At 50.3% G+C, this 68,875-nt stretch overlaps 4 protein-coding genes across 9 annotated transcripts; 1 reads left to right on the forward strand and 3 right to left on the reverse strand.

The window, feature by feature from the left end:
* Nucleotides 1-16,088: 16,088 nt before the first annotated feature.
* LOC140265416 (zinc finger CCCH domain-containing protein 11A-like) lies at nucleotides 16,089-21,984 on the reverse strand. Its single transcript, XM_072361339.1, has 15 exons — nucleotides 21,931-21,984; nucleotides 21,605-21,724; nucleotides 21,007-21,130; nucleotides 20,396-20,599; nucleotides 20,031-20,147; nucleotides 19,762-19,842; nucleotides 19,222-19,329; nucleotides 18,928-18,990; nucleotides 18,604-18,687; nucleotides 17,811-18,308; nucleotides 17,492-17,565; nucleotides 17,226-17,382; nucleotides 16,961-17,124; nucleotides 16,515-16,582; nucleotides 16,089-16,335 (listed from the first exon to the last, which is right to left on the reverse strand). The coding sequence occupies exons 1-15, from the start codon at nucleotides 21,982-21,984 to the stop codon at nucleotides 16,089-16,091; spliced, it is 2,163 nt and encodes a 720-aa protein (XP_072217440.1).
* A 1,686-nt stretch (nucleotides 21,985-23,670) lies between these two features.
* LOC140265429 (class I histocompatibility antigen, F10 alpha chain-like) lies at nucleotides 23,671-37,669 on the reverse strand. 3 transcript variants are annotated; one of them, XM_072361352.1, is made up of 7 exons: nucleotides 25,898-26,420; nucleotides 25,395-25,667; nucleotides 25,032-25,304; nucleotides 24,851-24,958; nucleotides 24,701-24,733; nucleotides 24,509-24,541; nucleotides 23,671-24,366 (listed from the first exon to the last, which is right to left on the reverse strand). In XM_072361352.1, exons 1-7 carry the CDS (start codon nucleotides 26,133-26,135, stop codon nucleotides 24,347-24,349), a joined length of 978 nt encoding a protein of 325 aa, XP_072217453.1. In that variant the 5' UTR covers nucleotides 26,136-26,420; the 3' UTR covers nucleotides 23,671-24,346. The 3 variants fall into 3 exon arrangements, 1 of the variants encoding a protein (XP_072217453.1); XR_011906257.1 differs by lacking the exons at nucleotides 24,701-24,733; nucleotides 24,851-24,958; nucleotides 25,032-25,304; nucleotides 25,395-25,667; nucleotides 25,898-26,420 and adding an exon at nucleotides 37,220-37,669 and having other exon boundaries at nucleotides 23,780-24,366; XR_011906256.1 differs by lacking the exons at nucleotides 23,671-24,366; nucleotides 24,509-24,541; nucleotides 24,701-24,733; ... (2 more) ...; nucleotides 25,395-25,667; nucleotides 25,898-26,420 and adding exons at nucleotides 36,574-36,885; nucleotides 37,028-37,060; nucleotides 37,220-37,669.
* LOC140265428 (zinc finger CCCH domain-containing protein 11A-like) lies at nucleotides 28,822-34,630 on the reverse strand. Its single transcript, XM_072361351.1, has 15 exons — nucleotides 34,456-34,630; nucleotides 34,130-34,249; nucleotides 33,532-33,655; nucleotides 33,141-33,344; nucleotides 32,776-32,892; nucleotides 32,507-32,587; nucleotides 31,967-32,074; nucleotides 31,673-31,735; nucleotides 31,349-31,432; nucleotides 30,556-31,053; nucleotides 30,237-30,310; nucleotides 29,971-30,127; nucleotides 29,706-29,869; nucleotides 29,260-29,327; nucleotides 28,822-29,080 (listed from the first exon to the last, which is right to left on the reverse strand). The coding sequence occupies exons 1-15, from the start codon at nucleotides 34,507-34,509 to the stop codon at nucleotides 28,822-28,824; spliced, it is 2,175 nt and encodes a 724-aa protein (XP_072217452.1). The 5' UTR covers nucleotides 34,510-34,630.
* A 13,275-nt stretch (nucleotides 37,670-50,944) lies between the features above and the next one.
* Nucleotides 50,945-67,292, forward strand: LOC140265443 (uncharacterized). 4 transcript variants are annotated; one of them, XM_072361367.1, is made up of 6 exons: nucleotides 50,945-51,041; nucleotides 63,884-63,966; nucleotides 64,123-64,249; nucleotides 64,841-64,951; nucleotides 65,048-66,330; nucleotides 66,416-67,292. In XM_072361367.1, the coding sequence occupies exons 2-6, from the start codon at nucleotides 63,943-63,945 to the stop codon at nucleotides 66,506-66,508; spliced, it is 1,638 nt and encodes a 545-aa protein (XP_072217468.1). In that variant the 5' UTR covers nucleotides 50,945-51,041; nucleotides 63,884-63,942; the 3' UTR covers nucleotides 66,509-67,292. The 4 variants fall into 4 exon arrangements, with proteins under 4 accessions (XP_072217468.1, XP_072217464.1, XP_072217467.1 ...); XM_072361363.1 differs by having other exon boundaries at nucleotides 65,048-67,292; XM_072361366.1 differs by having other exon boundaries at nucleotides 65,177-67,292.
* Nucleotides 67,293-68,875: the final 1,583 nt, after the last annotated feature.

Raw genomic sequence — 68,875 nt, forward strand, 5'->3', positions numbered from 1 at the left:
GCATTCATACTGCAGAATGAAACCCTCAGCTAAAGCAGAAGTCTTTTTCCACAATAAAGAAACATGCAGTGCCTACAGCCAGATCTGCTATGGGAGGTCCCGCATTTAGTTAACCCTCTATGGAAAGCAGCTCACGGTCTGCAGTGAGACTTACCATGTCGTGATCTGTGAGCAATGCTCCTGCACTGAACTCACAGCCCGCTCACACCATTCACATCCTGCAAGCTCTCTCCCCTTTCTCTCCTCTCTTTCTGTCACCTGCAGGCTGTGCTGTGCACATGAGCTGCTCCTGAGCACAGCTGTCTCTGCAGCACCATCCTCTTTTATGAGCTCCCTGAGTCCCAGGAGCCCAGCCCAGCTCAGCAGCAGAGGATGTCATCTTTATCCTTCCCACTCCTCTCCCCTGAGATGTCTGCATCTTCATGGTCAACATCTCCTGAAAGACAACAGCATCATGACAGTACATTAATATCTGTTTAATTTAACACCAGATTTCTAGTGGTCAGTAACTAATTCCAGACATGTGGTGAGTCCTTCCAGAGAGTGTTTGCAGAAACAAAAAGGGCACACATACCAGGACAGGATATCATAGAATCACCAAGGTTGGAAAAGACCTAAAAGATTATCCAGTCCAACTGTTCACCTATCACCAATAGCTCCCACTAATCCATGTCCCTCAACACAACATCCAGTCATTCCTTGAACACCTCCAGGGTTGGTGACACCACCAACACCCTGAGCAGTCCATCCCAGGTCCCAAAGAGCAGGACGTGGCATTTGGCCTAGTGAACCTCATCCCATTGGCTTCAGCCCAGCTCTCCAGCCTGTCCAGATCCCTCCGTAGGGCCTTGCTAAACTGAGACAGATACACACTCCCAGGCAATTTGGTGTAATCCACAAACCTACATAGGATGCCCCCAATGACCTCATCCCTGACATCAATAAAGATAGTGAAGAGGACAGGCCCCAGCACCAGACCCTTGGGGAACACCAGGGAGGCGCACAGGTAGGTGTCCATCTTGAATATCTCCAGACAAGGAGACTCCACAACCCCCTTGAGCAGCCTGTTCCAGTGCTCAGCCACCCTCACCGTTAAGAACTTCTTGCACACATTTTTGCAGAACTTTCAACGCTCCAGTTTCTGTCCATTACCCCTTGTCCTGACTTCACACACTGCTGAAAAGAGCCTGGTCTTGCCACTTTGACCACACACCTCAGATATTTAAAGAGCTGGATCGCGTCCCCTCTCAGTCTTCTTTTCTCAAGGCTAGACAGACCCAGCTCACTTAGCCTTTCTTCATAGGGGAGATGCTTCTGACCCTTCACCAAATTCGTGGACCTCTGCTGGACTCTTTCCAAGAGATCCCTGTCTTTTTTTGTACTGGAGAGCCCAGAACTGGACACAGTACTCCAGATGAGGCCTTACCAGGGCAGTTTAGAGGCGAAGGATCAACTCCCTCAACCTGCTGGCCATGCTCTTTTTCATGCACCCCAGAATGCCATTGGACTTTTTGGCCACGAGGGCACACTGCTGGCTCATGGCCAACCTGTTGTCCATCAGGATACCCAGGTCCCTCTCTGCAGAGCTCCTCTCCAGCAGCTCATCCCCCAACCAGTCCTGGTGCATGCAATTATTTCTTCCTAGGTGCTAGACTCTACTCTTGCTTTTCTTAAACCTCATCTAGTTTCTTACCGCCTGGCTCTCCAGCCTGTCCAGGTCTCACTGAATGGCAGCACAGCCTTCAGGTGTGTCAGCCAATCCTGCCAACTACGTATCATCAGTAAACTTGCTGAGGGTGGCCACTATCCCCTTGTCAAGTTAGCTGATAAAGATGTTGAACAAGACCCGACTCAGCACCAACCCCTGGTATACTACCCAGGAGCTACTTACATGGCTCCAACTGTTCTCTGCACTGCCAACGATGACCCTCTGTGCTCTGCCAGTCAGACAGTTCTCAACCCACCTCACTGTTCCCTCATCTTTCCCACTCTTCCTTATCTTTGTTATAAGGATATTGTGAGAGACAATATCAAATGGCTTGCTGAAATCAAGATAGACGACATCTACCGCTCTTCCCCCCATCCACCCAGCTGGTGACAATGTCATAGAAGGCTGTCAGGTTGGTTGATCATGACCTCTCCTTTGTGGACCCATGCTGACTACTCCTGACAACCTCCTTTTCATCCAGCTGCCGGGAAATGGCTTCCAGCACAAGCTGTTCCATCACATTTCCAGGGACAGAGCTGAGGCTGCCTAGCCTGTAATTGCCCGGATCTTCATTCTTGCCCTTTTTGCAGACCAGAGTGACATTGTCTGTCGTCCAGTCTTCAGGCACCTCCCCTATTCTCCAAGACCTCTCAAAGATGATCGTGAGTGGTGCAGAAATCACCGCTGCTAGCTCCCTCAGCATCCATGGATACACCCTGTAATGTCCCATGGCTTTATAAACATTGTTGTGGCCTAGGCACTCATGGACCAGCTCTTCCCTGACTAACAGCACTTCTTCCCTTCCCTAGACCCTCATACTAATCACCAGGGTCTGGGATTCCTGAGGGAGAGCTTTTTCACAAAAGACAGAAGCAAAGAAGGCCTTCAGTATCTACAGCTTCTCAGCACACTCCATTACCATAACACCACCCTCACTTGAGTAGGGGACCCACAGTCTCCTTAGTATTTACTTTAACATAGTCTAAAAAGCCTTTTTTATTATCCAATATAATAAGTGTCAACCCATTTATGTAATACGATGTACTGCCTGTGAGAAAGTGTGTGAGGTTGGTGGGCCAGTCAGTGCAGGTTCTGTGGCGAGATGTTTATAACTGAACAATACAGACTGTTAATGGAAAGATAGATGGTATTAAGGCTGTTTGTGGGAAGAACTGTATTGTTTGACAAACTGTTTTGAAGGTATAAGAAACTGCAATTGTTGATGGCATATGGAAGTGTACTTGAGGGTATGTGGAAGTATAAATGAGGGTTTAAATAGTGGAAGAGTTTACAGAGAAAAAAAGGTTAAAGAGGAAGAGAGTTTATCTGCACTGACATGAGAGCAACCCCCTGCACCACTCCTCTGTGAGCAGAGCAGAGCAAAGAAGAGACAGCGTCCCCATGTGTCAGGTAGTGTTATTCTACTTATACATGGATGAGCTCAAAAGAGAAGAGGCGGAAATTCCTCTCTGCTCCATCTGTGGCATACTCCAGAGTTCAAGGCATTGCAAAGCTATGGCATGTCTACGTTCTTGCACTGATGACACCTTAGTGTGCTCAGGGCTCTCATTTCAATTGCATCTAAATAAATCGAGGGTCATGCCAGTTGACAGGAAGCTGGCAAATGTTGTCTCATTGTAAGGAAGAGCAAGAAAGGAGACAGGGGCAATTATGGACCTGTCAGTCCTACTCCAGTCCCAGGTAAAATGATGGAGAAAATGATGGTGGGAGTGATGGAGAAAACAGCCGAAGGACAATTCTGTCATTGGTCACAGAACAACACAGCTTCCAGAGGGGAAGGTCCTGTTTAACTATCGGACTTTTTATGACAAGGTTAGCAAATTGGTTATTTAAGGGAAGCCAGTTGAAGTTATACTTGAGGATTTCAGTAGAGCTTTTGATACCCCTCTGGGCAGAATGTCCTTCATACGGCTAGGCACAAATATAACATGGTGGGTGAACAGTTAGTCAATAGGTCAGTCCCAAAGAACTATAGTCACTTGGTTCTATCGGGCTGGTAGATGGTCACTATCAGGGTTCTCCAGGGTGCCATTTTAGGGCCACTTCTCTTTCATGTTTTTGCAGATGACTTGCATGCAGGACTAGAAGATGCTCTTAGCAAGTTTGCTGATGAGACCAGATGAGGAGGTGCTGTTGCCTCCAAAGAGTGGGGAGAGATGTGGACAGTCAGAGAAGTGGGTACCAGTTGGTCCTAAGCACCAAGTGCATAAAGTATAGCAAGTGCCTGATTGTGCACCTGGGTAGGGGCAATCCTGGACATACACAATGACTGGATATGGGACACTAGAGAGTGGTCTGACTGAAAAGGATTGGGGGTCCTGGTAAGCATCAAATTGAACATGAGTCAGCAGTGTGCCCAGGCAGCCAGGAAGCTCAGCGGTCCATTGGAGTGCATCAAGCAAGGCATTGCCAGCAGGGTGAGGGAAAGGATTGTCCCTGTCTGCTCTGCACTGCTGCAGCCTCACCTGGAGCACTGGGTGCACTTCTGGGCACTGAAGAGCATAAAAGACATCAAATTATGGGAGAGTGTGCATTGGATGTCACCAGAACTGAGAGATGTGAAGTTCAGAGTTACATTGGGATTGACTGCTTGTTCAGACTGGGCCCTTCTCACATCCCACATCCTGTGATGAGACACAGGACACACATGGGACATGCACTTCACAGCATCCTTGCACCCCATGCAGAGCCTGGGACCTTCTGCCCCCATGTCTTTCTTTTAACATCATGCAGACCTCCATCCACTGCCCCAGGAAGGATCCTTAGTCAACATGAGGTTCTCCCTGCCAAGGGCCTGGGAATCAGGGCTTGGCCTGTCTGCTTCATAAGAAAAAGCAGGGGTTTCTCAGCATCAGAGCCACCATGCCAGTGCCTTTGCCTGCCTGTAGTCATGGCTTCCAATTATCTGCTCTAACAAGTCCCTGGGGAAGCTTGCTTGTTAGTGTCCCTCAGTGGGCCCATTAATACTCCAAGAAAGTTCATTGCTACTTCTGCCTTTGTCTTGTTGAGCACTTTGTGCAGTCTTCTCTCTGCACTGGCGATTGACGGACGTATAATCAAGTATCGCCTGGGGCCCATTATCACCTGAAGAGCCTCCTGAGCCTTGTGCCTTCCTGTCATCATCTTAAGGTATTCAGAACCTGTACAGCAAAATAGAGAGCAATATGGAGAGAGCTTAAAGTGGCCGAAGCCGGCAGTCGTTTACTGTTTATTTATTTATATTTGAGTTTAAACAAGTCATTAAAGCAGCACTGTGCAACTGGTATCAATCCGGAATGTTCCCAATGAGTTCTATTCTGTTACTGTGTGGGCAAATGTCCTCCTCAACCTCCCCACCCTATTTCTACTCACATTGGCCCCATGGGACTTGCATCCCTTTTTTTCACATCAATCTTCTCCTCTGCATTCACCCGCTCAGTGTTAAAATTCATATGCACCAGCTCCAACTAGCTTTCCACAGAGAACCAGAAACACATGGTCCATGAAAGAATTCCTTTTGTTTTTGGCCAACAAAAGCAGGAAAATTGTTGCAATTGAATGAACAGTAAAACACAGTGATCAACTGCATGCCATGACCAAGCTGCATCTATTGAGGTTTGTCTGTCACAGGGAATATTTGTACAAGAAATGAGTTAGACACAGACATGATGCTGTTGACTTTCAGGAGCTGTTTGCCATGAGGACCCAGGGACATCTCAGGGGAGAGGAGTGGGAAGGATGAAAATGTCATCCTATTCTGCTGGGCTGGGCTTCTGGGACTCAGGGAGCTCATACAAATGGGCAGAGCTGCAGAGAGACAGCTGTGCCCAGGAGCAGCTCTTGTGCACAGCACAGCCTGCAGGTGACAGAAGGAGAGGAGAGAAAGGGGAGAGAGCTTGCAGGATGTGAATGGTCTGAGCGGGATGTGAGCTCAGTGCAGGAGCATTGCTCACAGATCACGACACGGTAAGTCTCACTGCAGACCATGTAGATGCTATTCATAGAGGGTTAACTAAATGCGGGACATCCCATAGCAGATCTGGCTTCAGGCACTGCATGTTTCTTTATTGTGGAAAAAGACGTCTGCTCCAGCTGAGGGTTTCCAATCTGTAGTATGAAAGCACAGTCCTGAGGGCTGCGTGTCCCAGCACGGCTGCAGGCGGGTGCCCAGGGCTGTCCTGCAGAGCAGGGACCCTCTGTGCACAGGGAGATGTGTGGGGGGAAGGAGTCCCCCGGCAGGGCTTCTGCTGCCACAGCTGCTGCCTGGGGCAGGGAAATCACAGCTCCACTGCACAACTGAATGTTTGTAAGGGTGCGTTGCAAGAGGAGAGCCAAGGCAGGGATTTTCTATTTCCTGGTCTGAGGGAAGGGAGAAAAATTGGTGGAAGAAATCTAAAAGGGGCTGTCACAGCTCTGAGAATTTTTAATCAATCAATTGCTTGTTTTTTGAACAGTCACACATGATGTGCTGTCAGTCTCCTCTTTCTCAAAGCATGGAACCAATTGAAATGATCATCATTTTCAGCAGACATGAATAATTCACTTAACCTGGGAACAGGCAGCTTTTTCTAACTGAAGTTGAAAGGCACAGTGACTGGGTTTGGAGTTGTAAGAGCAGTTGGGGTAAGGATATGAGACATGAAACAGATGAAAATATCCAGGGAGATGGGATAATATAATAAAATAAGAGGAAGTTTAGAGCTCCAAATGCTGCTTCTGCTTAAGGAATGCTGAACGACATGAAATGAAATGCAACTAATGGTGCTAAATGTACACTGTTGTAGGAGAATGAAATCATGTCATATTGTAGCAGGAGGAGTATCTCTGCGAATGGTCTGAACTTGTCATTACCTTCTGCACTCTGAACAGGACTCCAAGCCCAGGAACAGCAGATGCCCAACAGCAGCTCCATCAGCGAGTTCCTCCTGCTGCCGTTGGCAGACACGCGGCAGCTGCAGCTCCTGCACTTCTGGCTCTTGCTGGGCATCTACCTGGCTGCCCTCCTGGGCAACGGCCTCATCAGCACAGCCGTAGCCTGCGACCGCCGCCTGCACACCCCCATGTACTTCTTCCTCCTCAACCTGGCCCTCCTCGACCTGGGCTGCATCTCCACCACTCTCCCCAAAGCCATGGCCAACGCCCTCTGGGACACCAGGGCCATCTCCTACGCAGGATGTGCTGCACAGCTCTTTTTCTTTGTCTTCTTTGCCTCAGCAGAGTGTTACCTTCTCACCATCATGTCCTATGACCGCTACGTTGCCATCTGCAAGCCCCTGCACTACGGGACCTTGATGGACAGCAGAGCTTGTGCCACCATGGCAGCAGCTGCCTGGGGCGCTGGGGTTCTCAATTCCCTGCTGCACACTGCCAGTATGTTTTCACTGCCTCTCTGCCAAGGCAATGTTGTCAACCAGTTTTTCTGTGAAATCCCCCAAATCCTCAAGCTCTCCTGCTCAGAATCAAATCTCAGGGAAGTTGTGTTTCTCATTTTTAGTGTCAGTTTAGCCTTTGGGTGCTTTGTTTTCATTGTTGTGTCCTATGTGCAGATTTTCCTTGCCGTGCTCACGATGCCCTCTGAGCAGGGAAGGCACAAAGCCTTCTCCACGTGCCTCCCTCACCTGGCTGTGGTCTCCCTGTTTCTCAGCACTGCATTTTTTGCCAACCTGAAGCCCCCATCCATTTCCTCCCCACTCCTGGATCTGACAGTGGCACTTCTGTACTCAGTGGTTCCTCCAACACTGAACCCTATTATCTACAGCATGAGGAACAGGGAGATCAAGCACACTATCAGGAAGGTGTTGCAATACGCACTATTCCAGCTTCCAGAAAGTGCACATCTTCGTCTCAGGATTCCCAGTGATGGTTCTTTATGTTTTATGCATCTTTGATTGTTTGACTGTGTGTGATATAGCAACCCACAAAAAATAAATAAATAAATAAATAAATAATAAAAATATAAAAAAAAATGCTCGAACTTATAAATACAAATGTATTTCACTTCTTTCCTACCTAATTTCCATTTCTCACTCCAAGAGCATATGTAAACATGGAACCAGATTCCCTGAACTGGTTAAGGGATTTTTAAGTGTACTCAGAATAGATTTTCCTTAGCTCTTCTCTCTTCCTACCTTGTCTGGCTACGGGGAAGGGAGCCATAAACAGCAGCACAACGTGCTCTGTTCATTCCTGTTCTCTTTACACTGCCACAGTGCTCTCACATTCTCTCATTTGTGCAAGCCTGAAGATTTCGTGTGTCTGACTACAGTCCTGTTGTCTCTACAGCAGCACTGCTGTGCTGCAGTCAGTAGCTGGCAATATGAACGGCTGTGTCAGAGCTGGTCTCCTTGCAGGCACTGCCATAACAAGTGGGCCCCCTCAGAGCAGGACCAGAGAACTGGAGGCGTTTTCCAAAGCTGGTGTAAGGAATATACCTCAGGAGCTGCTCCCTGAGAAGACCTCGAGATCTTCTGGTGCTCTTCACTGAGTGGCAGGAATAGTTTCAAGAGTCCCTAGGAGATCTGTAAGGGACTGAGGGCAGTGCTGTGTTTAGAATTTGTTGAGTTAAATCTATTTACTGTGACAGAGAAAAGGGAAGGGATTATGATTATGACATAGATCTGTATCTATATATATAAACACATGCTAACATACGGTATATTTTCACATATATATAACATATGCAGCTGCAAAATATTTGCATAGATACTGACACATATGCATTTCTGTTCACAAGTCCAGGACTTGTTGCAGGGGTTTTAACAGCCACAGGGTTCACTGTAGGAGCTGAAGTGGCTGTCGGGCTGTTGCAGGAGCTGGAGTAACTGCAGAGCTCATTGCTAGAGCTGGAATCACCACAGGATCTGTCAATGAATTTGGAGCAGCCACTGGGCTCATTGGAGGGGTTGGAGTGACCACAGGGCTGTACCTCCTGGCACAGTGCACCTCCCTTGGGAGGAATTTCTTTTATTATCTTATCGCAATACTTGGAACAGCTACAGGACCTGCAGCAGGAGTGACTGAAGAGCTCATTATGAGGGGTGGAGTGACAGTGGAATCTTTCCCAGAGCATGGAGCAACTGCAGGATGTGTAGCAAAATCTTGGAGCTGCTGCATGTGAATATGTAGATGTGTTCCAGGAAATTTGCTGAATATGTATGAACTTGGCTTTGAAATATGTAATGCTTCTGCTTGCTAGTTTGCAAGACAGATGGAGTGATCCCCCTTTGCACCCGGCACCCAATAAATGCAATCCCGCTTTATAACTTAACACTGGGTTATAGAGTTTGATTCCTCAGGTCAATTTGGTGGCCCAGATGGGACCAGCTCTATTCGGCGGCAGGGCCAGCTGAGAGGGGGGACACTTTTGGCGCACCCTGAGATTTCTCTGATGGACTCCCTTCCTCTCCTGATCACTGCAGGGACAGACAAGGACCGTCCATAGGCAGACCAGGTATATTTGTATGGTAAGGGGAACCCATAAGTCTTGAGGAGACATCCTACTCAGGGTATAGCCATCCATGCTGCCCCTAGGGAGGTGAGCTGTGGGGTGAGTGCCGAGTCCCGATCCGTGTTTCCTTCCTCCTGCGAAGGAAATGGGCAGAGACAAATGAAGTGAAAGACTCTGTTGTTGTCTGTCCACTCATATGTATGTTCTGCTTGTATGTAAGAAGACGGGAGTTTGTACTCTATAGATTAAGAAGAGGGTCCTGGGGAGAGGTGTACATTCAACCCAAAAAATGAGTGTTAATGAGTGTCAACCCATTTATGTAATACTATGTACTAATTGCGAGGAAGTGTGTGAGGGAGGTGGTTAAGGGAAAGTTAAGGTTCAGGTGGATTAGGGGATTGTTGAGGGAAAGTTATATGGTATTAAGGGTGTATATGGGATCTAAAAAACAGTATTGTTTCACAAACTGTATTGATGGTAGAAGAAAGTGTATTAGTTGATGGCACATGGAAGTGTACTTGAGGGTATGTGGAAGTGTAAATGAGGGTACAAATAGTGGAATAGTTTACAGAGGGAAAAGGGATAAAGAGGAAGTGAGTTTATCTGCACTGACATGAGAGCAGCCCCCTGCACCGTTCCTCTGTGAGCAAAGCAGAGACAGACTCCCCATGTAGCATGCAGTGTTATTCTACTCACCAAATGGATGAGATCACAACAAGAGGCAGATCTTCCTCTCTGCTCCATCTGTGGCATACTCTGGAGTTCAAGGCATTGCAAAGCTATGGCACATGTACGTTCTTTCACTGATGACACCTTAATTTGCTCTGGGCTCTCATTTCACTTGCAACTAAATAACTCTGGGGTCATGCCCATTGACAGGAAGCTGGCAAATGTTGTCTCCTTGTAAGGAAGAGCAAGAATGATGACAGGGGCAATTATGGACCTGTCAGTCCCACTCCAGTGCCTGGTGAAATGATGGAGAATATGATGGTGGGAGCGATGTAAAAACAGCTGAAGGACAATTCTGTCATTGGTCACATCCAACACAACTTCCAGAGGGGAAGGTCCTGTTTAACTATCAGACTTTTTATGACAAGATTAGCAAATTGGTTGATCAAGGGAAGCCAGCTGAAGTTATACTTGAGGATTTCAGTAGAGCTTTTGATACCCCTCTGGGCAGAATGTCCTTCATACAGCTAGGCACAAATATAACATGGTGGGTGAACAGTTAGTCAATAGGTCAGGGCCAAAGGACTATAGTCACTGGGTTCCATTGGGCAGGTAGATGGTCACTATCAGGGTTCCCCAGGGCTCCATTTTAGGGCCACTTTCATGTTTTTGCGGATGACTTGCATGCAGGACTAGAAGATGTTCTGAGCAAGTCTGCTAATGATACCAGGTTATGAGGTACTGTTGCTGCCACTGAGTGGGGAGAGGACTTGCAGAGAGATGTGGACAAGTCAGAGAAGTGGGTACCAGTTGGTCCTAAGCACCAAGTGCATAAAGTAAAGCAAGTGCCGGATTGTGCACCTGGGTAGGAGCAACCCTGGACATACACACTGACTGGATATGGGACACTAGAGAGTGGTCTGACTGAAAAGGATTGGGGGTCCTGGTCAACATCAAATTGAACGTGAGTCAGCAGTGTGCCCAGGCACCCAGGAAGCTCAGCGGTCAATTGGAGTGCATCAAGCAAGGCATTGCCAGCTGGGTGAGGGAAAGGATTGTCCCTGTCTGCTCTGCACTGCTGCAGCCTCACCTGGAGCACTGGGTGCACTTCTGGGCACTGAAGAGCATAAAAGACATCAAATTATGGGAGAGTGTGCATTGGATGTCACCAGAACTGAGAGATGTGAAGTTCAGAGTTTCATTGGGATTGACTGCTTGTTCAGACTGGGCCCTTCTCACATCCCACATCCTGTGATGCGACACAGGGCACACATGGGACATGCACTTCACAGCATCCTTGCACCCCATGCAGAGCCTGGGATCTTCTGTCCCCATGTCTTTCTTTTAGCATCATACAGACCTCCATCCACTGCCCCAGGAAGGATCCTTAGTCAGCATGAGGTTCTCCCTGCCAAGGGCCTGGGGATCAGGGCTTGGCCTTTCTGCTTCATAAGACAAAGGAGAGGTTTCTCAGCATCAGAGCCACCATGCCAGTGCCTTTGCCTGCCTGTACTCATGGCTTCCAATTATCTGCTCTAACAAGTCCCTGGGGAAGCTTGCTTGTTAGTGTCCTCCTCAGTGGGCCCATTAATACTCCAAGAAAGTTCACTGCTACTTCTGACTTTGTCTTGTTGAGCACTTTGTGCAGTCTTTTCTCTGCACTGGCGATTGACGGACTTATCATCAAGTATCGCCTGGGGCCCATTATCACCTGAAGAGCCTTCTGAGCCTTGTGCCTTCCTGTCATCATCTTAAGGTATTCAGAACCTGTACAGCAAAATAGAGAGCAATATGGAGAGAGCTTAAAGTGGCCGAAGCCAGCAGTCGTTTATTGTTTATTGATTTATATTTGAGTTTAAACAAAACATTAAATCAGCACTGTTCAACTGATATCAATCCGGAATGTTCCCAATGAGTTCTATTCTGTTACTGTGTGGACAAATTTCCTCCTCAACCTCCCCACCCATTTCTGCTTACATTGGCCCCATGGGACTTGCATCAATTTTCCTCACATCACTCTTCTCTGCAGCCACCCGCTCAGTTTTAAAACTCCTCTGCACCAACTCCAATTAGCTTTCCACAGAGAACCAGCGGCACATGGGCCAAGAAAGAATTCCCTTTGTTTTTGGCCAACAAACAGCAGGAAAGGTGTTGCAATTGAATGAACAGGAAAACACAGTGATCAACTGCATGCCATGACCAAGCTGCATCTATTGAGGTTTGTCTGTCACAGGGAATATTTGTACAAGAAATGAGTTAGACACAGACATGATGCTGTTGACTTTCAGGAGCTGTTGGCCATCAGGACCCAGGGATATCTCAGGGGAGACGAGTGGGAAGGATGAAAATGTCATCCTATTCTGCTGGGCTGGGCTCCTGGGACTCAGGAAGCTCATACAAATGGGCAGTGCTGCAGAGAGACAGCTGTGCCCAGGAGCAGCTTTTGTGCACAGCACAGCCTGCAGGTGACAGAAAGAGAGGAGAGAAAGGGGAGAGAGCTTGCAGGATGTGAACGGTCAGAGCGGGCTGTGAGCTCAGTGCAGGAGCATTGCTCACAGATCACGACATGGTAAGTCTCACTGCAGACCATGTAGATGCTATTCAAAGAGGGTTAACTAAATGCGGGACTAAATGCGGATAGTTCTGAAGCAGATGACTTGCGGAATCAAACTCTATAATCCAGAGACTGGTTATAAAGCAGGGATGTTTATTCCAGCGTTGCGCAGCGCCGGGTGCAAGGGGGATAGCTCCTCCAAAGTTGCACACCGTAAGGAGAAAAGTGTGTTACAGATATAGGTCAAGCTAATACATCATCAATAGTCTCCTCCCCAGTTTGATTACATATTCATTACATTCCCTATGGCCCCATTCCTCGCAACCCCATTCCCCCATTCCCTCTGACCCCATTCCCCGCGACCCTTGTTGTTGTTTTGGGATGACATTCTTCTTCTGTTTTCTTCTTGCTGTTATCTGCTGTTATAGTTCTCTCGCGTCAGCGTCGTCGTGTCCGGGTGTATCTAATCCTTCTTCTTGTCAGAGGTCTCCAGACAATTCCTTCTTATCTTTATTGCCCTCTTCTCTGCTTTTCTTTTGACTAAGTGTCTGTAATTCCCCCTTTCTCTGCCCTCCCTTAACATAAACTATCTATCTGTAACTACCCTTTGCCTTGGTGAGGCCACTTTTCCCTTTCTGTAGCAAAATGTTCCCCATTCAGCTACTATGGAGTCCTTTTTCACTATTCAATTCCCCCCTTTTCTTTAATCTAGCAGGGCTTCCACCTGAGTAGCAAGGTGATGCAGGCTAAGAAAAGCTGTTTTAGTCATCCGAAGTTTGGCAACTAGTAAGTTTATCCCATAGTCCAGAGAAAACCATTCCCCATTCAGTGTTATCCCTGCCTACTCCATGTTGCAATTCAACTTTGGATAAACAGGATACCTCCTCTTGGATTGTCCATCAGGCATCTGCAGCAGCATCCTGAACTGTTTCTGAGGTGACAGAAATTTTCATACAGTGATACCCCCCCTTTTTTTTGGGGAGTTCTGTGAAATCAATTTGCCATGGTTGCCCTGGAAGGCCCCTTTGACCCTGTTCTTGGTACTGGGATTGTACTTTTTAGTGTTGGTTTGCCCAATATATTCTCTTATCTTCCCTTATAACCAATTTCCATAAAACTGGAACGTAACATTGTGTCCATCTGGGTTTGCACCCATCTGTCAGCTTGCTCTCTTCCCTTCTAAATCATTAATTAGACTCCTGTCCTCTTTAGAATATCTTACAGGTTTTGACTTGGGTTCAGAGATTTTAAGTTTACCGTCTGGAATTGAAGCCCTCTTCAACTGCCTGTTCTGCCATCTGATCTATCATCTTATTCTCTGTTTCCTGTGCTGTGTTACATTTCTGATGTCCTTTACAACCTATAGTAGCCATTGGTAGATTTACATCACGCTGTTTTCCTTGTGTGTGAGCAATCCTTGCTCTTTTCAGATGGTACTATGAGCATGTGGCACCCCAAACACATATTTAGCATCTGTCTATATAATTAAGACTCTCGTCAAGGCAGTTATTTCAGCCTTCTGAGGGGAAGTCCCCACAGCTGGCGATTGTGCTTCGATTACCTGGTCAGTAGCAGTTACTGCATGTCCTGCCTTACAGTCTCCTTGTCTCATCAAACTGCAGCTGTTGGTTAACCAGGTGTATTCTGCATCTATTCAGGGGTCCCACGGACGCAGCCCCGGGGTGGGGTTACGGGGACGGAGGGGTCCCGGTCCGGCCGCACTCACCGCCCGCCGCCCCGCACACGGCGCACAGCAGCAGCCCCAGCATCCCGCACAGCCACAGCGCTGCGCTCCGGGAACCGACGCACCTTCAGCTTTTGGGACTTGACGGACCCTTCCCGCACTCCCATTGGCTCCTCCGCCTCCGTTTCGCCAATGGTGAACGGGAGCGTGCGTGACGTCACCGGGCGCCAGGCAGAATGCGCTCCCGCAGATTTGAAGTGAAACCGAAACCCATATGGAGACACCACCCTGATCCCAAAAGCCCACGGAGACACCAAGAGAGGCTGCAGAGTGTCTTTAATGGCAGCACCACGGCTCAGGGTCGGGGATGGGGACACGCAGGGACAGCTGGTGACAGAAGGTGTCCATCAGATGCTGCCTGCGGGGACGTGGGGTGGGAGATGGGGTCACTCAGCCCTCACTGATGGCAGTGGGGACAGGGTCAGGTTGGGGACGCTGTTACCTGAAGGGGAGTTGTGACCAGGAAGCGGGGTGTAACCTGTTGGGGAAATAGGAGGGGGGTGAGTGGGGTTCTTATCCCATATTGATGCACAGAGACCCCATAGATCCACAGGGACACATAGAGACCAATAGAGGGAGATACAGAAATCCCACACCGACCCATAGAAATCATCAAAGACAACAGAGGGACCCATAAAGATCCATAGAGAAAAGAAAGATCCACAACAAGCCATAGAGACCCATAGGAACCCCACAGAGACCCCCTTAGAGGTCCATGCAGTCCTTCAGTGTCCCTCCCAAGCACCCACCTGGGCAGGGGGTTGGGCTCACCAGTAGTATCCATAGGGATACAGAGGGACCATTAGAGGGATACGTAGAGACCCCACACCGATACATAGGAACTCATAGAGACCCTGAAGGGACCCATAAGAGTCAATAGAGAAAAGAAAGCTCCACAACAACACATAGAATCCCATAGGAACCCCACCCAGGGAGGCTGAGTGGTGACCAGCTGTACACACAGCCATAACTGAACTGCCAGCCTCACCTGGCTGTGCTGCTGAGCATGCTGGGCTGCCTGGCCCTGCTCTCAACAGCACCTTGTCAGCTCTGGGAGTCTGGGACCAAGGAGACCACATCCCAGCTCATAGGGATGGAATTGGGATAACCAGGATGGGGAGCAGGCAGCCATCAGCATGGAGTAACAGATGGGATGTGATGAGGGATAGGAGTGACACATGGGGGCAGAGTGCAGCAGGCAGAAGGGAATGGAAGAGAGCAGCTGGTCCTCAGCACCCGGAGCAGCCAAACCAGGCCAAGGTCCTCTCACCCACCCCATCCCCAAGCACAGCACAGAGCAGAATGCAGGTGGGCTGAGCACAGAACAGCCCAACACTTTATTTCGCAAGAAGCCATGCAGGGAACACATAACAGCATAGGAAGCAGAGGAATATGTGAGAGGTGGAGAGGACGGGGCAGTGTCCATCACTGATCCCAAGTGCTAGTGTGGCCAGCTGGCCCCTTGCAGGCTGTAGCACAGCACTCAGATGGTGGGGTCGCTCCCTGTGTGGAAGAGAAGAGATGGTGTCCAATATTATTTACAATCAGCGCAATGACTGATATCTCCTCCGATGACAACGACTGCCTGAGGGCCCCTCAATGGCATCACATGTCACAGCAGTAGGAGGGGAGTAATGCAGCTGTGGCATGCAGCTCCCGCTTCTCACATTGCTGCTGCATCACTGCTGATAACTGCAAGGCAGCGCTGCACCCCTCCGTCCCCCATCGTTGGTGCCACATTTGGTCCAAAGTACCAGAAGAATTCTGCTCCATCACACCCCCATATTTGTCATGAAGTTGCTTGAAAGGATTCAAGTCAAAAACAAAAGCAGACACAAACCAAACTCAAGAGCTGGCAGAACTCCTGGATCCGTTAGAAAAGCATCAACCTGGGGTATCCAACCACAAAGAAAAGGTTTTTATTGTGTTTTTATACTATATACTATAAGACTACGCAGTTCAACTGTCAATCATCAAGTTCAAGAAGGAGCTCATCCACATCCTTCCCTGGGTCCAAGCCAATTTCTGCTTCCAGGTTCCCTCCTGAGATTTCCCCCATGAACTTTTCCAAGTCATCTTCTACAGATAAGGGGGTCTTCCCAGCCCCAGTGGAGCTCAGCTGCTGCACTTTGGCCACCGACTGGAAAGAAGCTGAACTCGAGTCCTCCGACTGCTCCACAGAGTCTGCTTGGCTTCCCAGCTGCAGTTCCAGGCTTGGGAGAGCAAGGAGGAGAACAATCAGCACACAACATCTCTTAACTGGAGGTACTTATTATTCCTGTGTTGGATTTGGGCATTCTTGAGCCCAACCCCCTGATCCTTCCCACACACCAGAGAGTTTCTGGCTGACGGCAAGACAAAGTGCTGAAGCAAAAGAAGTTGTGCTCCTCACCTGCTGGGGGGTTTCTCTGTGCCAGGCTTGGTGAGCAGGCTGACCTCCGGCAGGGCTGGAGCAGCAGCCTGGCAAGAAGGAAGACAAAGTCAAGGATTCCTCAGGAGATCCTTCCTCTGCAGCGCTTCTCCTTCAGCACTGCTGAGCCTGAACCCAACACGGGGGGCCAAGGGGCTCCAGAAGGACGTCAACAACCACGGGAAGGCTGCAGAGCACCTCAGCTCTTTGCAACAACGCAGCAGGAATGGACCAATCCCTTCACGCCACACAGGAATCCCAGGGCTGCAGAGCATTGTGCACACACTGCCATTCAGCCAGCATCCTGCACACAGCCACTGCTTTGCAAGGAAACCTGCACAACCTTTCAGTTCTCCACGCTTTCTGCAGCACTTGCATCTCAGGCTGAGCCTGACCAGGACAGCACTGACGCTTCCTCCCCTCCTTACCAAAGCTGCTTTTTTAGCTGGAGGCTCCTCATCTTCAGTGCTACTCAGAGGCTTCCCAGCTGCCACAGCAGAGCGAGAGATCTCAGCAGCCTTCCGCTTCCGTGCTCGCTTCCTGGGGGTGCTGGCTTTGCCATCCCAAGGCTTCACACACACCTGGCACTTGGCTACAGGAAGAAGAGACAGCTGCTACCATTGTGCCTCCAGAGGACAAGGGAAACAGCCCTACAGCAGGAGAAAGCAACACACGGTCCCTTTAGACTTTTACCTTGGACTGGTTCTTCAGCAGCAGATGGCACAGCAGCCGGCACAGCAGCCACGTCCTCCTTCAGCTTCTCTGCTTCTCTCAGTTGCAGCTTCTCCTTTCTTGTCCCCTCCAGGCTCTTGGCTTGAGCCTTAGAATTTGGTGTACTCTGATCCGAGGGCTAAAAAGAAACACAGCAAGTGCAAACTAAGAACAAACACCAGGGAGAGTGTATGAAGGAAACACTGGAACACTGTTTCAAACGTGTGCAATTAACAAAGGGGACTCACCTCTGCGGGTGCAGAGACAGCTTTGGGAGAAGCCCTGCTCTGTTCCACAGTCTCTTCCTCTTCTCTTCCAGGTGCTTTCAAACAAGGAAAAAGAAAATCCCTTGGTCAACAGCAAGCAGATCAAGAAACCTGAGTGCCCGTGTTTCCTCCATCTGCTTCTTTCCTCCCATTCAATAACAAAGCACAGAGAGAGGAGACAGCAGCAGTCCAGACATGACCCAAGCATTTGGTAAGAAAGAGCCCAGGCAGTTGGAAGCCAACTCCATTTGCTTGACAGGGGCAGCACTTGAGCAGAGCAGACAGTAAAGCAGCTGGTTACCTGCTGGCTTTGTGATGCGCAGCAACTTCCTCCCTGCTGGGGCAGGCCCGGGCTGTGCTGCTGCTGCTGGCACCTTTTCCCCGCTCTGCTGCATCCGCAGGGCTTTCTCCTGCTTGATTTCTTCCAAGCTTTTCATACGCACTTCTTCCAGTGCCTTGATTGGACGCGCTGGCTCTTCCAGTTTCACTTGGCCAGGCACAGATGGACGCACAAGTCTCCGCTTCTTGCGCTCACCCTCAGCTCTCTTCTCAGGCAGCAGCTCTTCTCCTTTTGGCTTCTCCTCTTCCAGCCCTTTGTGTTTCCTTTCAGCCAGGGCTTCCCACAAGGTTTGCATGGGAACTGCAGGGGAAGGCCTCAGCCCGGAGCTGGGATCCTCCACCTTACAGCACCCTTCTGCCTGGGGGGCAGCTGGGCTTTCTCCTCGCTGATGAGCTCTCTCAAGACGGATCTCTTCCAGAGTTTTCACGTGGATCTCCCCTGCTGGCTTGGCACCCTTCTCTGTCAGCAGCAAGAAAGGAGAAGCGCAAGGATGTCATACCTGCTTATCATCTGTCTGAGCACTAGTACGGCCCTGTCTCTCCTTCAGAGACTTCACGCCTTCAACCACAGAGCAGAACAAAGCAGGGATGCTGCATCAATGCCAGCTCTGTGCTCCCGTTTCCAAACGGGGCAGGAAAAAGAAGTTCAGATCCCAGGGATGAAGAGCTCAGCAAGCACGCAAAGAGAACGCTGCCAGGAAAGAAGAAGCAGAAAGCCTAGAGAATCTGTGCAGCAAACACAGACGACCATTTACCTCTCCTTGCTGCTCTGCCAACCTCGATCCTCTTCCCCAGCCTTTCTGCAAGGCTGCGCTTCAGCGGAAGGCCGCTGACATCAGCTACAGAGAGAAAACAACAACATTCCTCAGCTCATTTCTTGGGAGAAAGGTTTCTACAACAGTCAACCACAAACTTGGTTTCTTCCAAGGGGATGTTCTCAGATTCACCTTTCAGCTGCTACACTTGTGTGCCACTTGGAGTCATCACAGACCCACCACACACTTTCCTCCCTCCTCCTTCAGCCATGCCCTCCCATTGACGTGCAGGCAGCCAAACAACAGCTCACAAGCAGCCCTTACCTACAGAGGATTTCCGTTTTCCAGGTTTCTCAGCAGGATTCAATCGAACCACGAGCTCCTGCCCTAAAACAAAGGAAAACAAAGGGCTTCTTTGACAGAAACCAGCAGCCAACAGAATGACTGTCCTGTCAGCTCATTGCCCACCCAATTAAAAACATACACCCAAAAGACACCACTTGGACAGCAGCACCAGCAGACTAACATGGCCCAACTAACATGGCCCAACTACCTTGACTGTTACTGATCCCTTCCACTTAGGAGCCACCAAATGCAAACAAAGGTACTCAGCATTACCCGGCTTTGCAGACAGCGTCACAGTTCTGACCACTGTCCGCACCTTCTCCTCTGGCACAGGAACAGTCCGAGATTGGAGCGGATGAGCAGGAACTCCTGAAGGCCCTTCTGATCCAAGGGAACAAACAGACAGTGTTTACAACCAGGAAAAGAAAAGCCACTGCCAACAACAAAAACCAACCTGACAGAACCGTCACAAAGACCAAAGCGCATTTGTTACTCATCGCTGTCCAAGATGCAACAACCACTGCACGTCCATAAGAGAGGTGACCAATTGGCCTCCAATTTGCTCTTGCAGTTCCCATCTAGAAGAGCAGCTGTCTGGATCTCAAACACCACGTTGCATGCTGAAGGAGCTCGATACCCCCAGCTAAAAATCCAAGTCTATCTCTCATGTAGCTCCCAGCCACCAGCAACTGCTGCTCCAAAAGCAGCAGTGCAAGATCAAGGTTCCCTTCTGTGAACGGCTCTATTCCCCAACACAGTGCCAGCTATCTGGCTATGATCAGAAGGATCACAAAGTAGGGCACATGAACTCACCGCTTGGTTGTTTTCTTTTGTCCTTTAGTTTCTTCCCTTTGATTCCTTCAGGTGTTTTGATTCCAGCATTCAAAGTGTCATCTGGGAACACAGAGCAGTGAATGAGACTGAGGGACAGAGGCACACGCTGAGGACCACAGCTCTGCAAACTGCCTCCTGCTCAGAAGCAGCCATAAGAAACCCTGTCAGCAACCCTACGTTCTGTTGTGTTTGTGCAATGAATTGCTTTGGAGTGAATTGGCAAGTCCTTCTGATTCATCCTGCAATACCTTGTTTGGTATCAGCATTCGATTTCCCAGTGGAAACGATCTGCAATCCATCCTGCTTTTCTTCAGCTGGTTGCTGGACAGCTGGTTTTGTTTCTTCTCCCTTCTCAGCAAGCTGGTCTGGAGAGGGAAAGAAACAATCAGCCTCTTCAGTTACGCAGTAGGAATTCAATCACATTTCCCACCTTTATGCAGCTCATACAATGACACTTCAGCCCACAGTTCATATTCTTAAGGACAAACCTAGTGATTACAGATGGGTTCCTTATTTCAACAGCCGTACTTACCTGGTAAACCCACAGAAGCAGTCTAAGATTCCAACCATAAGATCAAAAGCCACATTCAAGATCCAAAGCAGCAGCAACCACACTCACCATCAGCATCACCATCTGCAGCATTGATTCCAGCTGCAGGATGTGTAGGGCTGGGGACATCCTTGGAGTTGTCCCCTTCCATCACTGCCCTCAACTGTGGAGAGGGATTGGACTGCACGGAAAGCTTGCTCTGCTGCAGTGTTGGCTGAGCTGCCTTCAGATCGTCGCCTGCAGACTCTGCTGGACTTGGCAGCGCAGCTACAGGAAGGAAAGGATCATCAGGAATGGAAAACTTGCATCCTAACCTTACAAGCACTGCACAAAGATGGCAGGCAAGGCTGAAAACCCGCACAGATCAATGCTGAGTCTCCAGTTGCCCATCCACCCGTCTACTCTGGGAAGAAAGAAATCCCCCCCTACACAACATTCATCTCCCTGTCACCCAGTCAAAGCTTCATTGCAGGCAAACAACCTGCAAGGCAAAGGCCACAGGAGCAGAGAGAAGCCGAGCAGGCAAGACAAAACTGAACTCTCAGAAGCACCCAAAGTTCAGCTGGGCACCCATCTATCAGCTCACCATGAACGTTCCCTGGCACTCTTGACCACACTACACCCACCTGTGAGCAATAGAGTTCATCTTTCGTCCCTAACCAAGACCAACTCACTTTGGCTGGGTGGTAAGAAAAGCCCATTGAGGTGCCGCCCCTTGGTGTGATGAAAGGCACAGTTGGATTTCTGGCAGCCTCCTGGCTGGTTCTCCCAGTAGCAGGGAATCTCACTGCGTTTTTTCTGAGGACGGAAAGGAAGAAAAGCTGCTGGTCATGCGGACCTCAGATTTGCAAAGGGAGACTGAGCTGCAGATGATGCCAGTGAGCAGACTGCCACAAAGCAGCACTCCAACACCACTCTGAAGCGTGCGCAGGCTGGGAGCACCGGGCTCACTCAGCTTTCCTAGCATGCTGTGGGTGAGGACACCAGTTGAGAAGGGCTTCAACTAACACACCTTGCAGAATGCCTGTCTGATGCATGTGCTTCTTTAGCAGCTGTGGACAGAACACTGTTGGGATCTACTACAGGAATGTCCTGCTCTGATTTACCAATGCCATTGAGCTCTCTTCCCTCTGCTTCCTCCCAGCCCCCTCTTCACAATTTCAACCATCCTCCTTTCAAAGGAAATGGAACCTAATCTGCACAAGCCCATTCAGCCCAGCTGAAGCAATGAGAAGTGGGTTTGGTGATGAACTCTGAGCAGCCAACACTCACCTGGATCTTCATGTGCCTGAACCTGCAGACCTTCCTGAAGCAGCGGCCCTCCTTCCACAGCGTGCAGATGGTTTCATTGCCCAAAGCAGCTTCACAGTGCCGGAAGCGACACTTGTCTCCCTGGAACCCAATGGAAACACAGAGAGGAAAATGCAATAGTACAACCTGAGAACTGGCCGTGCTTTGAGCTCATTTGTAGCCAGTTGCCCTATTGCGCAATGCAATGAGTTATTCAGTTTGCCCAAGATCAGTGATGCTTCTACCTATTGCACCCCATCCTCTAAACTGAAGGACTGAAAGAAATGAAGGAAAGAACCCAAGCAGACCTTGTTACAAGTGGAATAGAAGTAGAAATAGCAATCCTCTCCGTTCTTCGACATGCTGGACGAGCTCCCAGAAGCAGTTCTGCTCTCGGGGATCTCTGTGCAGCTCTTCCTCTGCTCTCTCAAAGAGCTGGCTCGTGCTCCCTTGCACTGAGCGTCTTCTACTGCCTTGATCAGTGAAATCTTTTGTTGAGAAGGAACCCTGAGCAAAACAGCAACAAGCAGAAAAGAATGAGGAATGCCCACCCATCTTCCCAGCTTTCTCCTGTTCGTTCCATCAGTCTCTCAGGAGCAGTTGTTTCCAAACATTTCCCTCCTCAGCACTGGTCAAACTAGAGGAACATCAGCCTGACTCAGCACGGAGCCCCTGGGGGTGCACGGCTGCAAGGCCTCCAATGGAGCCCCTCCAACTGGATGGCAAAGTTTCCTTCCCTCCTCCAATCCCGATAGAAATGCTGCCTTGTTACCTTTAGTACCTTCCCATCAGATTCCTCTCTGGCACATTCCTATGCTCCTAACAACCTCAGTGCTGCCCAGCACAGACGCCGGGCACCAACACGGCTCTGGACTCTGCACCGTGGAACAGCCACCCAGCTCAGCACTTCTGTTCTGCTCACAATGGGAAGGGTTCTGGAATCGGGAGCATCAAGTGCACTAGAAATACCTCACGTCCCTCCGTTCCTTACGAGCCCTTCCCTTTGGAAACAAGAGAACCCCAGACACATCTGTTAGCACAGCAGCCCAAATGCTAACCAGAAACCAAGCACGGAGCCCTGAGAGCTACAGCCCTTGGCACCTGGCAGTGCCATGAAGGGTTGGAAAGGCAGCGCCCCATTGTGCTGAGGGCCAAGAGCCGGTTCAGACAACAGAAGCATTTGTCCACATTTCTGACATGAAGGCTGTCGCCTCCCGATCCGGCCACAAGTCAAGGCTGCCGAGTGCAATACCGTGCCTCCGCACACGGGGAACAGACGGGACTCACACACAGTGTGTAACGCCGAAAGGACCAGTTTAATGCTGTGCCACAAACCGTATATTCTGGTACATGTGACCGTCCGTATCAGATACCCATGACCTCCCTGACTCCAGCCCTGGTGCACGCAGGCACCACCTACCCAATATCCAACAGGGGGAAGCACAGCTCAGCCCAAAGCGGGATGAACTTTCCAGCCATGTCTTCATGCCAAAGCGGTGCAGATAGCACAGGGAGTGCAAAGGGGAGGAGGAGAGCAACAGTGTGTGATGGTGTCACTAGCAAAGAGTGAGGGGTGGGAGGAGGAGGGATGAGGGGAGGGTATTGGGTAATCAGCAGGGGGGACACTTCTGCACCCAGAGGAGCTGAATCGGGACACAGACCCCTCACCCACCCCATCCCCAAGCAGGGCCCAGAGCACACTGCAAACAGGCTGAGCACAGAGCAGTGCATCACTGTGGGGCTTTATTTCATTGCAAGAGGTGCAGGCAGAGTGCTGCTGTCAGCATAGGAAACAGAAGCATATGAGAGAGGTTGTGAGGATGGGGCTGTATCCATCACTGACCCCAAATTCTCATGTGGCCAGACGGCCCCTTGCAGGCTGAAGCACAGCACTCAGATGGTGGGGTTGCTGCCTGTATCTCCTGAGTTCCCAAAATCTGAGAAGCAAAGGGAGAGGGAGGGACGCCCAGCCACCAAGCAGGTAGCGTGGAGCTCCCAACAACAACAATAAAAGGTGGTGGGGTGGGGAAATAAACCAGAAGAGGGCTGGAGTGCAGCTGAACAATCATATTTATTTGGGTGTGGGGTACAGTGTGGGGGGTTATGGAGCCAGAGGGGGCACAGCAGGGACACGAGAGCGTGGGGAAGGAAGGGTGAGAGGAGGGATATAAAGAGGGCAAGTTTGTGGGTGAGGATTGTAAAGGCAGCAGGATGGGGAAGGGGAGGGGAAGTGCTGCAGGACATCCAGTTGATTAGGGATAAGCAGGGACAGCTGAGAGGAGCACCAAGGAGAACACATTCCAGCTCTCAGGATGGCATTGGGAGAAACAAGATCTGATCCAGGATGGGGAGCAGGCAGCCATCAGCATGGGGTCACAGAGGGGAGATGATGAGGAATAGGGAGGGGGGGGTGGATCACAAGGGGGCAGAGAGCAGCAGGGGGAGGGGAAGAAGAGAGAGCAGTGGGTCCTCAGTACACTGAGCAGCCAAACCAGGCAAAGGTCCCCTCAGCCACCCCATCCCCAAGCCCAGCACAGAGCAGGATGCAGGCAGGCTGAGCACAGAACAGCCCAACACTTTATTTCTCAGGAAGCCATGCAGGGAACACATAACAGCATAGGAAGCAGATGGAGATGTGAGAGGTTGATCAGACGGGGCTGTGTCCATCACTGATCCCAAATGCTCATGTGGCCAATTGGCCCCTTGCAGGCTGAAGCACAGCACTCAGATGGTGGGGTTGCTCCCTGTGCGGAAGAGAAGAGATGGTGTCCTATAGGGCCGTGTTCACATCCCAACCCTCTGCTCCCCACAGAGGCCCAGCCCAGCCCTGGTGCAGCAACACAAGGAGCACAGGGACCCCTCCCAACTCCCAGCCACACACCACACCTGTGCTTGAGTTGCTGGATGCACCATCCTGGCCTGTAAGAGAAGAAGAGCCATGAGCCCCAGCCCTGTGCTCACTGTGGGGCATGGAGCAGCCCCGAGCACCAGGAAGGGGAACCCTGGGAGAAAGTGGGGACCCCAACGCTGCCCTGGCACCAGGCAGAGGTGGGGGACAGCGCTGCCATCATCACTCACTGGGAGCCACGTTGTAGCCTTTCTCCTTCTTCCCTGCAGACAGAGAGATGCATCAGCACAGCTTCACATCACAGCCAGGTTGGGGGTACCCAAGGGAGACCCAGACCCTCCTACAGCCCCCACTGTCCTCCTACAGACCTCCACATTTACCTGCATGGCGTCTGTAGATGAGGAATCCAACGCCAGCCACGATGGCAATGACCACAATGGCAACGACCACCCCCACCACGATGGGCACCACGTTGGACTGTGGCCGCTCTGGGAGAAGGCAGGGCCGTCAGCAGGGGAAGGGGCAGCCCGCAGCCCCCCAGCCCCACATCCCCTCACTCACCCCACGAGTAGAGGCCGGGCTGGGGCAGGCTGGCGTGCTCCACGCGGCACTGGTACTTGTCCCCGTCTCCCGGCAGCGTGTCGATGGTGACCCAGGTGTGGTAGGTGCCGTCGCTGTTGGGCACGATGCCCCCCGAGTGGGTGTCCTGGCCCAGCACCGCGCCGTCCTTCACCCAGCTGACGGCGATGGGCCGCGGGTAGAAGCCGTGAGCGCGGCAGGACAAGGTCAGGATCCCGTCGGCCTCCTTCCCCCACACTCGCACCTCGGGTTGCTCTGAAGGTGGGCGGCAGTGAGGGCCGGGCTGAGCTCCCCACGCTGAGCCCCCAACCCACCTCCAGCCTCACATCACAGCCCCCCCCTCACCTGTCATCCCCAGCTCTGCTTTCCCGTGCTCCAAGTATTTCCACAGCCACTGCACACAGCTTTCCTCCAGGTAATGTTTCCGACTCTCAGCATAACCACCTTCCTCCCACTTCCTCTTGGTGGGAACTGCCTCTGGAACCACTGCAGTGAATGTCATCGTGTCTTTGTCGAAGGCAATGAAGTCTCTCCCATCATAGGCAACCTGATGATACCCCCGAGTGGTGCCGTCCTCGAGGATGTCACAGCCATACATCTGTTGCAGCGTGTGAGACCCTGAAACACAGCCAGGCAGGGGGTCAGGGGCTCCTCTGGCTCAGGATGTCCCACTGTAGTGGGGATGGGGTTGGGGTCCCCCCGGGTCGCAGCACCCCGAGCTCGGTGGGGCTGTGACGGGCAGCCCTGGGACGGTGCCGCCGGGCAGGACCAGCCCTGCGGGGTGCAGGCGACACTGCGCCATGGAGCCCCATCCCACAGCACGGAGCCGCGGTGCCGGCCGTGCTCACCGCCGCTCTGGTTGTATTGTTCCTGCAGCATGTCCAGGCTCACAAGCCCATTCTGCTCATTGCTCTGTGCGATCCGGGTGTTCCTCTCCCAGTACTCGGGATCCACAGCTCCAGCTGCCTTCATCCACTCGGTGCGGGGCACGAACCTCCGTGTGGTGCTGTCGTAGTGCACGAAGATTTCGCCGTCTACGTACCGCACAGACACGAACCAGGGCAGCCCAGGGCCGGGATCCATCATTGCGGTAGTGAAGTACCGCAGGGTATGGAGCTCTGCGGGGCCGGAGCGCAGCGGGGCCGTGAGCCGCGGGTGGGGGTGACTTGCGGACTCAAACTCTATAATCCAGGGACTGGTTATAAAGCAGGTATGTTTATTCCAGCGTTGCGCAGCGCCGGGTGCAAGGGGGATAGCTCCTCCAAACTTGCACACCGTAAGGAGAAAAGTGTGTTACAGATATAGGTCAAGCTAATACATAATCAATAGTCCCCTCCCCAGTTTGATTACATATTCATTACATTCCCTATGGCCCCATTCCCTTGCAACCCCATTCCCCCATTCCCCCTGACCCCATTCCCTGCGACCCTTGTTGTTGTTGTGGGATGACATTCTTCTTCTGTTTTCTTCTTGCTGTTATCTGCTGTTATTGTTCTCCCATGTCAGCGTCGTCTTGCCCGGGGTATCTAATCCTTCTTCTTGTCAGAGGTCTCCGGACAATTCCTTCTTATCTTTATTGCCCTCTTCTCTGCTTTTCTTTTGACTAAGTGTCTGTAATTCCCCCTTTCTCTGTCCTCCCTTAACATAAACTATCTATCTGTAACTACCCTTTGCCTTAGTGAGGCCCCTTTTCCCTTTCTGTAGCAAAACGTTCCCCTTTCAGCTACTATGGAGTCCTTCTTCACTATTCAGGGGTCCCACGGGCACAGCCCCGGGGTGGGGTTACGGGGACGGAGGGGTCCCGGTCCGGCCGCACTCACCGCCCGCCGCCCCGCACACGGCGCACAGCAGCAGCCCCAGCATCCCGCACAGCCACAGCGCTTCGCCAATGGTGAAACGGGAGCGTGCGTGACGTCACCGGGCGCCAGGCAGAATGCGCTCCCGCAGATTTGAAGTGAAACCGAAACCCATATGGAGACACCACCCTGATCCCAAAAGCCCACGGAGACACCAAGAGAGGCTGCAGAGTGTCTTTAATGGCAGCACCACGGCTCAGGGTCGGGGATGGGGACACGCAGGGACAGCTGGTGACAGAAGGTGTCCATCAGATGCTGCCTGCGGGGACGTGGGGTGGGAGATGGGGTCACTCAGCCCTCACTGATGGCAGTGGGGACAGGGTCAGGTTGGGGACGCTGTTACCTGAAGGGCAGTTGTGACCAGGAAGCGGGGTGTAACCTGTTGGGGAAATAGGAGGGGGGTGAGTGGGGTTCTTATCCCATATTGATGCACAGAGACCCCATAGATCCACAGGGACACATAGAGACCAATAGAGGGAGATACAGAAATCCCACACCGACCCATAGAAATCATCAAAGACAACAGAGGGACCCATAAAGATCCATAGAGAAAAGAAAGATCCACAACAAGCCATAGAGACCCATAGGAACCCCACAGAGACCCCCTTAGAGGTCCATGCAGTCCTTCAGTGTCCCTCCCAAGCACCCACCTGGGCAGGGGGTTGGGCTCACCAGTAGTATCCATAGGGATACAGAGGGACCATTAGAGGGATACGTAGAGACCCCACACCGATACATAGGAACTCATAGAGACCCTGAAGGGACCCATAAGAGTCAATACCCTGATCTCTAAGGTCCCTTCCAACTCGCACAATACTATGATGATGATGATGATACAGAAAAGAAAGCTCCACAACAACCCATAGAATCCCATAGGAACCCCACCCAGGGAGGCTGAGTGGTGACCAGCTGTACACACAGCCATAACTGAACTGCCAGCCTCACCTGGCTGTGCTGCTGAGCATGCTGGGCTGCCTGGCCCTGCTCTCAACAGCACCTTGTCAGCTCTGGGAGTCTGGGACCAAGGAGACCACATCCCAGCTCATAGGGATGGAATTGGGATAACCAGGATGGGGAGCAGGCAGCCATCAGCATGGAGTAACAGATGGGATGTGATGAGGGATAGGAGTGACACATGGGGGCAGAGTGCAGCAGGCAGAAGGGAATGGAAGAGAGCAGCTGGTCCTCAGCACCCGGAGCAGCCAAACCAGGCCAAGGTCCTCTCACCCACCCCATCCCCAAGCACAGCACAGAGCAGAATGCAGGTGGGCTGAGCACAGAACAGCCCAACACTTTATTTCGCAAGAAGCCATGCAGGGAACACATAACAGCATAGGAAGCAGAGGAATATGTGAGAGGTGGAGAGGTCGGGGCAGTGTCCATCACTGATCCCAAGTGCTAGTGTGGCCAGCTGGCCCCTTGCAGGCTGTAGCACAGCACTCAGATGGTGGGGTTGCTCCCTGTGTGGAAGAGAAGAGATGGTATCCAATATTATTTACAATCAGCGCAATGACTGATATCTCCTCCGATGACAACGACTGCCTGAGGGCCCCTCAATGGCATCACATGTCACAGCAGTAGGAGGGGAGTAATGCAGCTGTGGCATGCAGCTCCCGCTTCTCACACTGCTGCTGCATCACTGCTGATAACTGCAAGGCAGGGCTGCACCCCTCCATCCCCCATCGTTGGTGCCACATTTGGTCCAAAGTACCAGAAGAATTCTGCTCCATCACACCCCCATATTTGTCATGAAGTTGCTTGAAAGGATTCAAGTCAAAAACAAAAGCAGACACAAACCAAACTCAAGAGCTGGCAGAGCTCCTGGATCCGTTAGAAAAGCATCACCCTGGGGTATCCAACCACAAAGAAAAGGTTTTTATTGTGTTTTTATACTATATAGTATAAGACTACGCAGTTCAACTGTCAATCATCTCATCAAGTTCAAGAAGGAGCTCATCCACATCCTTCCCTGGGTCCAAGCCAATTTCTGCTTCCAGGTTCCCTCCTGAGATTTCCCCCATGAACTTTTCCAAGTCATCTTCTACAGATAAGGGGGTCTTCCCAGCCCCAGTGGAGCTCAGCTGCTGCACTTTGGCCACCGACTGGAAAGAAGCTGAACTCGAGTCCTCCGACTGCTCCACAGAGTCTGCTTGGCTTCCCAGCTGCAGTGCCAGGCTTGGGAGAACAAGGAGGAGAACAATCAGCACACAACATCTCTTAACTGGAGGTACTTATTATTCCTGTGTTGGATTTGGGCATTCTTGAGCCCAACCCCCTGATCCTTCCCACACACCAAAGAGTTTCTGGCTGACGGCAAGACAAAGTGCTGAAGCAAAAGAAGTTGTGCTCCTCACCTGCTGGGGGGTTTCTCTGTGCCAGGCTTGGTGAGCAGGCTGACCTCCGGCAGGGCTGGAGCAGCAGCCTGGCAAGAAGGAAGACAAAGTCAAGGATTCCTCAGGAGATCCTTCCTCTGCAGCGCTTCTCCTTCAGCACTGCTGAGCCTGAACCCAACACGGGGGGCCAAGGGGCTCCTGAAGGACGTCAACAACCACGGGAAGGCTGCAGAGCACCTCAGCTCTTTGCAACAACGCAGCAGGAATGGACCAATCCCTTCACGCCACACAGGAATCCCAGGGCTGCAGAGCATTGTGCACACACTGCCATTCAGCCAGCATCCTGCACACAGCCACTGCTTTGCAAGGAAACCTGCACAACCTTTCAGTTCTCCACCCTTTCTGCAGCACTTGCATCTCAGGCTGAGCCTGACCAGGACAGCACTGACGCTTCCTCCCCTCCTTACCAAAGCTGCTTTTTTAGCTGGAGGCTCCTCATCTTCAGTGCTACTCAGAGGCTTCCCAGCTGCCACAGCAGAGCGAGAGATCTCAGCAGCCTTCCGCTTCCGTGCTCGCTTCCTGGGGGTGCTGGCTTTGCCATCCCAAGGCTTCACACACACCTGGCACTTGGCTACAGGAAGAAGAGACAGCTGCTACCATTGTGCCTCCAGAGGACAAGGGAAGCAGCCCTACAGCAGGAGAAAGCAATACACGGTCCCTTTAGACTTTTACCTTGGACTGGTTCTTCAGCAGCAGATGGCACAGCAGCCGGCACAGCAGCCACGTCCTCCTTCAGCTTCTCTGCTTCTCTCAGTTGCAGCTTCTCCTTTCTTGTCCCCTCGAGGCTCTTGGCTTGAGCCTTAGAATTTGGTGTGCTCTGATCCGAGGGCTAAAAAGAAACACAGCAAGTGCAAACTAAGAACAAACACCAGGGAGAGTGTATGAAGGAAACACTGGAACACTGTTTCAAACGTGTGCAATTAACAAAGGGGACTCACCTCTGCGGGTGCAGAGACAGCTTTGGGAGAAGCCCTGCTCTGTTCCACAGTCTCTTCCTCTTCTCTTCCAGGTGCTTTCAAACAAGGAAAAAGAAAATCCCTTGGTCAACAGCAAGCAGATCAAGAAACCTGAGTGCCCGTGTTTCCTCCATCTGCTTCTTTCCTCCCATTCAATAACAAAGCACAGAGAGAGGAGACAGCAGCAGTCCAGACATGACCCAAGCATTTGGTAAGCAAGAGCCCAGGCAGTTGGAAGCCAACTCCATTTGCTTGACAGGGGCAGCACTTGAGCAGAGCAGACAGTAAAGCAGCTGGTTACCTGCTGGCTTTGTGATGCGCAGCAACTTCCTCCCTGCTGGGGCAGGCCCGGGCTGTGCTGCTGCTGCTGGCACCTTTTCCCCGCTCTGCTGCATCCGCAGGGCTTTCTCCTGCTTGATTTCTTCCAAGCTTTTCATACGCACTTCTTCCAATGCCTTGATTGGACGCGCTGGCTCTTCCAGTTTCACTTGGCCAGGCACAGATGGATGCACAATTCTCCGCTTCTTGCGCTCACCCTCAGCTCTCTTCTCAGGCAGCAGCTCTTCTCCTTTTGGCTTCTCTTCTTCCAGCCCTTTGTGTTTCCTTTCAGCCAGGGCTTCCCACAAGGTTTGCATGGGAACTGCAGGGGAAGGCCTCAGCCTGGAGCTGGGATCCTCCACCTTACAGCACCCTTCTGCCTGGGGGGCAGCTGGGCTTTCTCCTCGCTGATGAGCTCTCTCAAGACGGATCTCTTCCAGAGTTTTCACGTGGATCTCCCCTGCTGGCTTGGCACCCTTCTCTGTCAGCAGCAAGAAAGGAGAAGCGCAAGGATGTCATACCTGCTTATCATCTGTCTGAGCACTAGTACGGCCCTGTCTCTCCTTCAGAGACTTCACGCCTTCAACCACAGAGCAGAACAAAGCAGGGATGCTGCATCAATGCCAGCTCTGTGCTCCCGTTTCCAAACGGGGCAGGAAAAAGAAGTTCAGATCCCAGGGATGAAGAGCTCAGCAAGCACGCAAAGAGAACGCTGCCAGGAAAGAAGAAGCAGAAAGCCTAGAGAATCTGTGCAGCAAACACAGACGACCATTTACCTCTCCTTGCTGCTCTGCCAACCTCGATCCTCTTCCCCAGCCTTTCTGCAAGGCTGCGCTTCAGCGGAAGGCCGCTGACATCAGCTACAGAGAGAAAACAACAACATTCCTCAGCTCATTTCTTGGGAGAAAGGTTTCTACAACAGTCAACCACAAACTTGGTTTCTTCCAAGGGGATGTTCTCAGATTCACCGTTCAGCTGCTACACTTGTGTGCCACTTGGAGTCATCACAGACCCACCACACGCTTTCCTCCCTCCTCCTTCAGCACTGCCCTCCCATTGACGTGCAGGCAGCCAAACAACAGCTCACAAGCAGCCCTTACCTACAGAGGATTTCCGTTTTCCAGGTTTCTCAGCAGGATTCAATCGAACCACGAGCTCCTGCCCTAAAACAAAGGAAAACAAAGGGCTTCTATGACAGAAACCAGCAGCCAACAGAATGACGGTCCTGTCAGCTCATTGCCCACCCAATTAAAAACATACACCCAAAAGACACCACTTGGACAGCAGCACCAGCAGACTAACATGGCCCAACTAACATGGCCCAACTACCTTGACTGTTACTGATCCCTTCCACTTAGGAGCCACCAAATGCAAACAAAGGTACTCAGCATTACCCTGCTTTGCAGACAGCGTCACAGTTCTGACCACTGTCCGCACCTTCTCCTCTGGCACAGGAACAGTCCGAGATTGGAGCGGATGAGCAGGAACTCCTGAAGGCCCTTCTGATCCAAGGGAACAAACAGACAGTGTTTACAACCAGGAAAAGAAAAGCCACTGCCAACAACAAAAACCAACCTGACAGAACCGTCACAAAGACCAAAGCGCATTTGTTACTCATCGCTGTCCAAGATGCAACAACCACTGCACGTCCATAAGAGAGGTGACTAATTGGCCTCCAATTTGCTCTTGCAGTTCCCATCTAGAAGAGCAGCTGTCTGGATCTCAAACACCACGTTGCATGCTGAAGGAGCTCGATACCCCCAGCTAAAAATCCAAGTCTATCTCTCATGTAGCTCCCAGCCACCAGCAACTGCTGCTCCAAAACCAGCAGTGCAAGATCAAGGTTCCCTTCTGTGAACGGCTCTATTCCCCAACACAGTGCCAGCTATCTGGCTCTGATCAGAAGGATCACAAAGTAGGGCACATGAACTCACCGCTTGGTTGTTTTCTTTTGTCCTTTAGTTTCTTCCCTTTGATTCCTTCAGGTGTTTTGATTCCAGCATTCAAAGTGTCATCTGGGAACACAGAGCAGTGAATGAGACTGAGGGACAGAGGCACACGCTGAGGACCACAGCTCTGCAAACTGCCTCCTGCTCAGAAGCAGCCATAAGAAACCCTGTCAGCAACCCTACGTTCTGTTGTGTTTGTGCAATGAATTGCTTTGGAGTGAATTGGCAAGTCCTTCTGATTCATCCTGGAATACCTTGTTTGGTATCAGCATTCGATTTCCCAGTGGAAATGATCTGCAATCCATCCTGCTTTTCTTCAGCTGGTTGCTGGACAGCTGGTTTTGTTTCTTCTCCCTTCTCAGCAAGCTGGTCTGGAGAGGGAAAGAAACAATCAGCCTCTTCAGTTACGCAGTAGGAATTCAATCACATTTCCCACCTTTATGCAGCTCATAGAATGACACTTCAGCCCACAGTTCATATTCTTAAGGACAAACCTAGTGATTACAGATGGGTTCCTTATTTCAACAGCCGTACTTACCTGGTAAACCCACAGAAGCAGTCTAAGATTCCAACCATAAGATCAAAAGCCACAATCAAGATCCAAAGCAGCAGCAACCACACTCACCATCAGCATCGCCATCTGCAGCATTGATTCCAGCTGCAGGATGTGTAGGGCTGGGGACATTCTCGGAGTTGTCCCCTTCCATCACTGCCCTCAACTGTGGAGAGGGATTGGACTGCACGGAAAGCTTGCTCTGCTGCAGTGTTGGCTGAGCTGCCCTCAGATCGTCACCTGCAGACTCTGCTGGACTTGGCAGCGCAGCTACAGGAAGGAAAGGATCATCAGGAATGGAAAACTTGCATCCTAAGTGAATTATCAGAAGCACCCAAAGTTCAGCTGGGCACCCATCTATCAGCTCACCATGAACGTTCCCTGGCACTCTTGACCACACTACACCCACCTGTGAGCAATAGAGTTCATCTTTCGTCCCTAACCAAGACCAACTCACTTTGGCTGGGTGGTAAGAAAAGCCCATTGAGGTGCCGTCCCTTGGTGTGATGAAAGGCACAGTTGGATTTCTGGCAGCCTCCTGGCTGGTTCTCCCAGTAGCAGGGAATCTCACTGCGTTTTTTCTGAGGACGGAAAGGAAGAAAAGCTGCTGGTCATGCGGACCTCAGATTTGCAAAGGGAGACTGAGCTGCAGATGATGCCAGTGAGCAGACTGCCACAAAGCAGCACTCCAACACCACTCTGAAGCGTGCGCAGGCTGGGAGCACCGCGCTCACTCAGCTTTCCTAGCATGCTGTGGGTGAGGACACCAGTTGAGAAGGGCTTCAACTAACACAGCTTGCAGAATGCCTGTCTGATGCATGTGCTTCTTTAGCAGCTGTGGAGAGAACACTGTTGGGATCTACTACAGGAATGTCCTGCTCTGATTTACCAATGCCATTGAGCTCTCTTCCCTCTGCTTCCTCCCAGCCCCCTCTTCACAATAGGAACCATCCTCCTTTCAAAGCAAATGGAACCTAATCTGCACAAGCCCATTCAGCCCAGCTGAAGCAATGAGAAGTGGGTTTGGTGATGAACTCTGAGCAGCCAACACTCACCTGGATCTTCATGTGCCTGAACCTGCAGACCTTCCTGAAGCAGCGGCCCTCCTTCCACAGCGTGCAGATGGTTTCATTGCCCAAAGCAGCTTCACAGTGCCGGAAGCGACACTTGTCTCCCTGGAACCCAATGGAAACACAGAGAGGAAAATGCAATAGTACAACCTGAGAACTGGCCGTGCTTTGAGCTCATTTGTAGCCAGTTGCCCTATTGCGCAATGCAATGAGTTATTCAGTTTGCCCAAGATCAGTGATGCTTCTACCTATTGCACCCCATCCTCTAAACTGAAGGACTGAAAGAAATGAAGGAAAGAACCCAAGCAGACCTTGTTACAAGTGGAATAGAAGTAGAAATAGCAATCCTCTCCGTTCTTCGACATGCTGGACGAGCTCCCAGAAGCAGTTCTGCTCTCGGGGATCTCTGTGCAGCTCTTCCTCTGCTCTCTCAAAGAGCTGGCTCGTGCTTCCTTGCACTGAGCGTCTTCTACTGCCTTGATCAGCGAAATCTTCTGTTGAGAAGGAACCCTGAGCAAAACAGCAACAAGCAGAAAAGAATGAGGAATGCCCACCCATCTTCCCAGCTTTCTCCTGTTCGTTCCATCAGTCTCTCAGGAGCAGTTGTTTCCAAACATTTCCCTCCTCAGCACTGGTCAAACTAGAGGAACATCAGCCTGACTCAGCACGGAGCCCCTGGGGGTGCACGGCTGCAAGGCCTCCAATGGAGCCCCTCCAACTGGATGGCAAAGTTTCCTTCCCTCCTCCAATCCCGATAGAAATGCTGCCTTGTTACCTTTAGTACCTTCCCATCAGATTCCTCTCTGGCACATTCCTATGCTCCTAACAACCTCAGTGCTGCCCAGCACAGACGCCGGGCACCAACACGGCTCTGGACTCTGCACCGTGGAACACCCACCCAGCTCAGCACTTCTGTTCTGCTCACAATGGGAAGGGTTCTGGAATCGGGAGCATCAAGTGCACTAGAAATACCTCACGTCCCTCCGTTCCTTACGAGCCCTTCCCTTTGGAAACAAGAGAACCCCAGACACATCTGTTAGCACAGCAGCCCAAATGCTAACCAGAAACCAAGCACGGAGCCCTGAGAGCTACAGCCCTTGGCACCTGGCAGTGCCATGAAGGGTTGGAAAGGCAGCGCCCCATTGTGCTGAGGGCCAAGAGCCGGTTCAAACAAAAGCATTTGTCCACATTTCTGACATGAAGGCTGTCGCCTCCTGATCCGGCCACAAGTCAAGGCTGCCGAGTGCAATACCGTGCCTTCGTACATGGGGAACAGACGGGACTCACACACAGTGTGTAACGCCGAAAGGACCAGTTTAATGCTGTGCCACAAACCGTATATTCTGGTACATGTGACCGCCCGTATCAGATACCCATGACCTCCCTGACTCCAGCCCTGGTGCACGCAGGCACCACCTACCCAATATCCAACAGGGGGAAGCACAGCTCAGCCCAAAGCGGGATGAACTTTCCAGCCATGTCTTCATGCCAAAGCGGTGCAGATAGCACAGGGAGTGCAAAGGGGAGGAGGAGAGCAACAGTGTGTGATGGTGTCACTAGCAAAGAGTGAGGGGTGGGAGGAGGAGGGATGAGGGGAGGGTATTGGGTAATCAGCAGGGGGGACACTTCTGCACCCAGAGGAGCTGAATCGGTACACAGACCCCTCACCCACCCCATCCCCAAGCAGGGCCCAGAGCACACTGCAAACAGGCTGAGCACAGAGCAGTGCATCACTGTGGGGCTTTATTTCATTGCAAGAGGTGCAGGCAGAGTGCTGCTGTCAGCATAGGAAACAAAAGCATATGAGAGAGGTTGTGAGGATGGGGCTGTATCCATCACTGACCCCAAATTCTCATGTGGCCAGACGGCCCCTTGCAGGCTGAAGCACAGCACTCAGATGGTGGGGTTGCTGCCTGTATCTCCTGAGTTCCCAAAATCTGAGAAGCAAAGGGAGAGGGAGGGACGCCCAGCCACCAAGCAGGTAGCGTGGAGCTCCCAACAACAACAATAAAAGGTGGTGGGGTGGGGAAATAAACCAGAAGAGGGCTGGAGTGCAGCTGAACAATCATATTTATTTGGGTGTGGGGTACAATGTGGGGGGTTATGGAGCCAGAGGGGGCACAGCAGGGACACGAGAGCGTGGGGAAGGGTGAGAGGAGGGATATAAAGAGGGCAAGTTTGTGGGTGAGGATTGTAAAGGCAGCAGGATGGGGAAGGGGAGGGGAAGTGCTGCAGGACATCCAGTTGATTAGGGATAAGCAGGGACAGCTGAGAGGAGCACCAAGGAGAACACATTCCAGCTCTCAGGGATGGCATTGGGAGAAACAAGATCTGATCCAGGATGGGGAGCAGGCAGCCATCAGCATGGGGTCACAGAGGGGAGATGATGAGGAATGGGGAGGGGGGGGGGGATCACAAGGGGGCAGAGAGCAGCAGGGGGAGGGGAAGAAGAGAGAGCAGTGGGTCCTCAGTACACTGAGCAGCCAAACCAGGCCAATGTCCCCTCAGCCACCCCATCCCCAAGCACAGCACAGAGCAGGATGCAGGCAGGCTGAGCACAGAACAACCCAACACTTTATTTCTCAGGAAGCCATGCAGGGAACACATAACAGCATAGGAAGCAGATAGAGATGTGAGAGGTTGATCAGACGGGGCTGTGTCCATCACTGATCCCAAATGCTCATGTGGCCAGTTGGCCCCTTGCAGGCTGAAGCACAGCACTCAGATGGTGGGGTTGCTCCCTGTGCAGAAGAGAAGAGATGGTGTCCTTTAGGGCCATGTTCACATCCCAACCCTCTGCTCCCCACAGAGGCCCAGCCCAGCTCTGGTGCAGCACTACAGTGAGCACAGGGATCCCTCCCAACTCCCAGCCCCACACCGCACCTGTGCTTGAGTTGCTGGATCCACCATCCTGGCCTGTAAGAGAAGAAGAGCCATGAGCCCCAGCCCTGTGCTCACTGTGGGGCATGGAGCAGCCCCGAGCACCAGGAAGGGGAACCCTGGGAGAAAGTGGGGACCCCAACGCTGCCCTGGCACCGGGCAGAGGTGGGGGACAGCGCTGCCCTCATCACTCACTGGGAGCCATGTTGTAGCCTTTCTCCTTCTTCCCTGCAGACAGAGAGATGCATCAGCACAGGTTCACATCACAGTCAGGCTGGGGGCTACTGAGGGAGCCTCAAATCACCCAACAGCCCCCACTGTCATCCTACAGCCCTCCACTTTTACCTGCATGCTGTCTGTAGATAAAGAGTCCAACACCAGCCACGATGACTCCCATTGACTCCCATTGACTCCCATTGACTCCCATTGACCCTCATTGGCTCCCATTGACTCCCATTGACTCCCATTGACCCCCATTGACTCCCATTGACTCCCATTGACCCCCATTGACTCCCATTGACTCCCATTGACCCCCATTGACTCCCATTGACCCTCATTGGCTCCCATTGACTCCCATTGACTCTCATTGACTCCCATTGACCCCCATTGACTCCCATTGACTCCCACTGACGTCCATTGACTCCCATTGACCCCCATTGACTCCCATTGACCCCCATTGACTCCCATTGACTCCCACTGACTTGTAAATTCTCCTGGCTCAAATTGCATGTCATAGATTAACCTAAAATCTACCTGCACCCATGACAGGGGGGCAGTCAGCCCGCAGGCCGCTGGCCCAGAAGGAGAAAAAAACAGGGAAAAAGGAAATAAATACAGCGGCAACAATCTAATCTTTTAGGCAGGTCCTCCATCCTCTCTCCACTCACATCCTCATTGATTTCCAGTGCCTGAACCCTATTGCTAGTATATTCTGCAACCTATTGCTAGATCGCAAGTGCAATCGTTTGGTACAAGACCTGAGGGCAAGTAATAGAATTGTTGAGTGGATACACTCAGTGGTGGCAAATCCATGCACCTCATTAACCCAGTTAAGGAATGAACAGGTGGAGTTTACCTTCTGGATTTGAAGCATGTCTCTTCTGCCTGGTTTGGCCAATCTGGGGAGAAGAGACTCAGTGAACCAGCACAGTGTTACCCAGGGCTGTGAGAACAGCTTAATGATTGTTGAGAACTGGTCAACTCGTGAGCCTGTGACCTGGGATCCTCCAGCCCAGGGTGGAACTTAATTGCAGCAGGTGGATGCCACAGCAACAAAAGAGAGCGGTGCAATGGTCTGTGAGTCTGCTGAGTTTCTTGGTTGACGGAAAGCACAAATAACTCAACAGCAAGTGACATATTTGGGAGATTACAGCTGGACTTTGAACCTTAAGGATCGCCAGGAAAGAAGCCATCCGACAAACCCCTGAGCCGCACATTGCCAAGGAACTCCATACATTCCCAGGAATGACAGGATGGTGCTGACTGTGGATGCACAGCCATGGACTGGTCGTAAAGCTCCAAACAGCTTGATGAAGTGAGTAAGGGACGGTCAGGGTGTCTGAGGGCGGTGGCTGCACTGGTGCTCAATATTCAAGAAGCCCGTAAATCTACATTGGGCCAAATGATCCCAGTTTTAATACCTCATACAGTGTTTACTGTATTGGAGGCACAAGGGGGACATTGGCTCTCACCCCAAAGATCCCTGAAATACCAGGCCCATCCTGATAGAGCAGGATGCTGCTCTATTCTCCTGCAGAAGCCCGTGGCTTGGATGGGTACACTCTCGGCTGGGTAAGGAGCTGGCTGGAGGGCCGGGCCCAGAGAGTGGTGGTAAATGGAGTTAAATCCAGATGGAGACCAGTCATGAGTGGTGTCCCCCAGGGGTCAGTGCTGGGGCCTGTCCTCTTCAATATCTTTATTGATGACCTGGATGAGGGCATTGAGTGCTCCCTCAGTAAGTTCGCAGATGACACTAAACTGGCTGGGAGTGTGGATCTGCCTGGGGGTAGCGAGGCCCTACAGAGGGATCTGGACAGGCTGGAGAGCTGGGCTGAAGCCAATAGGATGAGGTTCAACAAGACCAAATGCCGGGTCCTGCACTTCGGCCACAACAACCCCAGGCAGCGCTATAGGCTTGGGGCGGAGTGGCTGGAGGACTGTGTGGAGGAAACGGACCTGGGGGAACTGATTGATGCTCGGCTGAACATGAGCCCACAGTGTGCCCAGGTGGCCAGGAGGGCCAACAGCATCCTGGTGTGTATCAAGAATGGTGTGGTGAGCAGGACTAAGGAAGTCATCCTGCCCCTGTACTCGGCACTGGTGAGGCCTCACCTCGAGTACTGTGTTCAGTTCTGGGCCCCTCACTGCAAGAAAAACATTGAGGCCCTGGAACGTGTTCAGAGGAGGGCTACGAAGCTGGTGAGGGGTCTGGAGCACAGACCGTATGAGGAGAGGCTGAAGGAGCTGGGATTGTTCAGCCTGGAGAAGAGGAGGCTCGGGGGAAACCTTATAGCTCTCTGTAACTTCCTGAAGGGAGGTTGTGGTGAGCTGGGGGTCGGCCTCTTCTCTCGTGTAGACAGTGATAGAACTAGAGGGAATGGCTTCAAGCTGCGCCAGGGGAGGTTCAGGCTGGACATTAGGAAGTATTTCTTCTTGGAAAGGGTAGTCAGGCACTGGAATGGCTGCCCAGGGAGGTGGTAGAGTCACCGACCATGGGGGTGTTCAAGAAACGTTTGGATGTTGCGTTGAGGAATACGGTTTAGCTGGGAAGTATTGGTGATGGTTGGACTGGATGATCTTCTGGGTCTTTTCCAACCTGAAAAATTCTGTGATTCTGTGATTCTGTGATAATGTAGAAATAATTGTGACTAATATTGTCAGCCCAGTATCTTTCCTTAGCGGAACACCTGGAGAACCAGTATCTCCTGACTGCTTTGAAACAACTGGAGTTGCACATTTCAGACGGTCAGTCAGACCTGAAGGACAAACCCCTAGAAGATGTAGAAGTTCCTGGTGGGTTCTATGGGTCCTAAGAGGGTCCTGATGGGTCCTATGGGGGTCCTGTGTTCTCCTAAGGCGGTCCTGATGGGTCCTATGGGGGTGCTATAAGGGTCCTGATGGGACCTATGGGGGTCCTGTGTTCTCCTAAGGCGGTCCTGATGGGTCCTATGGGAGACCTGCGTACTTCTATGGGGGTCCTGGTGGGTCCTGAGGGGTCCAAAGTGGGTTCTGGGTTCTCCTAAGGGGGTCCTGGCGAGTCCTGATGGGTCCTATGGGGGTCCTGGGTTCTCCTAAGGCGGTCCTGATGGGTCCTATGGGAGACCTGCGTACTTCTATGGGGGTCCTGGTGGGTCCTGAGGGGTCCAAAGTGGGTTCTGGGTTCTCCTAAGGGGGTCCTGGCGAGTCCTGATGGGTCCTATGAGGGTCCTGGGTTCTCCTAAGGCGGTCCTGATGGGTCCTATGGGAGACCTGCGTACTTCTATGGGGGTCCTGGTGGGTCCTGAGGGGTCCAAAGTGGGTTCTGACAGCTGCAGTTCTGTGAGGCAAGGAGACTGTAAGGCAGTTTATGCAGTAACTGCTACTGACCAGGATCCAAGGACTATTAGCACCAACATCATCTTTGAAATCTGCAGTTCTCCCATTTCAAGCTGGGGACTGGATCCTGATCCAGACGGGGAAGGAGACAAAGCTGCAGCCTGACTGGGAAGGACCGTTCCAAGTACTTCTAATGACTGAAACAGCTGCGAGGATGCCGAGAAAGGATGGACTCATACACACTGGTAAAGGCACCCACCAGCCCTGAGGCGTGGGAACTGCTGCCACAGATAAACCTTTAAAAGAGAAGAATTAGAAGGAAATCATGACAAGTTTTTCCATATGCATATATATATATTGTACTATTATTTTAACTAACCTTTAACTTCTCCTCAGATAGGTGAATAAATTGTATATGTAAGTGGGAGAGTACTATAACCTCTATTGAACTAATGCTCACAAAAGTTTTTCCATGTTTTAACGAGGAGTTTTTACTGCTGTACCCATTCGTTATCCTGATAATTATCTGGAAAATGTAAAATTTGACAGTAATGCAGGGACCAACTGATAGTTTTGATGTGAACGAGGGACTCTTGTAGTGTATGGAATGATGTATGGTGGACAGCTGCCTATTGAGGCTGGACATATACACACCTTGAAAATACCCAGAATCACAGAATGACCCGGGTTGGAAGGGACCTCGAGGATCATGGAGTTCCAACCCCCCTGCCTGGCAGGGCCACCAACATACGCCTTTACTAGATCAGGTTGCCCAGAGCCCCATCCAACCTGGCCTTGAACACCTCCAAGGACGGGGCATCCACAACCTCCCTGGGCAGCCTGTTCCAGGGCCTAACCACTCTCCTAGTAAAGAACTTCCCCCTAACATCCAACCTAAATCTTCCCTCTTTTAACTTAAAACCATTTCCCCTAGTCCTGCTATTATCAGCCCTTTCGAAGAGTTTGCTCCCCTCCTGGGAGTGAGTTCCCTTCAGGTATTGAAAGGCTGCAATGAGGTCACCCCGCAACCTTCTCTTCTCCAGGCTGAACAAACCCAACTCCCTCAGCCTGTCCTCATAGGGGAGGTGCTCCAGCCCCCTGATCATCTTCGTGGCCCTCCTCTGGACCCTTTGCAACAGCTCTATGTCTTTCTTGTACTGAGGGCTCCACACCTGGACACAGTACTCCAGATGGGGCCTCACAAGAGCAGAGTAGAGAGGGACAATCACCTCCCTATCCCTGCTGACCACCCCTCTCCTGATGGAGCCCAGGATCCCATTTGCCTTCCGGGCCGCCAGAGCGCACTGCTGGCTCATGTTGAGTCTCTCGTCCATCAGGACCCCCAGGTCTTTCTCTGCCGAGCTGCTCTCAAGGACAACTCCTCCCAGCCTGTACAGGTGCCTGGGGTTCTTCTGGCCCAAGTACAAAACCTTGCACTTTGCTGTGTTGAACCTCATTAGGTTCACCCGAGCCCAGCTTTCCAGCCTGTCGAGGTCCCTCTGGATGGCATCCCTTCCTTCCATCGTATCAACTGTGCCACTCAGCTTGGTGTCGTCAGCAAACTTGCTGAGGTTGCACTCCATTCCCTCATCGATGTCATTAATAAAGATGTTAAAAGAGCATCGGTCAGAACATCCAGGATAGGGAAGAGCTTTAAAAGGGGTAGAAAATCTTCCTAAAAACCCTTCAGTTAGGGCAGTTCAGGAGATAAAAGAAACACTGGAAATTGAAACAAGATATGGGGACATTAATGCCTGGGTAGAATGGATTAAGTGTACTGTCCGGATTCTCAACTATAGCAATTGCTTTGCTTGTGCCCATAGCTCATGTGTTGCCCTTTCTGCTGGGGTGGACCAAGGACCCCAAGAGAATGCGATGCATGATTGCCCTGTACCAAGACTATAGACTTGATCGATGGGCCAAGGTTAATGGAATGAGTTTCAACAGGGCCAAGTGTCGGGTCCTGCATTTTGGTCATAACAACCCCAGGCAACCCTACAGGCTTGGGGAGGTGTGGCTGGAAAGCTCCCAGACGTAAAGGGACCTTGGTGTGCTGATGGACAGTCGGCTGAATATGAGCCAGCAGTGTGCCCAGCTGGCCAAGAGGGCCAATGGCATCCTGGCTTGGGTCAGGAATGGTGTGGTGAGCAGGACTAAGGAAGTCATCCTGCCCCTGTACTCGGCATTGGTGAGGCCTCACCTCGAGTACTGTGTCCAGTTTTGGGCACCTCAGCACAAGAAGGACATGGAGGTACTGGAGCAGGTACAGAGAAGGGCAACGAGGCTCGTGAAGGGCTTGGAGAATCAGCCCTATGAGGAGAGGCTAAGGAAGCTGGGGCTGTTTAGTCTGAGGAAGAGGAGGCTGAGGGGAGACCTTATTGCCGTCTGCCAGTACCTGAAAGGTTCTTACAGTGAGTGGGGCAGGTCTCTTCTCACTAGTGACAAGTGACAGGACGAGGGGAAATGGCCTCAAGTTGCGACAGGGCAAGTTCAGGTTGGATATTAGAAAGAACTTCTTTACAGAAAGGGTGGTTAGGGACTGGAATGGGATACACATGGTTAGGGACTGGAATGGGATAGACATGGTTAGGGACTGGAATGGGATACACGTGGTTAGGGACTGGAATGGGATACACATGGTTAGGGACTGGAATGGGATACACATGGTTAGGTAATGGAATGGGATACACATGTTAGGGACTGGAATGGGATACACGTGGTTAGGGACTGGAATGGGATACACACGGTTAGGGACTGGAATGGGATACACATGGTTAGGGACTGGAATGGGATACACATGGTTAGGGACTGGAATGGGATACACGTGGTTAGGGACTGGAATGGGATACACATGGTTAGGGACTGGAATGGGATAGACATGGTTAGGGACTGGAATGGGATACACATGGTTAGGGACTGGAATGGGATACACATGGTTAGGGACTGGAATGGGCTCCCCAAGGAGGTGGTTGAATCACCATCCCTGATGTGTTTAAGAGCCGTTTGGATGTGGTGCTCAGGGATATGATTTAGCAGAGGGTTGTTGTTGTGCTGTTGTTTCGTGGTTGTTGTTTAAGAGATCGGCTACTGGTTGGGCTGCGGTTGGACTTGATGATCTTCAAGGTCTTTTCCAACCTGAGTAATTCTATGATTCTATGATTCTAAGAGAAATCTGCCTGGGGAAACAGAGACTGCAGATCTCTCTCTCTCTCATTCCTCCAAAGCCTGATACAGGTGTCAAGATCCCTCCTGCACTCTCTACAGCAGTAGGTAAGCACACAGCTTGCCTCTCAGGGCAGGGTGTGAAGGCTACCAGGCCTATGGGAAACTTTTCCTTATGCAGTGAGGTCTTGAATGTTAGAGGACTGACATTAATAGCAGGAAATGATACAAGATTGGGAATCTCCCAGGGCAGATCTCTGGTGGTACCGTGGGGGAAAGATGTTACGGTCCAACTTAACCATCTGACTGGGGAGGCACTTGTTCAATGAGTTCTACCATTCACCCCGTCATTTGGAAAAGAAATGTATATAGATTCCATCACCTAGAGGTGTCCCTGATAAATTTAAGGCAAGAAATCAAAATGCTGCAGGATCTGAGTCGCTGTTTTGGTGGGTGACAATCAACAGGAGCATAGAAATGATAAGGGAATCTCGATGCCACACGCTGGGAAGGAACGATGGAGCAGGAGAGAAATCCCGCGAGGTTAAAGAAAAGGGGGGAATGAAGAGTGAAGCAGGAATTCGGAACAAATGGGGGCTGAAGGGGGAGAGTTAAAGGTAGTTTGTAGAGGAATGATGTGGTTAGTTAGAATAACAAGTAATGGAAACAAGGGGTCTGGGAGAGAAGGATGTAGATAAGGAGTGAGACCTCAGGAAGACATCAGACAAGGAGGAGATTAGATGTAAATACCAGAAGAGGAGCTGCATCTCCCTAATAAATGGGCAATAACAAGAGGGGGTCTGCATGCTAAAGAACTATTGAATACGTATCAGAAGCCCGAGAAGTCATTGACTATGCATTAAATGTGCCACCATGTTACAAGTCGGGGTGCAGGTTTGGAGGCGCTATCTCCCCCTTGCACCCGGCGCTGTGCAATAAACACACCTGCTTTATAACCCATCTCTGCATTATAGAGCTTGATTTCCACACGTCAGTGCAGCCTTTGTCAATGCACGTGTCTCGTGTCGTTAGCGGTAAAAGAAAGACATCCCTTCAATTGAGGCCTGAGAGAAAGAAAAGGACTGATATAGAGAAAGGGATAGAGGTATAAAGGTATAAAAGATATAGAGAAAGGGATCCGAGTTTGGAGAGGAAGAAAAGGGCTGATATAGAGAAAGGGATAGAGGTATAAAGGTATAAAAGATATAGAAAGGGATCTGACTTTGAGAGAGAAAGGACTGATATAGAGAAAGGGATAGAGGTATAAAGGTATAAAAGATATAGAAAGGGATCCGACTTTGGAGAGGAAGGACTGATATAGAGAAAGGGATAGAGGCATAAAGGTATAAAAGATATAGAGAAAGGGATCCGAGTTTGGAGAGGAAGGACTGATATAGAGAAAGGGATCGAGGTATAAAGGTATAAAAGACAAAGGGATCCGCCGCCTCCTGCCCCGCTCTCCCTCCCGCTGTGCCGCCCCCCGCTCCACTCTCTTCCTCCCGGCATCCGGAGGCCCCGGCGGAAGATCCCCCCGCGGCTGCTCCCCTTTGTTCCCGGCGAGGCCCGGACCGAGCGCGGCGGCTGCGACAGGTGAGAGCGGGGGGCCCTCAGCGGCGGGGGGGGATGGCGGAGCCGCAGGCCGCTCTCGGGCCGCGCTCGGTCCCCTCTCGGGCCGCTCTCGGTCCCCTCTCGGGCCGCTATGGGGCCGCTATGGGGCCGCTCTCGGTCCCCTCTCGGGCCGCTCTCGGTCCCCTCTCGGGCCGCTCTCGGGTCGCTCTCGGTCCGCTCTCGGGCCGCTCTCGGTCCCTCTCGGGCCGCTCTCGGTCCCTCTCGGTCCCCTCTCGGTCCGCTCTCGGTCCCCTCTCGGGCCGCTCTCGGTCCGCTCTCGGTCCGCTCTCGGTCCCCTCTCGGTCCGCTCTCGGTCCGCTCTCGGTCCCCTCTCGGTCCCCTCTCGGTCCCCTCTCGGGCCGCTCTCGGTCCCTCTCGGGCCGCTCTCGGTCCCCTCTCGGTCCCCTCCCGGGCCGCTCTCGGTCCCCTCTCGGTCCCTCTCGGTCCCTGTCGGTCCCCACTCGGGCCCCACTCGGGCCGCTCTCGGGCCGAGCCTCGCCGGGAGCCGCCATCTTCCCACCAGAGGCGGCTGCCTGGGGAGCAGGAGGAGGAGGAGGAGGAAGAGAAGGAGGGGGAGGCGGCGGCAGCAGCCGGATCGGGGCCTGGATGGCGGCGGGACGGGGCCAGATTTCTCCGTGGCAGATAAGTGTAATTATGTTGTGCAGGTAGCGGAATTGAGGTCATAGAATCATAGAATCATAGAATGACTCAGGTTGGAAAAGACCTTGAAGATCATCAAGTCCAACCGCAGCCCAACCAGTAGCCGATCTCTTAAACAACAACCACGAAACAACAGCACAACAACAACCCTCTGCTAAATCATATCCCTGAGCACCACATCCAAACGGCTCCTAAACACATCAGGGATGGCGATTCAACCACCTCCTTGGGGAGCCCATTCCAGTCCCTAACCAAGTGTATCCCATTCCAGTCCCTAACCATGTGTATCCCATTCCAGTCCCTAACCATGTGTATCCCATTCCAGTCCCTAACCACGTGTATCCCATTCCATTCTATAACCACGTGTATCCCATTCCAGTCCCTAACCATGTGTATCCCATTCCAGTCCCTAACCATGTGTATCCCATTCCAGTCCCTAACCACGTGTATCCCATTCCAGTCCCTAACCACGTGTATCCCATTCCAGTCCCTAACCATGTGTATCCCATTCCAGTCCCTAACCACGTGTATCCCATTCCAGTCCCTAACCATGTGTATCCCATTCCAGTCCCTAACCACGTGTATCCCATTCCAGTCCCTAACCACGTGTATCCCATTCCAGTCCCTATGTGTATCCCATTCCAGTCCCTAACCATGTGTATCCCATTCCAGTCCCTAACCACGTGTATCCCATTCCAGTCCCTAACCACATGTATCCCATTCCAGTCTTAAACTTGAGTCCCATTTGGGGTCAAACTGTAGCAGTGCTGTTTTCCAGCCTCGTGCCTGGCTCTGGGCTGGTTTTGTTGGCCACGTCTGAATCTGCAGCGATGCTCTTCCAGCAGCACCTTGGCGTCACAGAGTTGTAGGGGTTGGAAGGGACCTCTATAGAGATCATCGAGTCCAAACCCCCCTTAATTTGGATCAGTCTGAGTGTGAGGAAGTTCCTCTGCTTCTCTTTCCATGTTCTCATTCATGTTTATGCGTTTTTCCATATAATAATAGAGCTGCGAGAAGGGAGGATTCTGTAACCGCATTGGTGCAAAGCTGTTTGAGTATGTGACTGTACATGACACTTAATTTTCTTAGGCTTGAGGCAGTAGTATTTGCCATAAGTATTTCCAGTCATTACAGAGCGCTGCTTGCCTTCATTTTCTAATGCTAACTGCTGTCACAGCCTGGGCTCCTTAAGGATTGTGTCCTTAAGAGGACGAGAAAGAAGCCGGCGACAGTCACTTCAGTTTGTTTGTCAGGCTATAACAGATGGGCTTCGATTTCAGGCAGGGAAATGCAGAGGAAGCGTGTTTTGTCATCTCTTTCTGAACCAGAGTAGAAGAAACCAGGCCGGGCTCTGAACCGGGCCGCTGCCTCTGTGCTTCCAGCAGCTCTGGAGCGGTTAAGACGAGAGCTGAATGGCTTCTCACAAGGTAACACCCAGTCATCAAACGAGTGAGGGGAAGGTGATGGAACACTTCAGGTTTAAAATACTACTTGCTGTATCTGATGTTCTTGAGAAGGAAAATGCGAGCACACGTAACGTGCTCCTTTGGAGAAGCTCGTTGTAAGTGTGAAGGCCAACTTCTCCAAAGCGTTTATCTTTTTTTGTGCTAACATTGAGGCAAGCCAGTAAGTCATAACAGTAGATGCTGAAAATACGGAGCTTCTGAAGCTCTTTATGTGAGTATGAAACCAGCAATAGCCGTATTTTAGCTGGTCGATAAAAGCGATTTGATGCTGTACAAACTGGATAATTGAAGACCCATTTCTGTTGTAACAGCGCGTAGTTCTGAGGTTCTGTCTGACAATAGAAATCAGTAATTTTTGAAGAAGTTTGTAAAAAACGGGAGACGGGAAGTTGATTATTTGTTCGTTTTTCTTGGACTGGAATGGGATACACATGGTTAGGGACTGGATGGGATACACGTGGTTAGGGACTGGAATGGGATACACACGGTTAGGGACTGGAATGGGATACACATGGTTAGGGACTGGAATGGGATACACATGGTTAGGGACTGGAATGGGATAGACATGGTTATAGAATGGAATGGGATACACATGGTTAGGGACTGGAATGGGATACACGTGGTTAGGGACTGGAATGGGATACACGTGGTTAGGGACTGGAATGGGATACACATGGTTAGGGACTGGAATGGGATACACACGGTTAGGGACTGGAATGGGATACACATGGTTAGGGACTGGAATGGGATACACATGGTTAGGGACTGGAATGGGATACACATGGTTAGGGACTGGAATGGGATACACATGGTTAGGGACTGGAATGGGATACACATGGTTAGGGACTGGAATGGGCTCCCCAAGGAGGTGGTTGAATCGCCATCCCTGATGTGTTTAAGAGCCGTTTGGATGTGGTGCTCAGGGATATGATTTAGCAGAGGGTTGTTGTTGTGCTGTTGTTTCGTGGTTGTTGTTTAAGAGATCGGCTACTGGTTGGGCTGCGGTTGGACTTGATGATCTTCAAGGTCTTTTCCAACCTGAGTAATTCTATGATTCTATGATTGTAAGAGAAATCTGCCTGGGGAAACAGAGACTGCAGATCTCTCTCTCTCTCATTCCTCCAATGCCTGATACAGGTGTCAAGATCCCTCCTGCACTCTCTACAGCAGTAGGTAACCACACAGCTTGCCTCTCACACCAGGGTGTGAAGGCTACCAGGCCTATGGGAAACTTTTCCTTATGCAGTGAGGTCTTGAATGTTAGAGGACTGACATTAATAGCAGGAAATGATACAAGATTGGGAATCTCCCAGGGCAGATCTCTGGTGGTGCCGTGGGGGAAAGATGTTACGATCCAACTTAAGCATCTGACTGGGGAGGCACTTGTTCAATGAGTTCTACCATTCACCCCTGGCATTTGGAAAAGAAATGTCTATAGATTCAGTCACCTAGAGGTGTCCCTGATAAATTTAAGGCAAGAAATCAAAATGCTGCGGGATTTGAGTCGCTGTTTTGGTGGGTGACAATCAACAGGAGCATAGAAATGATAAGGGAATCTCGATGCCACACGCTGGGAAGGAACGATGGAGCAGGAGAGAAATCCCGCTAGGTTAAAGAAAAGGGGGGAATGAAGAGTGAAGCAGGAATTCGGAACAAATGGGGGCTGAAGGGGGAGAGTTAAAGGTAGTTTGTAGAGGAATGATGTGGTTAGTTAGAATAACAAGTAATGGAAACAAGGGGTCTGGGAGAGAAGGATGTAGATAAGGGGTGAGACCTCAGGAAGACATCAGGCAAGGAGGAGATTAGATGTAAATACCAGAAGAGGAGCTGCATCTCCCTAATAAATGGGCAATAACAAGAGGGGGTCTGCATGCTAAAGAACTATTGAATACGTATCAGAAGCCCGAGAAGTCATTGACTATGCATTAAATGTGCCACCATGTTACAAGTCGGGGTGCAGGTTTGGAGGCGCTATCTCCCCCTTGCACCCGGCGCTGTGCAATAAACACACCTGCTTTATAACCCATCTCTGCATTATAAGAGCTTGATTTCCACACGTCAGTGCAGCCTTTGTCAATGCACGTGTCTCGTGTCGTTAGCGGTAAAAGAAAGACATCCCTTCAGTTGAGGCCTGAGAGAAAGAAAAGGACTGATATAGAGAAAGGGATAGAGGTATAAAGGTATAAAAGATAGAGAGAAAGGGATCCGAGTTTGGAGAGAGAAAGAAAAGGGCTGATATAGAGAAAGGGATAGAGGTATAAAGGTATAAAAGATAGAGAGAAAGGGATCCGAGTTTGAGAGAAAGGGCTGATATAGAGAAAGGGACAGAGGTATAAAGGTATAAAAGATATAGAAAGGGATCCGAGTTTGGAGAGGAAGGACTGATATAGAGAAAGGGATCGAGGTATAAAGGTATAAAAGATATAGAGAAAGGGATCCGAGTTTGGAGAGAAAGAAAAGGACTGATATAGGGAAAGGGATAGAGGCATAAAGGTATAAAAGATAGAGAGAAAGGGATCCAAGTTTGAGAGAAAGGACTGATATAGAGAAAGGGATAGAGGTATAAAGGTATAAAAGATAGAGAGAAAGGGATCCGACTTTGGAGAGGAAGAAAAGGACTGATATAGAGAAAAGGATAGAGGCATAAAGGTATAAAAGATACAGAGAAAGGGATCTGACTTTGAGAGAAAGGACTGATATAGGGAAAGGTATAGAGGTATAAAGGTATAAAAGATATAGAAAGGGATCCGACTTTGGAGAGGAAGAAAAGGGCTGATATAGAGAAAGGGATAGAGGTATAAAGGTATAAAAGATATAAAGAAAGGGATCCGACTTTGGAGAGAGAAAGTAAAGGACTGATATAGAGAAAGGGATAGAGGTATAAAGGTATAAAAGATATAGAGAAAGGGATCCGAGTTTGGAGAGAAAGAAAAGGACTGATATAGAGAAAGGGATAGAGGCATAAAGGTATAAAAGATATAGAGAAAGGGATCCAAGTTTGGAGAGAAAGGGCTGATATAGAGAAAGGGATAGAGGTATAAAGGTATAGAAGATATAGAAAGGGATCCGAGTTTGGAGAGGAAGAAAAGGGCTGATATAGAGAAAGATATAGAGGTATAAAGGTATAAAAGATAGAGAGAAAGGGATCCGAGTTTGGAGAGAGAGGGCTGATATAGAGAAAGGGATAGAGGTATAAAGGTATAAAAGATATAGAGAAAGGGATCCGAGTTTGGAGAGAAAGGACTGATATAGAGAAAGGGATAGAGGTATAAAGGTATAAAAGATAGAGAGAAAGGGATCCGAGTTTGGAGAGAAAGAAAAGGGCTGATATAGAGAAAGGGATAGAGGTATAAAGGTATGAAAGATATAGAAAGGGATCCGACTTCAAGAGAAAGGGCTGATATAGAGAAAGGGATCGAGGTATAAAGGTATAAAAGACAAAGGGATCCGCCGCCTCCTGCCCCGCTCCCCCTCCCCCCGCTCCACTCTCTTCCTCCCGGCATCCGGAGGCCCCGGCGGAAGATCCCCCCGCGGCTGCTCCCCTTTGTTCCCGGCGAGGCCCGGACCGAGCGCGGCGGCTGCGACAGGTGAGAGCGGGGGGCCCTCAGCGGCGGGGGGTTGATGGCGGAGCCGCAGGCCGCTCTCGGGCCGCGCTCGGTCCCCACTCGGTCCGCTCTCGGGCCGCTATGGGGCCGCTCTCGGTCCCCTCTCGGTCCGCTCTCGGGCCGCTCTGGGGCCGCTCTCGGTCCGCTCTGGGGCCGCTCTCGGTCCGCTCTCGGTCCCCTCTCGGGCCGCTCTCGGGCCGCTATGGGGCCGCTCTCGGGCCGCTCTCGGTCCCTTCTCGGTCCCCTCTCGGGCCGCTCTCGGTCCCCTCTCGGTCCGCTCTCGGTCCCTCTCGGTCCCCTCTCGGTCCGCTCTCGGTCCCCTCTCGGGCCGCTCTCGGTCCCTCTCGGGCCGCTCTTGGTCCCCTCTCGGTCCCCTCTCGGGCCGCTCTCGGTCCCCTCTCGGGCCGCTCTCGGTCCCCTCTCGGTCCGCTCTCGGTCCCTCTCGGTCCCCTCTCGGTCCGCTCTCGGTCCCCTCTCGGTCCGCTCTCGGTCCCTCTCGGTCCCCTCTCGGGCCGCTCTCGGTCCCCTCTCGGGCCGCTCTCGGTCCCCTCTCGGGCCGCTATGGGGCCGCTATGGGGCCGCTCTCGGGTCGCTCTCGGTCCCTCTCGGGCCTCTCTCGGTCCCCTCTCGGTCCGCTCTCGGTCCCCTCTCGGTCCCCTCTCGGGCCGCTCTCGGTCCCTCTCGGGCCGCTCTTGGTCCCCTCTCGGGCCGCTCTCGGTCCCCTCTCGGGCCGCTCTCGGTCCGCTCTCGGGCCGCTATGGGGCCGCTATGGGGCCTCTCTCGGGTCCCTCTCGGGTCCGCTCTCGGGCCGCTATGGGGCCGCTCTCGGGCCGCTCTCGGTCCCCTCTCGGGCCGCTATGGGGCCGCTCTCGGTCCCCTCTCGGGCCGCTCTCGGTCCGCTCTCGGTCCCCTCTCGGTCCGCTCTCGGTCCCCTCTCGGGCCGCTCTCGGTCCCTCTCGGGCCGCTCTCGGGCCTCTCTCGGTCCCCTCTCGGTCCCCTCTTGGTCCCCACTCGGTCCCCTCTCGGTCCGCTCTCGGGTCGCTCTCGATCCCCTCTCGGGCCGCTATGGGGCCGCTCTCGGGCCGCTCTCGGTCCCCTCCCGGGCCGCTCTCGGTCCCCTCTCGGTCCCCTCTCGGTCCCTCTCGGTCCCTGTCGGTCCCCACTCGGGCCCCACTCGGGCCGCTCTCGGGCCGAGCCTCGCCGGGAGCCGCCATCTTCCTACCAGAGGCGGCTGCCTGGGGAGCAGGAGGAGGAGGAGGAAGAGAAGGAGGGGGAGGCGGCGGCAGCAGCCGGATCGGGGCCTGGATGGCGGCGGGACGGGGCCAGATTTCTCCGTGGCAGATAAGTGTAATTATGTTGTGCAGGTAGTGGAATTGAGGTGGAGATGTTCATGAATCATAGAATCATAGAATGACTCAGGTTGGAAAAGACCTTGAAGATCATCAAGTCCAACCGCAGCCCAACCAGTAGCCGATCTCTTAAACAACAACCACGAAACAACAGCACAACAACAACCCTCTGCTAAATCATATCCCTGAGCACCACATCCAAACGGCTCCTAAACACATCAGGGATGGCGATTCAACCACCTCCTTGGGGAGCCCATTCCAGTCCCTAACCAAGTGTATCCCATTCCAGTCCCTAACCATGTGTATCCCATTCCAGTCCCTAACCATGTGTATCCCATTCCAGTCCCTAACCATGTGTATCCCATTCCAGTCCCTAACCGTGTGTATCCCATTCCAGTCCCTAACCATGTGTATCCCATTCCAGTCCCTAACCATTTGTATCCCATTCCAGTCCCTAACCACGTGTATCCCATTCCAGTCCCTAACCACGTGTATCCCATTCCAGTCCCTAACCACGTGTATCCCATTCCAGTCCCTAACCACGTGTATCCCATTCCAGTCCCTAACCACGTGTATCCCATTCCAGTCCCTAACCACGTGTATCCCATTCCAGTCCCTAACCATGTGTATCCCATTCCAGTCCTTAACCGTGTGTATCCCATTCCAGTCCCTAACATGTGTATCCCATTCCAGTCCCTAACCATGTGTATCCCATTCCAGTCCCTAACCATGTGTATCCCATTCCAGTCCCTAACCGTGTGTATCCCATTCCAGTCCCTAACCATGTGTATCCCATTCCACTCCCTATGTGTATCCCATTCCAGTCCCTAACCATGTGTATCCCATTCCAGTCCCTAACCATGTGTATCCCATTCCAGTCCCTAACCATGTGTATCCCATTCCAGTCCCTAACCATGTGTATCCCATTCCATTCCCTAACCATGTGTATCCCATTCCAGTCCCTAACCATGTGTATCCCATTCCAGTCCCTAACCATGTGTATCCCATTCCAGTCCCTAACCATGTGTATCCCATTCCAGTCCCTAACCATGTCTATCCCATTCCAGTCCTTAACCGTGTGTATCCCATTCCAGTCCCTAACCACGTGTATCCCATTCCACTCCCTATGTGTATCCCATTCCAGTCCCTAACCACGTGTATCCCATTCCAGTCCCTAACCATGTGTATCCCATTCCAGTCCCTAACCATGTGTATCCCATTCCAGTCCCTAACCGTGTGTATCCCATTCCAGTCTTAAACTTGAGTCCCAGTTGGGGTCAAACTGTAGCAGTGCTGTTTTCCAGCCTCGTGCCTGGCTCTGGGCTGGTTTTGTTGGCCACGTCTGAATCTGCAGCGATGCTCTTCCAGCAGCACCTCGGGGTCACAGAGTTGTAGGGGTTGGAAGGGACCTCTATAGGGATCATCGAGTCCAAACCCCCCTTAATTTGGATCAGTCTGAGTGTGAGAAAGTTCCTCTACTTCTCTTTCCATGTTCTCATTCATGTTTATGCGTTTTTCCATATAATAATAGAGCTGCGAGAAGGGAGGATTCTTTAACCGCATTGGTGCAAAGCTGTATGAGAATGTGACTGTACATGACACTTAATTTTCTTAGGCTTGGGGCAGTAGTATTTGCCATAAGTATTTCCAGTCATTACAGAGCGCTGCCTGCGTTCATTTTCTAATGCTAACTGCTGTCACAGCCTGGGCTCCTTAAGGATTGTGTCCTTAAGAGGACGAGAAAGAAGCCGGCGACAGTCACTTCAGTTTGTTTGTCAGGTTATAACAGATGAGCTTCGATTTCAGGCAGGGAAATGCAGGGGAAGCGTGTTTTGTCATCTCTTTCTGAACCAGAGTAGAAGAAACCAGGCCGGGCTCTGAACCGGGCCGCTGCCTCTGTGCTTCCAGCAGCTCTGGAGCGGTTAAGACGAGAGCTGAATGGCTTCTCACAAGGTAACACCCAGTCATCAAACGAGTGAGGGGAAGGTGATGGAACACTTCAGGTTTAAAATACTACTTGCTGTATCTGATGTTCTTGAGAAGGAAAATGCGAGCACACGTAACGTGCTCCTTTGGAGAAGCTCGTTGTAAGTGTGAAGGCCAACTTCTCCAAAGCGTTCAGCTTTTGTGTGCTAACATTGAGGCAAGCCAGTAAGTCATAACAGTAGATGCTGAAAATACGGAGCTTCTGAAGCTCTTTATGTGAGTATGAAACCAGCAATAGCCGTATTTTAGCTGGTGGATAAAAGCAATTTGATGCTGTACAAACTGGATAATTGAAGACCTATTTCTGTTGTAACAGCGCGTAGTTCTGAGGTTCTGTCTGACAATAGAAATTAGTCATTTTTGAAGGAGTTTGTAAAAAACGGGAGACGGGAAGTTGATTATTTGTTCGTTTTTCTTGGACTGGAATGGGATACACGTGGTTAGGGACTGGAATGGGATACACATGGTTATAGAATGGAATGGGATACACATGGTTAGGGACTGGAATGGGATACACGTGGTTAGGGACTGGAATGGGATACACGTGGTTAGGGACTGGAATGGGATACACATGGTTAGGGACTGGAATGGGATACACATGGTTAGGGACTGGAATGGGATACACATGGTTAGGGACTGGAATGGGATACACATGGTTAGGGACTGGAATGGGATACACGTGGTTAGGGACTGGAATGGGATACACATGGTTAGGGACTGGAATGGGATACACGTGGTTAGGGACTGGAATGGGATACACATGGTTATAGAATGGAATGGGATACACGTGGTTAGGGACTGGAATGGGATACACATGGTTAGGGACTGGAATGGGATACACGTGGTGAGGGACTGGAATGGGATACACGTGGTTAGGGACTGGAATGGGATACACATGGTTAGGGACTGGAATGGGATACACATGGTTAGGGACTGGAATGGGATACACATAGGGACTGGAATGGGATACACGTGGTTAGGGACTGGAATGGGATCCACGTGGTTATAGAATGGAATGGGATACACGTGGTTAGGGACTGGAATGGGATACACATGGTTAGGGACTGGAATGGGATACACATGGTTAGGGACTGGAATGGGATACACGTGGTTAGGGACTGGAATGGGCTCCCCAAGGAGGTGGTTGAATCGCCATCCCTGATGTGTTTAAGAGCCGTTTGGATGTGGTACTCAGGGATATGATTTAGCAGAGGGTTGTTGTTGTTTTTTAGAGATAGGCCACTGGTTGGGCTGCGGTTGGACTTGATGATCTTCAAGGTCCTTTTCCAACCTGAGTAATTCTATGATTCTATGATGATCTAAGTTTTTTTTCCTGCCCCAGTCTGTGGACTTAAGAAGTACTGATGCAAATGCTGCATCCCCAGAACACGCTGAACCTAGAAGGGAATGGGAATATAGGATATTCCCATTATAGGATGTATACAGGTGATGCAGAGACATGTAAAGAAGTCCATTGATTTGGGGGTCAACATACAAAGCGTATGACGTTATTACTGACTGAAACGTAGCAGAGTTTCTGTAGGGTTTGGCTGGTGGATGTAGACTAAGGCGCGTGCCCACAGTTAGAGGAAATAGCGATGTAGGTTGTGTGGAATGAACACAAAATGCAAAAGTCTAGTAATCTGTTTAGAAAAAAATATATATATATCTGGAATTTTAGAGGCTAAAACCTGTTCGAAATATCCTCAATAATTTTTGGTCAGGACGGTATCTCTGATAAAAGCAGTTTTTATTCGCGATTGCAATGGCGGGCGCCCTGATAGCAGAAGCGCAACTAAGGACACGATGTTACAGCTTTTATACCTTGTCTCCCATATGTTTCCCCCTCCCCTTTCCCCTTTGGTTGGGTATTCCAGGTTACAATTTTACCCGAGGTTTGCATTTGTTAATTACATTCTGGCACTTGTTAATTCGTGTGCTATCTTGTGCCAGTCGGTCACCATCCTGCTGGTTTTGTTTCCAAGATGTCTCGGTGCTCTTATCGTGTTGATATGTTGATTCCCTTCAATGCTTCTTCCATTCTGTCTCAGAGACCTTTGTTAAACAAAGAGTCCGGGGAGTGGGGTTGATTCCAGTCCTTCCCGATATCTCTTCAGGCACATCCTTAGGTATGTCACGACTTGCATACTTTTGCAATGCGTACAACCAAACATTAAAACATACATTGTTGCTGGTTTATACAGGGTATATTGTTAATTATTTTAACTTCTCCTCTTTGGATCCTTTATTACTCAGGTCTTATTTGTCCAGCACCAAAAATCAGTAGTTCTATTTCAGACAGCTGGACAGGAGCTGCAGTTTTGTACCTATGACTTCTATCTAATAACTACAAATTGCTTCACTTATATAATGAGATCTTGAAATAAAATATCCTTATCTTATTCTAAATGCAGAAACAACATTTGATTCCCACACCCCCATTAGGAAGCAGGTGCCACAGAGTAATAGCTGCAGCGAACAGAGGTGCCTAAGTGAGGTGTGACTGTAATGTGGCATAATGTTGTGACTAGGATGGCCATGACGGCGTGTGCTGCCAAAGGTATTTTGTGTCTGGCTGCGTGTTTCAGGAACAGCAATTAGCTCCAACATTGAAAGTCTGATGGAGTTACCGGTACGCGGCCAGCTATTTAGCCTAGAACATTGCAGAGAACTGGGGAAATGCTGTTTTGACGCCCTGATTTCTTTGAGCCTTCATCTTTTCTAACACTCATTTGCCAACGCTCATTTGCTGGGCTGCGCGTGTTCTGGATCCCGTCAGTCCAGCTCCTTAATGGGCAGCTGAATGATGTGATACAATAGGAATCATTCGTTCATAAGCTGAATGGATTGCTCTGTTGTCCGCATAAGGCTGTTGGTGTGGAAGGAGCTGGTGTCCCCAATATCCTACAGGGAAGGTTTGTTCGGGGTTGCCTTGATATTATAGACATCTCAAATTCAGGATACATACGTACAGGTGCTATTCCTTGGATGGATGGATGTGGAGACGGATACATGGATGTCTGCATATATCCACGGTAGCTTATGATGTTGGCCTCGGAAATGCTCTGCTTCTCAGGGGGCTTTGTGGAAGTCCTTATTGCTTACGCTCTTAAAGCTGCACATAAACTGATAGCAGTGTAAAGACTGAAGAGATCAGACCTTCAGATTCAGTCACGTGAAACTTCTTCCTTGTCAAGCTGTGATGGGCTTTTTGCAAGTCAGTTTAAATTCCGAATCCCTGTATATTTAATGTGTTTCAGATTCTCTTACCCAAGGTGTTTTCTCTTTGCTTAAACTAATTCTCCCGCAGTTTAATACTGGTTCTTTCCTGCTAGACTCTGGAAATAAGTGACAGTGGAGAAGTATTAATACTTCATTGAGGACGTTTGTGAAACAGATTCCATCTGTCCTGGTAATGATGTTACAGGCTCACGTGCCAAAACCGCAGACTTCTGTTATTCCACGGAAGATATTTCTCTGCAGATCGAAGCTCCTGCGTCTATTTTCAAGTACTTTATTATCGTGGGTTGTCAGCGAAGAGCCTCAAGAAATGCGATGTTACCTAAAATAGGAGCTGTGTCAGGGAAAACATGTTGAACCGTTCGATACGGCTCACTTGTCAGAAACTTAGCAAAGTGAAACACTTTCTTATACCACCAAAACAGTTTACCACTATTTGTACCCTCAGTTAATGATTCGTACCGCACATGATATCGTGATGTAGAATACTGACAGCACAAAACCACGACATTCCACCAAGTTGGTAGATGATGGAGAAAAAGAATCTGTAAAATGAAAGCAAACACCACGTCCGTCGTTCTCATTATGGCCACAGGTCCAGCTTTCTCTATCTGTAATGCTTTTGTGAGAAATATCTGACCCCCTAGCCCTAATATGCCTGTTAATATAAGAAAAACTCTATCTTTGCCGCAGTACGGTAAACGCCACTCATTCAGAACAAACAGCGCTATAACACATCCAATGCTATTCCAAAGGCCCATCGATAGCCCTTAGGGTCCTTGAAATGCCCCCTTTTGAGGTAATCAATACCCAGTATACATGGAGCCCCTGGACCAGTCACAATAGGATGTTTCTGCCAGTCTTTACCAGTGAGGCTTATTTCGGCCTCTAACACAGTCAACTCTTGAGAGCCCCCAGTCACTCCAGAAATATGGATTGGTTCTGTCCCTTCATGACTGGAGGGCATTAGAGTGCACTGTGCGCCAGTATCCACCAGTGCCTTGACATGCTGGTATGCGTAAGCGTCGTTTTATAGGTAGCGATGCTGTCGCGGGTTGCCCCACAACAGAGGCTTGCTCTGACTGTTGTTCAAATAAGGAACTGATGAATCAACAGGACGGTGCCCAAAAGTGGCTTTGCTTTTTCCTGACGCTGGAGGTTGATGCTAAAACGATCTGAGATATCCAGCTGGTTTCTGACTTGTGTTCTAGGAATTAGAAGAACAGCAAAGCTGGGTCGTGCATCAGGGCGCAGCTACTTCAAGCACCGAGTATCAAAGCTTAGGAAGTTGCTACCTGGACGTCAGACTTATCTCTGAGTTTCATTCCCATTCAGTGTTGTTGTCTGATGGGGAACAGAGAATGATCAACGTGCTGCCGTTTGAAGCAGCAAGGCAAACAATTCCAGCAAAATATCACTGCCTCTGTTGGAGTTAATCCAGGATCTTAAGTCTGTATTACTGCTCCTGTTTAAAGCATACTGTCCAGTTATTTCAGTACCTGTCTAAAAGGCTTGGGCTGGGGGAATCCTATTTTTATGAGCCTGTTGCAATTTAGTTTATTGAGTATTTTTGTTATTACTGTATCGTATTAACTAACGCTGGGTTTTAATTGTTTGGGTTCAGGGTATCAATGGAATTTTTAGGAGGGTCTGTTCTCTGTTATTTTGACTTGCAAGGAAGGATTATTGTGCTTAAATCTGAGCTCCAGCACTGGAACAGTCTATCCTTTAACAGCGAGTCGAAACCTGAATTACCTGTAGTTTTGATCGCAGTTTTGATACTCTGAGAAGGTGGGTGCTCCAACTTCGAACAAACATCCAAAAGCAGAAGTTACTTCTGATTTCAGCTCAGCTTGTAATGGATGATGGTGACGTCTTTCAAAAGACAAAGTAATATGAAAATCACTTTTGGGTTAAACGCTATGTTTGGCAAGACGTTAATCACTGGCAAAAACACTGACTTCCTCTTGTTATCACAGTCTCAAAGTCAAGTGATGCTTCTCCTGTAAGTAGTTTAACTTCACTTTAGCTTTGGTCCTGAACACGTTTCAGGACTTAAACCAACACAGCGATGTAGGTTGTGTGGAATGAACACAAAATGCAAAAGTCTAGTAATCTGTTTAGAAAAAAATATATATATATCTGGAATTTTAGAGGCTAAAACCAATTTATTTAAAGAGCATTAACAGGAGCTTTTAGCGAGAAGCCTAGACACCTTCTTTTTGTTAATGTGCACACAGCTTCCCACGCGTGGGTTTGAACAGCACAGAATTGTGCTATTTAATGCTTGCTTTCAAAAAATTGCTTTCATCCGGTGGATAACTTCCAGTTCTCTAATAAAATACAACATCCCAAATGAATTCCAGACTCCCTCCAATTTAGACTTTGTGAATGTGTGGGGCAGGGCAGTTCTTGATTTCTTTTTCTTTTGCTTTTCTTGTGTATTTAATTTCTGCCTTACGTGAATAGCTTCTCATTGAAGAGGAGCTGGTGGGATGTTCAAATGGAACAAACCAAAGTTTGGGTGTTTGAGTGATGTAGCGCGGATTTTGCTCTCAAAAAACATGTTTTTGGTGCGTTGACTTCTTACAAAACCAGTTGCATGAGGAACTTCTGCTTTGGTCCGTTAGAAAATACAACGTCGCGTGGATTCACTGGAAGGGTATAAAGCCAAATATTGGCTGGAATATGTTTGTGTCTTCAGGAGTCCAGGTACCATAAAAGGAGTTCATGCAACTAAGGAGTGTAACTGTACTGTTGTCTTCAGCGTGTTGCCAAATGTTTATTTCTAGGAGAATATATAAATGAAAAGGCGTATCGGAACTTGTTTGTTCTTATTTTAATTTAATTTTATTTTATTTTATTTTATTTTATTTTATTTTATTTTATTTTATTTTATTTTATTTTATTTTATTTTTTATATATTTTTTTAAATTTTTTTTTTTTTAATTTATTTTTATTTTATTTTAATCTTAAAATTACCCCGATTTACCTCCTTGTGTTTACTTCTGAGGCTTCACAATTTCAATGAGCTTTTCCTTTTCTTAACGACCGAGTATTTCCTAAAACGACAGTATTAAGTAATAGCCTCAAATTTCAAAGCTGAGCCACTCAGACATCCAACTCTATTCACTTCTCCACTTGCCAAATCAAGCAGCATTTTAGGATGATGAAGAACAACTTGTTGAGCTTTGCTCATATAGCAGAAGTGTTGTAAGGGCTTCCTACAATTAGTGAAGATGAAGCGATTGTCAGAGTCGTAGAAGACAAAGGCTGGTTTGTGACTGGAATGCTGCAATAAGTTAAATAAATGTACCAAGCCCAGTATGTTAAATGAATGTACCAAGAGGTGTAAAGGAGGCATGGTCTGAAAAGCAGTCTGAATAACTAAGGTGAGATGTAAGTGCAAGGTAAGTGCAAGGTAAGTGTTCTGCTTGCTACTCATCTGCGTTCCAAAGGCTGCCAACCACTAGAAGCTTTATGCATGCCCTCTGCCACCAGGTTTTCCCCAAGCACATTACTGAATGTGTCAGAGTTTTTTTGGCTGAATCACTGCGTTACTACACTGGGGTAAGGCTGTGAATTCTCAGAACTGCCCACCACCACTTATGGAATCCTTTTGTATTTCCACAGCTTACAAAAGTGACCAGGAAAGTTCTCTCTGAGCAGCCGAAAAGCAGACGGCTCGTGACTTCTGGTCAGGACACTAAAGTTGTGGCTGAACCGCAGGTGCAACAAGTGCAAGAAGTTAAAGACGGTTCTCATCTAGAAAGTATAATAACTACAATTTCCATCATATGAGTGTTGCGTGAAGGAGCTGTTTTTAGTATGGCTTAATCAGAATTGCATCTCGGTGTTTTATATGTCAGCATCATAAACTATTAGAGAGGAGCTGTTGAATGCAGCTGTATCTCCGTACCTGGTAGGAGCCTTAACTTTTTATCAGTTCCATGGATGATATAAACTACGTATTACAGCTGAACAGGGAAGCAGAAAACAGATGCTCTGCTGGAATTCAGAATAAAGGGGGGATAGAAGGGGGATAGTTAAAGGTAGGTTACAGAAAATGATTTAGTTAGGTAGAATAACAAGGAATGGAGTTAACAGAAAATGATTTAGTTAGGTAGAATAACAAGGAATGGAGTTAACAGAAAATGATTTAGTTAGGTAGAATAACAAGGAATGGAGTTAACAGAAAATGATTTAGTTAGGTAGAATAACAAGGAATGGAGTTAACAGAAAATGATTTAGTTAGGTAGAATAACAAGGAATGGAGTTAACAGAAAATGATTTAGTTAGGTAGAATAACAAGGAATGGAGACAGTGGGTCTGGGAGAGCAGATAAGGAGTGAGAACTCCCTGAGACATCTGGCGAGGAGGGGATTAGGGGTTGTCAATATCAAAAGAGGAGTTGCATCTCCCTGACAAGATGGGCGATAACAAGAGGGGGTCTGCATGATAAAGAATATGGATCAGAATTACGGGACATCATTGACCCGGGAGTTGGACTCGATGATCTCTAAGGTCCCTTCCAACTCACATGATACTATGATACTATGATACTATGACTATGCATGAGGTGTACCTAGATCTGTATCACGGTTTTACCAGTTGGTGTGCAGGTTTGGAGGCGCTATCCCCCTTGCACCCAGCGCTGGAATAAACATACCTGCTTTATAACCCATCTCTGGATTATAGAGTTTGATTCCGCAAGTCACAGCAGTTTCCAGTTGTTGCAGGTCGTTTTGGTTCATACAGGAATTGTATCACCGGTCTTGAGTTAATTTCTGATTCGCAGGTAAATGGATTTCCTACATTTTACTCACAGTAATCGAAACTAAGAGTGTAATAGTTGCCCTTAAGAGTACGGAATTGCCTTTTGTAACGGGAATTCTACTCTGTTAGTTCTGCCCAATGGCATTTGTGGCTGTTTCAGTGTTGCTGTGCAGGATCCAGCGAGCTGTGTTTTGGGATGCTTTTGGCAGATGACATAGCAGATAGTACTGTGTTTATAAATGTCGCAGTAGATGGTTTTAAGTAGATTTAAGTACTTGATTTGTGCGTAAGCTCGGCTCAGAAAATTGTTTGGTAGCTGTATATTGAGAGGAATGTTCCCAATTGGGACGTTTTCAAGGGTTTGGCTTCAGTGTATATTGTGCAAGCGCTTAGTCTGTGCTGTGCGTTAGAGGATGCCTGCTGCTTAACCTTACTTTGCAGCAAACACTAAGGAACTGCTGGTATTTCGGTATCTCTTCTACTCTGTCGTACCTTTCTCAGGTGTGTATTTCCTCTTGTCTATCGTCTATCACTGTTCAGTTTCCTTAGCTGCAGCTAAGGCAGACAATAAGCCGCCATTCACAGAAGAATTTGGGATGTGCTTCATGTCTCTTGTCATCGACTTCTTTCCCTTCTTGTTACCCTTCAGACTTTGCCCGTTGGTCACAGGTGGATCCAAACACAGCATAACATTCCTAAGGGAGAAGCAGGACGATATTTGTTGATATAATACGGATATGCTGTAGTGATTTAACAGTGACACAGCAGGATCGGAGGTGGCCTGATACACTTGGTTATTTACTGCATGGAGGGTAGGGTTACACACACACCTACAGGAGGCCCTCCCATTGAGTCACGAGGCTCAGAGTAGTTCCCCTTCCTTTCTCATGTCTTCAGACCACAGAGGTGAGGAGGTAGGATGTGGCTGGATCCTCTCCTAGTCCCAAGCTTGGTCAAGGCGTTGTGTAGAAGGAATCATATGTAATACAGTCCCTCTAAGACAGAACCTTAGAGAACACATGAAAGCTCCAAAGTAACCACGGGCGTCTTACAGAAGCTCTGTATTGAGAAGGAGTCTTGATGCCAAGCTGCAAGGCATCTCAGTGCAGGTGTGAGCTGCAGAGACAGCCCTGCTGGAGGGCAGGTCCTGTGGTGCAGCCCGCTGCTGTGCAGCAGAGCTGGAGGGGCACTTGGGCTGCTCCCTGTTTTGGGTTAAGATGACTGCATCCTTGCCGTGCTTTGTCTTACATCCCCGGCTCATTCTCAGCTGTTGAACTAAGTGTCAGCGACCAGTTGTTTCAGCCTCCCAGTTTGAGACAGCTTTGTGACGGTTCATCTCTTTGAGACAGACTGTTTCCAGTGCTGCAGCTCATTGTCTTCCTCTGCAAGGCCAGGCAGTGCCCTGCAGAAGGGCTGGGACTGGGACTGCTGCATTCCCTCACAGCTCCCCTGCCATTTCTCTTCTCCCTGCAGGCTCCAGTTCAACTTCTGCCTTCCAGCCGTGATCATCGCAGCCTGCAGGAGAGCAGCAAATGGCCGCAGCACATCCAGCTGAGGTAGGGGTTGGGGAAGCAGGCAGGAGAGGCCGAGGTGCCCCCAGCCAGCATGTGTGTGCTGGGGACAGAGAAGCAGCTGGGATGGGAGGTTGTGTCCTGTGTGAGCTGCTTGCCTGGGCCTTGGCTGTTCCCAGCAAGGAGCCTCTTTGCTTGCAGGAGCCCGTGAGCTTTGCGGAGGTGGCCGTGTATTTCAGCAGGGAGGAGTGGGCGCTGCTGGACCCTGCGCAGCGAGCGCTCTACCGGGATGTGATGCTGGAGACGTACCAGTGCGTGGCCTCGCTGGGTGAGAGCTTGGTATCCTTTCCTCCTTATTAGGGAACCTTTGGCTGTGCAGAATGAGAGCCAGGCCTTGAATAAACGCCATGCAGCTACATATTGACTAACACCACAGTGCCAGCAAGAAAGGAGATAGTGAGAAGCGTGAGTTCAGAAGGGATTAGTATGCACGGCGCTCTGATCAAAGCCGCAGAGTCAGTGCTGGCATGCAGGCATCAGCCAGGAGGGAGAAAACCAGCCCTTGTGTTGTGTGTTGCGTGGTGCCACCAGCTCCAGCTCACAGATGACTCCCTGGTTACTGCTATGGAACTGAGGATTTTCCATGCAATTGCCATCAACATTTTGGTGCCTTGACCACTGGTAGTTTCTAAGAAGATAAGTAATCTGTTGCAAAGTTAATTTGAAAGAAAGAGTAACCCTTCATAATGTTCAGAGATGTCAAAGCATTCTTTGCTCCAAGGGAAGCTGTAGGCGCGGTGTCATTCAGGCCCTAATGGTGGTTTCTCCATGGCAAGAGACACAGAGTGGAGCTGTTGAGCAGGCACCGTGGCAGCATGAGGTTAATGCTCTCTTGTCCCCTGTTTCTCTCTCCCTGAAGCTCCACTTGCAGCCCCCAAACCCGTGTTGATCTCCCTGCTTGAAGCAGGGGAAGAGCCCTGGATCCCAGATGTGCGTAGCCATGAGGCCGTGCCAGGAGACCTCATCCCAGGTGAGGCGGTGAAGGGAAGGGGAATGTTGGGGCTGTAAGAGCCTGTGTCTTATTTTGGGCACCGTGTGCTATTGCTGCATTTCCTCTGTCGTCCAGCAGCCGATGGGATCCAAAATACAAATGAGGTTCTGCAGCACCAACGTGTCCACACAGAGGAGCGACCTTCTCTGCCTGTGTCTTATTTTGGGCACCCTGTGCTATTGCTGGGTTTCCTCTGTCATCCAGCAGCCGATGGGATCCAAAATACAAACGAGGTTCTGCAGCACCAACGTGTCCACACAGAGGAGCGACCGTATAAGTGCACTGAGTGTGGGAAGAGCTTCAAAACCAATTCCAGCCTCGCCATCCACCATTACGTTCACACAGAGGAGCGACCATATACGTGCACTGAGTGTGGGAAGGGCTTCAAAACCAGTTCCAGCCTCGCCATGCACCATTACGTTCACACAGAAGAGAGACCATTTAAGTGCACCGAGTGCGGAAAGAGCTTCAGAAGCAGTTCCAGCCTCACCATCCACCATCGTGTCCACACGAGAGAGAGACCGCATAAGTGCAATGAGTGTGGGAAGAGCTTTAATGACATTTCCAACCTCACCATCCACCGTCGCGTCCACACGGGAGAGAGACCATTTAAGTGCACCGAGTGCGGCAAGAGCTTCAGAAGCAGTTCCCAACTCACCATCCACCATCGCGTCCATACAGGAGGGGGGCCGTATAAGTGCAATGAGTGTGGGAAGAGCTTCAAAGACAGTTCCAACCTCACCATCCACCGTCGTGTCCACGCAGGAGGGGGGCCGTATAAGTGCACTGAATGTGGGAAGAGCTTCAAAGCCAGTTTCCGCCTCACCAATCACCGTCGTGTCCACACAGGAGAGAGACCATATAAGTGCACTGAGTGTGGGAAGAGCTTCAAATGCAGTTCCAGCCTCACCATCCACCATCGTGTCCACACAGGAGAGAGACCACATAAGTGCACTGAGTGTGGGAAGAGCTTCAAAAGCAGCTCTGAATTGAAGGGCCACTGTCGTGTCCACACTGAGGAGAGACCATTTCAGTGTCCTGAGTGTGGGAATAGCTTCAAAACCAGCTCTGATTTGAAGGGCCACCGTCGTATCCACACTGAGGAGAGACCATTTCAGTGCCCTGAGTGTGAGAAGAGCTTCAAAAGCATCCGCAAACTCACCGAGCACCGTCGCGTCCACACAGGAGAGCGACCATTTCTGTGTTCTGAGTGTGGGAAGAGCTTCAAAAACAGGTCCAGCCTCACCATCCACCATCGCATCCACACAGGAGAGAAACCATTTCTGTGTTCTGAGTGTGGGATGAGCTACAAAAGCAGCTCCGAATTGAAGGCGCACCAGCACGTGCACACAGGAGAGTGACCCGGATGGGTCTCGAGTGGACTCGATGATCTCTAGAGGTCCCTTCCAACCCCTATAATTCTGTGATTGATTCTGTGATTCTGACCCCTATAAGTGTCCTGTGTGTGGGAAGAGCTTCGAAAGCAGTTCTGATTTGAAGCACCACCAGCGCATCCACACAGCAGTGAGACCATAACTTACCGACCATGGGGACGTTCAATAAACCTTTAGATGTGTTGAGGGATATGATCTAGCTGAGAAGTATCGGTGACGGTTGGACTCATCTTTTAGGTCATTTCCAACTGTGATAACTCTGTGATTCTGTGTCTGGTGGAACATTTCATCCAGGCCTGCATGCAGGGAGATGCCTGGGAACTTGTCTTTTCTCTCCCTCAAAGAATCCCAACTGCTGAGATACCGGAATGTCTGCACCATTGAGTTGACATGGCAGGAAGCCTTTGAGTGTGAGAAGGGCTTTGTGCCGAGCAGAGAGCTCCTCAACACTCCCAGAAGACCTTCATGCAGAGCTCAGTCTTCATTACACATTGCAGTCCATAGGACAGGTGGCTCCTGGGAGCACGTCTCCTGCAGGAAGCTTCAGTCAGGACTGGCACCTCATTTCTCATGGGAAAACCACCAGCAGAGACACAGAATTATAGGGGTTGGAAGGGACCTCTAGAGATCATCGAGTCCAACCCCCCTGCCAAAGCAGCTCCCTACACCACGTCGCACAGCTCGGCGTCCAGTTGGGTCTTGAATATCTCCAGAGAAGGAGACTCCACCACCTCCCTGGGCAGCCTGTTCCAGTGCTCCGTCACCCTCACCGTAAAGAAGTTCTTACACACCTTCATTTGGAACTTCCTATGCTGAAGTTTCAGCCCATTTCCCCTAGTCCTGTCCCCACGCACTACTGAAAACAGACCAGCCTCTTCACTATGGCTCCCACACCTCAGGTATTTATAACCCTGGATCAAGTCCCCTCTCAGCCTTCTTTTCTCAAGGCTAAACAGACCCAGTTCCCTAAGTCTCTCCTCATAGGGGAGATGCTCCAGGCCCTTCACCATCTTTGTAGCCCTCCTTTCCAATAGATCCCTGTCTTTTTTGTACTGGGGAGCCCAGAACTGGACACTGTTCTCCAAATGATGCCTCACCAGGGCAGAGTAAAGGGGTAGGATCACCTCCCTCGACCCTGGACACGCTCTTTAATGCACCCCAGTATGCCATTGGCCCCCCATATAACCACATTTCTGCCCCATACCCCCCATATAACCCCCATATACCCCCATACCCCCCATTTAGGCCCCATATCCCCCATATTCCCCCCATTTAGGCCCCATATCCCCCCCCATATAACCTCATTTCTGCCCCATTTAGGCCCCATATCCCCCCATATAACCCCCATTTCAGCCCCATACCCCCCATATAACCCCCATATACCCCCATACCCCCCATTTAGGCCCCATATCCCCCATATCCCCCCCATTTAGGCCCCATATCCCCCCCCATATAACCTCATTTCTGCCCCATTTAGGCCCCATATCCCCCCATATAACCCCCTTGGCCCCCCATATAACCACATTTCTGCCCCATATCCCCCCATATAACCCCCATATACCCCCATACCCCCCATTTAGGCCCCATATCCCCCATATCCCCCCATTTAGGCCCCATATCCCCCCATATAACCCCATTTCAGCCCCATATCCCCCCATTTCAGCCCCATATCCCCCCATTTAAGCTCCATATCCCCCCATATAACCCCCATTCAAGCCCCATACCCCCCCATTTAAGCTCCATATCCCCCCATATAACCCCCATTCCAGCCCCATACCCCCCATTTAGGCCCCATATCCCCCCCATATAACCCCATTTCCGCCCCATTTAGGCCCCATATCCCCCCATATAACCCCCTTGGCCCCCCATATAACCACATTTCTGCCCCATATCCCCCCATATAACCCCCATATAACCCCATATCCTCTGCCCTGTATTTCCCAGTTTATCCCACCGTTCCCACTGTGTCCAATAGATCCACCTCTGCCCTGTTGTCGTGGTGTTGTTATGTTGCTGCCCATATTCCACATCATGTGCAGTGCGGATCATTAAAAGGTTCATACTCCAGTTCCATGCAATAACAACGTCCCGAATACTCAGCTCTCAGTAGAAATCTACGTATCCCAAGGACCTTGTGGCCAGAGATAAGTGATAAGAGATAAGAGATAAGGAGGAGGACCATTAAAAGGTTCATACTCCAGTTCCATGCAATAACAACGTCCCAAATACTCAGCTCTCAGTAGAAATCCTACATATCCCAGAGGACCTTGTGGCCAGAGATAAGTGATAAGAGATAAGGAGGAGGACCATTAAAAGGTTCATACTCCAGTTCCGTGCAATAACAACGTCCCGAATACTCAGCTCTCAGTAGAAATCTACGTATCCCAGAGGACTCTGTGGCCAGAGATAAGTGATAAGAGATAAGAGATAAGGAGGAGGACGTAACATAACCTCGCTCCCAGGCTGGAGCTCTCTCTCGTTGGACTCTCAAAGAGTAGGAAGCGTTCCA

The sequence above is a fragment of the Excalfactoria chinensis genome, unplaced genomic scaffold (assembly GCF_039878825.1).
Source record: "Excalfactoria chinensis isolate bCotChi1 unplaced genomic scaffold, bCotChi1.hap2 Scaffold_85, whole genome shotgun sequence".
Taxonomy (NCBI): Eukaryota; Metazoa; Chordata; class Aves; order Galliformes; family Phasianidae; genus Excalfactoria; species Excalfactoria chinensis.

Excerpts from the sequence above, each read along its gene's own strand:
- LOC140265416 (XM_072361339.1), bottom strand. The coding sequence starts at position 21,984 with ATGTCGAAGAACGGAGAGGATTGCTATTTCTACTTCTATTCCACTTGT. Across the intron at positions 20,600-21,006 it reads TTTCTTACCACCCAGCCAAA|CTGCGCTGCCAAGTCCAGCA; the intron begins GTGAGTTGGTCT and ends TCCTTCCTGTAG. Across the intron at positions 19,843-20,030 it reads GAATGCTGATACCAAACAAG|ATGACACTTTGAATGCTGGA; the intron begins GTATTGCAGGAT and ends CTGTGTTCCCAG.
- LOC140265428 (XM_072361351.1), bottom strand. The coding sequence starts at position 34,509 with ATGTCGAAGAACGGAGAGGATTGCTATTTCTACTTCTATTCCACTTGT. Across the intron at positions 33,656-34,129 it reads TCAGGCACATGAAGATCCAG|AAAAAACGCAGTGAGATTCC; the intron begins GTGAGTGTTGGC and ends TTCCGTCCTCAG. Across the intron at positions 31,054-31,348 it reads TGGCAGAGCAGCAAGGAGAG|AGAAGGGTGCCAAGCCAGCA; the intron begins GTAAATGGTCGT and ends TGCTGCTGACAG.
- LOC140265443 (XM_072361367.1), top strand. The coding sequence starts at position 63,943 with ATGGCCGCAGCACATCCAGCTGAG. Across the intron at positions 64,952-65,047 it reads GCCAGGAGACCTCATCCCAG|CAGCCGATGGGATCCAAAAT; the intron begins GTGAGGCGGTGA and ends TCTGTCGTCCAG. Across the intron at positions 66,331-66,415 it reads AGCACGTGCACACAGGAGAG|GACCCCTATAAGTGTCCTGT; the intron begins TGACCCGGATGG and ends TTCTGTGATTCT.
- LOC140265429 (XM_072361352.1), bottom strand. The coding sequence starts at position 26,135 with ATGATGGATCCCGGCCCTGGGCTGCCCTGGTTCGTGTCTGTGCGGTAC. Across the intron at positions 25,305-25,394 it reads AGCAGAGCTGGGGATGACAG|AGCAACCCGAGGTGCGAGTG; the intron begins GTGAGGGGGGGG and ends GCCCACCTTCAG. Across the intron at positions 24,734-24,850 it reads CATCTACAGACGCCATGCAG|GGAAGAAGGAGAAAGGCTAC; the intron begins GTAAATGTGGAG and ends CTCTGTCTGCAG.